The 72,089-nt window shown below is 46.5% G+C and overlaps 2 protein-coding genes across 4 annotated transcripts in view; one reads left to right on the forward strand and one right to left on the reverse strand.

The window, feature by feature from the left end:
• LOC139257940 (beta-galactosidase-like) overlaps positions 1-14,190 on the reverse strand; it is a 75,970-nt gene extending 61,780 nt beyond the window's left edge. For 2 of the 3 annotated variants that reach the window (XM_070874682.1, XM_070874683.1), the window contains exons 1-5: positions 14,098-14,190; positions 11,899-12,104; positions 8,495-8,645; positions 8,346-8,406; positions 5,635-5,729 (exon numbers count right to left, since the gene is read on the reverse strand). In XM_070874682.1, coding sequence (XP_070730783.1) covers positions 5,635-5,729; positions 8,346-8,406; positions 8,495-8,645; positions 11,899-12,104; positions 14,098-14,151 — 567 coding nt within the window. In that variant the 5' untranslated portion in view covers positions 14,152-14,190. The remainder of the gene's footprint in view (positions 1-5,634; positions 5,730-8,345; positions 8,407-8,494; positions 8,646-11,898; positions 12,105-14,097) is intronic. The other variant, XM_070874684.1, reaches the window with a different exon arrangement.
• Positions 14,191-41,647: 27,457 nt separating this feature from the next.
• Positions 41,648-57,275, forward strand: LOC139257941 (regulation of nuclear pre-mRNA domain-containing protein 1A-like; the record flags this gene model as incomplete). The annotated part of the gene is made up of 2 exons (XM_070874686.1): positions 41,648-41,910; positions 57,146-57,275. Coding segments are annotated over exons 1-2 (281 nt in total), but the record flags the coding sequence as incomplete, so codon positions are not given.
• Between the last annotated feature and the right edge of the window lie 14,814 nt (positions 57,276-72,089).

Genomic DNA, 72,089 nt, shown 5'->3' on the forward strand with positions numbered 1-72,089 from the left:
GGTGGTAAGCTCAATTCAGTGGCCGGGGTGGGACACTTGCACCAGGCACAGCAAGTCCCGGCCCCAGCTGGTTACCCCAATCAGGGCACAGAGCAATTTCGCTCCCTTTGAAGTGTAGTCACTGTTGTTTTAGAGGCAAACAGAGCAGCTAATTTGCAAACAGAACTGCTCCACAAACATCCATGAGACAACCAACCAGTTTTTCTGGTTGTCATGTATGTACATGCTGTTTGTAGCCACCAGATGGTGTCATTGTTGGAGGCCACTGAGCAGCACGCACATGGTGCTGCTCTGGTATAAAAGGCCAGACATTTTGAGAGTCAGGCACTTTGGGCCGTAATAAAGCAGAGCCAAGGGTGTACCTTGTTTAGTTAAACAGTACTCAGTTTGTACCTTTATTACATACATAACACTGGTATTTTATTTTTAAAGTGCTGTTGGCTGAAGGATAAATTATGTCCAGGATACTTGGAGAGCTTCCCTGTTCTTTGTTGAAGCGTGGCATGCAACCTCGTTTACGAACAGACGGTTTATCATCTGAAACTTGGCACGTCCAACAATGCAGCACTCTCTCCTAAGTGCACTGAAGTGTCAGCCTAGATTACATATTCAAGAGTGGGGCTTGGCAGGAATAAAGATCAGTGGTTTGAAGAGAGGTCGAGGCCAGAGCACTGAAGAAACAGCTGAATGCTGTAATGGGAAGGTAGTGTTGATATTTTGAGATCCAATTGACCCACAAGCCTTCTTTAACCAAAACTCTCATGTGAACTCAGGAGAATTTACAGGAACAAGTAAAGATTTTTTGCACCATCAGGAGCATAAACAAAAATTGAGGACTGCCAAAATGGTAAATTGCACCGGATTAGGTCAAATGTACCAATCAGCAAGTAACAGATCGGGACTGAAAAATACCAATCACTAAGTTTAAAAATCTACATTAACACAAGAACATAAGAATTACGAGCAGGAGTAGGCCGTACGGCCCCTCGAGCCTGCTTTGCCATTCAATGAGATCATGGCTGATCTTCGACCTCAACTCCACTTTCCCACCCAATCCCCAATACCAAAAATCTATCTATCTCAGCCTACATTACAACAGTGATTGCACTCTAAAAACACTTCATTGACTGTAAAGCGCTTTGAGATGTCCAGTGGTTGTGAAAGGCACTATTTAAATGCAAGTCTTTCTTGCTTGAATATACTCAACGATTCAGCATCCACAGCCCTTTGGGGTAACGAATTCCAAAGATTCACAATCCGGAGTGAAAAAAATTCCTCGTCATCTCTGTCTTAAATGACCAACTTGAGACTAAGCCCCTGAGTTCTAGACTCTCCAGCCAGGGGAAACAACTTCTCAGCACCTATCTGTCAAACCCCCTCAGAATCTTGGGCCCAAGTTTCCACATGATTTGCGCCTGATTTTTAGGAGCAACTGGTGGAGAACGGACTATCTTAGAAATCGCAATTCTCCACATTTTTTTTTCTGCAGTTCTAGGCAGGTAGAACAGTTCCACTTTGGAACAGAATTTTTTCTTCAAAAGGGGGCGTGTCCGGCCACTGACGCCTGATTTGAAAGTTTCCACAGTGAAAACGTACTCCAAACTAAAGTAGAATGGAGCAAGTGAAGATTTTTGTAGAACTGAAAAAACCTGTTCTACACATTAAAAAATCAGGCGCAGGTTACAAATTAGGCGTCCAGAACGAGGTGGGGGGGGAGGGGGGGGAAGGGAAGTCATTAAATTCTATAATAAATCCTTATTTATACTTATACAAATAAATCCAATCTGAATAAACATTTATAAGCAAAGAAAAGATTAAATAAACCATCATCCTACCTGTGTGAAAGTGCTTCAGGCAGGGAGAATTCTGCAGCCGTTCGTGCCGCTGAGCGGGAGGGGGGGGGAGAAAGCCTTTCGTGCCGTTGAGCGGGAGGGGGGGGGGGGGGGGAGGAGGAGAAAGCGGTTTGTTGCCTCGGAGGGGAAGGAGACAGCGGCTTGTTGCCGTGGAGGGGAGGGGAGGGAGGGGAAGGAGACAGCAGCTTGTTGCCGTGGAGGGAGGGGAAGGAGACAGCGGCTTGTTGCCGTGGAGGGAGGGGAAGGAGACAGCTGCTTGTTGCCGTGGAGAGAGGGGAGGGAGGGGAAGGAGACAGCGGCTTGTTGCCGTGGAGGAAGGGGAAGGAGACAGCGGCTTGTTGCCATGGAGGGAGGGGAGGGAGGGGAAGGAGACAGCGGCTTGTTGCCGTGGAGGGAGGGGAGGGAGGGGAAGGAGACAGCGGCTTGTTGCCGCACAGGGGAGGGGAAGGAGAGAGCTGTTTGTTGCCGTGGAGGGGAGGGAGGGGAAGGAGACAGTGAGAAGGGTAGCCTCAGTGCTGATGGCAATGTGATTTTATTAAAAAATGTTCAAAAATTAAACAGCTACAAAGAACTACAAAAATGGCCGAGTGCCAATGTTTTTTCACACTGAGCATGCGTGAACGCTCCAACGCGCACGCGCAGCGTTGCCGGCAGGAAAAAAACTAATTTAAATAGTACCCGCCCCCTCCCACTTACAAAATCGGCGCGAGTGTAGGCTCCGCCCCCCTGGGCGCCGCGCCAAACAGACAAGGAGCTGCAGAACGCTCCAGAATCGCGAGTTTTTTTTCTGGCGCCGTTTTAGGCGTGAAAAACGGGCGCCCAGCTCGGAGGGGCGCCCGTTTTTTATCCTGTGGAAACTTGGGCCCCTTATGTTTCAATGAGATCACCCGACTAATCCTGCTTGTTTCGCGTTTTAAAATGGTGCTCTTTTCACTGGCTGGTGCTATGCTTAAATTTGATCGCCAAGACTCCTGGATTCATCTGCCACCAGAACTGCTCTGCAAGAGTCAGTTGCTGTGACTCTGCTTTGCTAGTGGTTTCAAATTTGAGGAACCTATTCTAGCCTACAATGTCCATCTCCCAGCTGCTGCTGAAACGTACCAAGCTTCAATACTGCACATCAGTGCATTGCTGGCTGCTTAGCTGTAGCCTGCTTATTCCTTTCCTGTCACCCAGTCTGGTCACATTTTATTTCCCCTCCTCTTGCATCCTTCGACCCCCCCCTCCTCACCGCCCCCCCCCACCCAATCACTACTCCTCTGCCTTCCTACTCTCCTGTTGCCATTTCAGGCTCGCATCCTCCCTGGATAAGCCCACAGCTACTGTGTGTCTATCTGCCATTCTCCGAATGGTCCATCAACAACTTTTATTTATATAGCACCTTTTATAAGACAAAACAAATAAATTTGACACCCAAGCCACACAAGAAGAAATTATGGCAACTGACCAAAAAGTTTGGTCAAAGAAGTAGGTTTTAAGGAACGTCTCAAAGGAGGAACGAGAAGTAGAGAGGCGGAGAGGTTTAGAGAGGGAGCTTAGGGCCCAGGCAGCTGAAGGCAATGCCATCGATGGTTGACCAGGTATAATCAGCAATGCTCAAGAGGGCAGAATTTGAGGAGCGCAGACATCTCGTGGGGTTGTGAGACTGAAAGAGACTACTGCCTCATCATGAGCAACAATTCTATTTCCTTTTGCCGACCTTCCCACACAGCGCTCTCACTGGGGCTGCTCTCGCCAACCTTCTTCCCATCCCACCACTGCATCCTTGGACTCTGCTGGCAGATAATAATCACCACACCTCTCCACATTTCCTTCCAGGATGTCTGTTCATTCGCAAACATAGCCCTTGCTATCCACGACCTTATTGCTCACAATTGGAGCAACATCTCGGCTTTGAGGGAAATATGGGCTCGCGGGTAGTGACACCTTACGCCTTGCTGAAGCCTCCCCATCGGTCTATAATTTCTACTACCTGCACCACCCAAGCTGCCACAGTTGTGGTGTGGCCCTCATCAAATCACACCTCTTCCACTACTCCGCTGGTACATTCTCCTTTGAGCACCTCATCTAGTTCCACTCCTCTCGCCTCTCCATTAAAATCTTCATTCCCTACCGCCCCTTCTATCAAATGTTTCTCACCAAGACAGCCTTCCCCCTTTAGATGCAACACCTGCCCTTTTACCTCCTCCCTTCCCACTGTCCAGGGCCCCAAATACTCCTTCCAGGTGAAACAGCAATTTACTTGTACTTCTTGCAATTTAGTATAGTGTATTCGCTGCTCACGACGTGGTCTCCTCGACATTGGGGAGACCAAACGCAGATTGGGTGACCGCTTTGCGGGACACCTTCGTTCAGTCCGTAAGCATGACCCCGAACCTCCGGCCACCTGTCCTTTTAATTCCCCACTGCACCACCAATCTCCGTCCTTGGCCTCCTGCACTGTTCCAACTAAGCTCAACGAAGCTTGAGGAACAGCACTTTACAGCCTTCTAGACTCAACATCGAGTTCAACAGTTTCAGATCAGAACCGTTGCAACTATTTTTCCACAGGGCAGCTGCCATTCCCATTTACACCTCTTCTAGACTCATCTTTTTGTTTCTTCACTTGTCCCTTTGTCATCTCCTTTTGCCTTGCACCATCATCCCTTTTGTCATTCAGTCTCTCCAGCCCATCACAGATCTTCCCTTTTGTTCTTTCCCCCCTCCCCCCCTCCCCCCCTCCCCCCTCTTTCTCTGCTTCTGTACTTGCTTAAAACCTGGTACATCTCTAACTTTTTCCACTTCTAGCAAAAGGTCATCGACCTGAAACGTTACCTCTGTTTCTCGCTCCACAGATGCTGCCTGACCTGCAGAGTATTTCTAGCATTTTCGGTTCTTACTTCCTCGGCCTCTGCACTAAAGGACTCCTCATTCTTGGTGATTTAACTCTCCACTTGAACTCACTTCGCCTCCCAAATCCGTGTCCATCTTTCTCACAAAGTCTCAATGTTTGAGTCTCTCCAGTCAGATTTCTGCCTTGCCACAGCACTGAAATGGCCCTCACCAATGTCACAAATGACATCCTTGGTGACTGTGACGAGGGTGCACCATCTCTCCTCATCCTCTCTGTAGCCTTTGACATGTTCAACTACAGCAGCCTTGTTCAACGCCTCTTGTCCATTGTCCAGCTCAATGAGAGTGCCTTCGTGAGGTTCCACTCTTACCGATCCAATCACAGCAAAATCTCCACAAATTCAGCCTACTTACAAATGTAGTCTCTGGCCTTCTGCTGTTCTTTGGCTACCCATCAGCCCTGTGCTCGCTGATTTACTTTGGCTCCCGGTCCAGCAACGCCTCGAATTTAAAATTCTCATCCTTGTGTTCAAATCCCACCAGGGCCTCCCCCTCCCCAACTCTGTATCCTTCTCCAGCCCAACAACCCTCCGAGAACTCTACGTTCCTCCAACTCTTGCCACGTGTGCATTCCCAATTTTATTTGCCCCACCGCTGGCCTGCCTTCAGGTGTCTAGGCCCCAAGCTCTGGAACTTCCTCCCTAAACCTCTCCTCCTCTTTAAGATGCTCCTTAAAACCTATCTCTTTCACCTGTCCTGTTACTTCATGAGACTCGGTGTCAAATATTGTCGGATGACACTTGTGAATCACCTTGGGATATTTGCCTATATAAATGCAAGTTGTTGATGCTTCAACAGACTGGGTTACCCCCCTCCCCCGATACTGTTAATCATTCATCGGTATTACTGATCAGTTCAATCATTAGTTTTAACAGAAAACACTCCATACCTGTACAGTAATAATTGGTCCATTATTCTGATACAGAAATGGTTTGATCCTGGGCAGCAAAACACTCATCCATTTGTCAACAAACTTGAGGTAAGCTGGAATGAGAACAAAGATATCAGGAAATATCAAAACGGTCCTAATTTTCAGTAAAGATCAGGTATGGGATGGGTAGAGGAAATCACCTCAATTTGCTGGTCCCTTATGTAGTAAGGTGCATTTTTCTTTTATTATTCATTCTTGGGATGTGGGCATCGCTGGCAAGGCCAGCATTTATTGCCCATCCCTAGTTGCCCAATGAGGTGGCAGTGACCCCATGTCCTGTGCTCTCCTGCACTACCCAATATCTGGTTATAGGGTCACATAACCCGAGTAGTGCTGTCATGTATTCCCATAGTCATCCGAATTGGATGCTATAATCTCCCTTACACATGGCATAGCACGTGGGTCTTTATTTTCCGGTTAATTATCGCACAGGAAGTTGTTACCCGAGATCAATCGGGGGGTTGGTCCATGCAGCTATCTATCAGGTCTGCTGCCTCACCTTCGCCTCCCCACGCCCCCACTCTCCCTTCCTTCTTTGACACAAGCTTCGTGCATCATCATCATCATAGGCAATCCATCGGGATCGAGGAAGACTTGCTTCCACTCCTGAAGTGAGTTCTTTGATGGCTGAACAGTTACATTGAAACATAGAAACATAGAAACATAGAAAATAGGTGCAGGGGTAGGCCATTCGGCCCTTCGAGCCTGCACCACCATTCAATAAGATCATGGCTGATCATTCACCTCAGTACCCCTTTTCTGCTTTCTCTCCATACCCCTTGATCCCCTTAGCCGTAAGGGCCACATCTAACTTCCTCTTGAATATATCCAATGAACTGGCATCAACAACTCTCTGCGGCAGAGAATTCCACAGGTTAACAACTCTCTGAGTGAAGAAATTTCTCCTCATCTCAGTCCTAAATGGCCTACCCCTTATCCTAAGATTGTGTATCCTGATTCTGGACTTCCCAAACATCGGGAACAACCTATCCGCATCTAACCTGTCCCGTCCCGTCAGAATCTTATATGTTTCTATGAGATCCTCTCTCATCCTTCTAAACTCCAGTATATAAAGGCCCAGTTGATCCAGTCTCACCTCATATGTCAGTCCTGCCATCCCGGGAATCAGTCTGGTGAACTTTCGCTGCACTCCCTCAATAACAAGAACATCCTTCCTCAGATTAAGAGACCAAAACTGAACACAATATTCCAGGTGAGGACTCACCAAGACCCTGTACAACTGCAGTAAGACCTCCCTGCTCCTACATTCAAATTCCCTAGCTATGAAGGCCAACATACCTTTTGCCTTCTTCACCGCCTGCTGTACCTGTATGCCAACTTTCAATGACTGATGAACCATGACACCCAGGTCTCGTTGTACCTCCCCTTTTCCTAATCTGCCGCCATTCAGATAATATTCTGTCTTCGTGTTTTTGCCCCCAAAGTGGATAACCTCACATTTATCCACATTATATTTGCCCACTCACCTAACCTGTCCAAGTCAACCTGCAGCCTCCTAGCATCCCCCTCACATCTCACACCACCACCCAGTTTAGTATCATCTACAAACTTGGAGATATTACACTCAATTCCTTCATCCAAATCATTGATGTATATTGTAAAGAACTGGTGTCCCAGCACTGAGCCCTGCAGCACCCCACTAGTCACTGCCTGCCATTCTGAAAAGGACCCGTTTATCACGACTCTCTGCTTCCTGTCTGCCAACCAGTTCTCTATCCACGTCAGTATATTACCCCCAATACCATGTGCTTTGATTTTGCACACCAATCTCTTGTGTAGTTGTTTTAACGTGGGGTGGTCGTTGCACACCGGCTACCACACGGGCTTAGCTGAGCAAGGTCTTGATCCAGTGGCAAGGGGGGTCCAAAACGACTGGAGACCAGGCACTGCTATATGGGCCTAGTTGCCTACAGCAAGATGTTGGCAGCAGGCTCGGCGCTGGGTAGCACCCTTTTAAATAGTGGTGTTATATTTGTGGGACCTCTCCAGAATCCAGGGAATTTTTGTAGATTTCAACTAATGCAGCCACTATCTCTGTAGCCAATTCCTTTAAGACCCTAGGATGCAGGCCATCAGGTCCAGGGGACTTGTCCACCTTTAGTCCCATTCATTTACTGAGTACTTTTTCTTTAGTGATAGTGATTGTTTTAAGTTCCCCCCTCCCTATAGTCCCTTGATTATTTATTATTGGGATGTTTCTAGTGTCTTCTTTTTGCTTCTGTAAACTCAACATGGAGGGACATTCCAACCACACAAGGCGTGAATGTTTACTGGGGTCACCTGCGAAAAAGGCAACAAAGCCCCTATCGTCCCAGTGGCTCCAACATGTGGCTGTAAGGTGGGGTTTAAACTTTAGTGAGTTTGCTTTAATTGAAAAAGCATCACTTCAACATAAATCAAATTCAAATCCCTTTCCATGGAAAAATGGTCAAAAATCCTGAAAAAGCAACAAATACACAGTCTGATACCGTCCACAGGGCTCTTTTTTCAATGTAAAATGCTCGTGTGTTGCATGTAAAAATAACTCGATTGACCAGTTCTCATTTGGCAATTATTTTTCCCACTGAAAGTGATCACCTTCAAAGTTTTATATTTTCATGTTATTTATCAATGCAAAATAGATCAGATCTGCGCTGTGTGTGTCTTACCGGGATCTGAAGATCGAAGAACAACTGAATCGTTCCGCAGCAGCCAGGCAGGAAGACCACCCTTTAAAAATGGAAAAACTATTGAGTTTTTCAAAGTACTTTTTGTAAATTCAAATGATAATTTCTCCTCCGAATGTAATTGCACTCACCATGTCCCATTCTCCACACATATAGGGCCCAGCTCGCAAGATGACCAACAAGCCAACATCACTGGATAACTTTAAGAAGGATTCTAAATCTCTGTCTTCAGTGAAGTCATATTTTCCTGGTATGGTCTCGTGATAATTCCATGGTACATATCTGTACAATTAAAATAGGATTTTTTTTTTAGTGTTTGTGCAGTCACAACTGGAGCACAGAAATTTACAGCTTTGAAGGAGGCCATTTCGGCCCATCGTGTCTGTGCCGGCCTACAAATAGCTATCCAGCCTAATCTCACTTTCCAGCTCTAGGTCCATAGCCCTGTAGGTTCTGGCACTTCAAGTGCACATCCAAGTACTTTTTAAATGTGGTGAGGGTTTCTGTCTCTACCACCCTTTCAGGCAGTGAGTTCCAGACCCCCACCACCCTCTGGGTGAAGAAATGTCCCCTCAAATCCCTTCTAAACCTCCTACCAATTACTTTAAATCTATGCCCCCTGGTTGTTGACCCCTCTGCTAAGGGAAATAGGTCGTGGGGGTTCAATAAAGGCCAATGACTGCTTCAATAACCGACAAGAGAATTCCACAGTCTAACCAACTTCTGTGAAAAAAAAGTCAAACCTCTCCTTTAATTCTTTTTGCGATTACAGCTTACATTTTTGCCCTTTTCGATACTAACTTGTGGAAACAATCAGTCACCATTTAGCCTATCATAATCTTTCATAACCTTGAAGATCTTCGTCGAGTCACCAGTCAACCTTCTCAGTTTGTGAAACTGAGCTCTAACTTTTCAAGTTTGTCTTCCTACAGATTAGTGAGAGAGAGCATCAGATTACCAACTGTACATGTGGACTTCCTCATTCTTTAAATGTTCTTCAGTCTCTATGTAGAAGCAACGCAGTTAACAAAATGGGTCTCAACTGGGACACAACCCCAGAGTTTGAGGCAACAAAGGAAACAAGGAATCCGCTGCTGTTCCCCAGCTCTTATCCCACAAAAATCCTCATTCTGTAATGGTACTTTGGTTCTTTCCAATGGACCGGCAGCATAGAGAACAATTTGATATAAAGGGATGATATTCGTACATAAAAAATTAGAGTGCTGCAGGTGGCAGAGAGCCAAGACACATATAAAGAACCACCTTTATGTTTGTGCTATAACTACAGTGATATTTCAATGTCCTTGTTCCTTAATCCTGCCCAAAAAATGTCATTCTAAGTTCTTGAGAAAAAGGGGGAAGAAAGAAAGGAAGGAATTGCATTTATATATAGCACTTTTCACATCCACAAAATATTTCATGAGCCAATTAATTTTTTTTTTAATAAAGTGTAGTCACTGATGCTTTGTAGGCCCACTGCTAGGCCAGTCGGTAAAATATATACTCATAATTTAGTTTGGAATTTTCAATGAAGACACTCCACAAAAGAATCCTTTTTAATAGGCGATAAGTCAAAAACCTTACTGAAACACACCATATTAAAGTGCAAACAAGCCATCAGCTGTGGCTCAGTGGGTAGCACTCTCGCCTCTGACTCAGGAGGTCTTGGGTTTAAGTCCCACTCCAGAGAGTTGAGCACATAATCCAGGCTGACACCACCCAAGGCTGTACTGAGAGAGTGCTGCATTGTCGGAGGTGCTGTGCTTCCTCAGTCTGTCCCCTCAGGTGGATGCAAGAGATCCCATGGCACTATTTCTCAGAAGAGCAGGGTAGTTCACCGCGGTGTTCTGGCCAATATTTATCTTTCAACTGATGATCTGGTCATTATCACATTGCTGTTTGCGGGAGCTTGCTGTGCCGTGTTTCTTATTACAACAGTGACTACATTTCAAAAATTGGCAGTAAAGCGCTTTGGGACGTCCCGAAGTCGTGATAGGCGCTATATAAATATAAATTCTTTGTCTCGTTCTTAAACCAAAGAACGCATGCTAATATGGGAGATACCAGTAAAAGTCTGCTAACATGGAACCAATTCTCTCTTGCATGCGCCTGCAGATGTACACGACAGAGCTACTCAAAATCTCTTCTTTTAAACACTTAATTCCCAAGTCTGTCCCTAATCCTGCATCTCTCCAGCACATTAATTCCTACATTCGGAACATCAATTCTGCGATCCAGTGCTAGTTCTACATTGTAATACATTAACTCAATGGGCTAGGATCTGCTGTCAAAATAACAGTGAGGCTAACAGCGCTCACCGTTATTTAGGCGTAGATGGTAGAGCAACTTCAGGCGAGGAGCAGATGCATGATTAAATACAAATATCCCAAAGTCCGAGTTGTGCCACTCCGCATTGCATATCATGAAACTGCTGTATTTGTGCGGTAGATACGAACTAAAGTCACCACAGATATTTCGGGCTAGCAGTTAGTAGCTTAGGTACCTTTTTCACAATGTGATAATTGTTCATTACTGCCAATCACCCTCGCTGGTCACTGAAAATTAACTCTTCCAAGTATGGAGTCTCGTTCCTTCAGGTCTTGAATTTTTCAGGAAAATGTAAAATGTCAAATTTAGATTTATTTCTTTTTTTTTCCTTCCTGTCTTTCTTTTCCATCTCTCTCTTAATCCAGTCTTTCTTTCCCTCTCTATTTCTCTTTCTGTACTTGATTCGATGTTAAATTCACCCCCTTTAATACACCCTCCATCTCAGTCTTTCTGCTGTTTATTTCCCAATCCTTCCATCTGATTGGTTAAGGAGATACCCTGTTGATTACCCTGTTCACTCAGGTCCCAGATGCCCCGTTTCCCCTCACTGCGTCCTTGTCAGCTCGTACCTTCAGCAACGTTGTTTTTTTAATTTGAAGAGTGCAGGGGCAAGTATAAATAGCGGCAGGTGCCCTGCTTCAGCACATTCTGGCGCGATTCTATTCTACATTTTAATGCACTGACTAGATAATCGTCAAATCACACCATCAGTTTGCGCACAGCCAAGTCCCACAAACGGCAATAAGATAAGTGACCAGTTAATCTGTGTTGGTGGTCTCGGTTAAGGGATAAATGTTGGCCAGGACAGCAGAGGAACTCCCCTGTTGGTCTTCGAATACTGCCGTGGTATCTTTTACAACAACGCGAGCAGCCAGCCAGGCTCTGGTCCCACCCGAAACACCACACCTCTGGTAATCAGTTGTGAATCCTGTAGCACATTACAAGAGGGCGCTGAGCACGGCGAGTCACGTTGCCGAGAGCATGTGGAGGACAAGCGCAGGCAGCGGAAGGAGCGCGCGGCAAACCAGGCTCCCCGCCCACCCTTTCCTTCTGTCCCACCTGTGACAGATACTGTAATTCCCATATTGGACTGTACAGTCACCTGAGAACTCACTTTTCGAGTGGAAGCAAGTCTTCCTCGATTTCGAGGGATTGCCTATGATGATGACATTACAAGAACCACGTGTCATTGAGTTTTCATACTCACGTTTGAATAGCATTCAGTCCTGCCATGTACATTTTCATAAGGCGGTCTTTCCAGTAGTATCGAGGTACACGAGAGTAGTGTATGCTCCCTGAAATATAGCGGAACCGCTCACCATCCTTTCGGAAGCAGTCATTGTCATAATCAATCTGAAAGGTTCTACTGGATGTGCTCTGCAACAAGTATGGAGTGGATAAAACCTCCTGAACCTAGTTGGCAAAGATCACACAATTAGGCTCTTATTTACAGAAGGTATTTAAACGAAAAATAGCTTCACATTGAGGAAAGGAAACTTTGAGTGTGGGATTATATTTTGCCCTGTGGGACATTACGTGGGCTCCCTGGCATTGGTGGCACAGGAGCAAGTGTGGCACAGAGGAAACAAAGAATCGGGAGTTCTGTCCCCGCACCAGTTTTGCGCTGGAGGCAAAACAAACCTGCACTACTCCATTGAGCAAATCCCATTACTATATTTTGATATAGGTTTTTTTGCCTCTTCAAGAAGATTACAGTGTTAGCTGTGGCTCAGTGGGTAGCACACTCGCCTGAGTCAGAAGGTTGTGGGTTCAAGTCCCACTCCAGGGACTTGAGCTCAAAATCTAGGCCGACACTCCAGTGCAGTGCTGAAGGAGCGCTGCACTGTCGGAGGTGCGTCTTTCGAATGAGACATTAAACCGAGGCCCCGTCTGCTCTCTCAGGTGGACGTAAAAGATCCCGTGGCACTATTTCGAAGAAAAGCGGGGGCGTTATCCCAGTGTCCTGGCCAATATTTATCCCTCAATCAACAAAAACAGATTATCTGGCCATTATCACTTTGCTGTTTGTGGGAGCTTGCTGTGCGCAAACTGGCTGCCGCATTTCCTACATCGCAATGAAGTACTTCAAAAAGTACTTCATTGGCTGTAAAGCCAGTCGAGATGTCCGGTGGTTGTGAAAGGCGCTATATAAATTCAAGTCTTTCTTTCTGTTTTACTACCGGTGAATATTGGGGCCGTGTTGACTAATTGCAACAACTGAATGGGACAGACTTGATAAACTAGCTGTTTTTTTTCTGTACATCTTTTTTGTGGGTTTCGATGTACTTTGGACATAAGGGGGTGCATTTGTGCTCAACAGTTCTTCCCTTCCCCAATGTTGATACTGAAGCTTAATAAAGCTGAAATAAGTATGTGTCCCTTATTCATCTTTAAAAACTAACACATATCCTCAGTTTGAGCTTCATAGACAGAAATTGTGCTGGCTCCCAGCACAAGGGCAAAGCTGTGCAGGCAGCCACATATTATTCATCTAATGAAATAAATGCCATCTCAGAACAGCCACTTCTGCTCTAGGGTAACGCCAGGGACACAATCCAAGGTCCTCTGCAAGCAAAAGGAACTTGTCCAAATTTGGTTTTCACATCTCTGCAGCTGGAAAGACCTTTGGAGTCCACTGTTGCTGCCTGGTCCACTGTTGCCAGCATTTTCTGTTTCTGTTTCAGGTAGCGAGGAACTTACTGCTGAATACAGACAGAGAATGAGGGAACAAAAGCAAAATACGCTGGATGATGGATCTCTGAGATCAAAACAGAAAATGCTGGAAACACTCAGCAGCGTCTGTGGAGAGAGAAACACGTTTCAGGTCAACGTCCTTTCGTCAGAACTGAAAGTGGTTAGAGTTAAACAATTTATAAGCAAGTACTGGAAGCTCTGGGTCATGCTTACAAACTGAACGGAGGTGTTCAGCAAAGCATTTGGTCTCCTCCAGTGTTGAGAGCGCATCGTGAGCAGCGAATACAATATACCAAGTCGGGAAAAGTACAAGTAAATCTCTGTTTCACCTGGAAGGAATGCTTTGAGTCCCATCATGGTGAAAAGGCAGGTGTTACAGCTTTCAAAATGAGGGAACTTAGTGCTGAATACAGGAGGCTGAGAGAGACATGCACGCTGCAGAGTGACACAGTGAGGGAACTCGGTGTCTGAGGGGGACACAGAGTGAGGGAACTCGGTGTCTGAGGGGGACACAGAGTGAGGGAACTCGGTGTCTGAGGGGGACACAGAGTGAGGGAACTCGGTGTCTGAGGGGGACACAGAGTGAGGGAACTCGGTGTCTGAGGGGGACACAGAGTGAGGGAACTCGGTGTCTGAGGGGGACACAGAGTGAGGGAACTCGGTGTCTGAGGGGGACAGAGTGAGAGAACAGTGCTAAATACAAAAGACTTACTGCCGAATACAGACAGAGGCTCACAGCCGCCAGCAGCCCCACTTGGGCTCGCATGTTTCGTGTTGTTTCCTCTGTCAGCTGACTGCTTCCATCAGCTGATTGCAATCGGCGATCGTCGTCACGTGACCCGCTGTTAGCCTGCGCGCGGTGCAGGGAGTGATTGACAGGTGGATGCCCGGGACCGGAGGCACTGAGCATGCGTGACTGCTGCAATGTGCAGCTTAGTGCCAGTCCCTAACTGCTGAGGCTGGGCTGCAGGGTCCTCACTGCACATCATTATGGTTAATGTTTCCTGTCCCTGCACTCTTTCAGGAAATTATAATATTACCTGCATAAACTGCATTTCCCCTCTCCCAACAGTGTCACTGCGACATTTGCAGCTAACCTTTGTCGCTCTTTTTTTGTGCGACATTATAGGTTCAATGCAGTGTTTAGTAGGTTAGGAGTACTGAGGGGTGAAGGAGAACGTTTCATTGTGGAGGTCTAAGGTTTGGCGGGGGGTGTACTTTAAAGGATTACATTTACTCCACTTTGTAAAAGTTATAGTGGAAGTGAAAACAGATGGACTAGAAGATATGGAACTGAGGATATGGAGCAATTGAGCTAGAAAAGGAATCAGTTTAGTGGATAAGTCAATGGACGCTGATGGAATGCACCTTATGATGTTGAAAGAAGTCAAAGAGGAGATTGCAGAGGCTTTGGCAACAATAGTGAGAACTATTGTTGAAGGAAGAATATCATTGTAATGTATGTACATCCCAGGATGTATGTCCCAGGAATTTGAATCCCTCCCTGCTGCACCACTCCCCAAGCCATGTATTCATCTGAGCTATCCTGCGATTCCTAGCACGTGGCACTGGTAGCAATCATGAGATTACTACTTTTGAGGTCCTACTTTTTAATTTAGCACCTAGCTCCCTAAATTCATCTTGCAGGACCTCATCCCTTTTTTCACCAATATCGTTGGTACCTGTATGCACCACAACAACTGGCTGTGCACCCTCCCTTCTCAGAATGCTCTGCACCCACTCTGAGACATCCGTGACCCTTGCACCAGGGAGGCAATATACCATCCTGGAGTCTCGGTTGTGGCCGCAGAAACGTCTATCTATTCCCCTTACAATTGAATCCCCTATCACTATAGCTCTCCCATTCTTTTTCCTGCCCTCCTATGCAGCACCCACGGAACCTATGCAGGGAGACAGAGGGAAGTAGAATGGGGGCAGAAATAAAAGATAGAAAGAAGAAAAGTAAAAGTGGAGGGCAGAGAAAGTTTAGGCAAAAAGCAAAAAGGGTCACATTACAGCAAAATTCTAAAGGGGTAAAGTGTGTTAGAAAGACAAGCCTGAAGGCTCTCTGCCTCAATGCGAGGAGTACTTGGAATAAGGTGGACGAATTAACTGCGCAGATAGCAGTTAACGGGTATGATGTAATTGGCATCACGGAGACAAGGCTCCAGGGTGACCAAGGCTGGGAACACAACATCCAGGGGTATTCAACATTTAGGAAGGATAGACAGAAAGGAAAAGGAGGCGGGGTGGCACTGCTGGTTAAAGAGGAAATTAATGCAATAATAAGAAAGGACATTAGCTTGGATGATGTGGAATCGGTATAGGTGGAGCTGCAGAATACCAAACGGCAGAAAACGCTAGTGGGAGTTGTGTACAGACCACCAAACAGTAGTAGTAAGGTTGGGGACAGCATCAAACAAGAAATTAGGGATGCATGCAATGAAGGTACAGCAGTTATCATGGGTGACTTAATCTAAATATTGATTGGGCTAACCAAACTGGTAGCAATGTGGTGGAGGAGGATTTCCTGGAGTGTATTAGGGATGGTTTTCGAGACCAATATGTCGAGGAACCAACCAGGGAGCTGGCCATCCTCGACTGGGTGATGTGTAATGAGAAAGAACTAATTAGCAATCTTGTTGTGCGAGACCCCTTGTGGAAGAGTGACCATCACATGGTAGAATTCTTTATTAGGATGGAGAGTGACACAGTTAATTCAGAAATTAGGGTCCTGAACTTAAGGAAAGGTAACTTCGATGGTTTGAGGTGTGAATTGGCTAGAATAGACTGGCAAATGATACTTAAAGGGTTGACGGTGGATAGGCAATGGCAAACATTTAAAGATCACATGGATGAACTTCAGCAATTGCACATCCCTGTCTGGAATAAAAATAAAATGGGGAAGGTGACTCAACCGTGGCTAACAAGGGAAATTAATGATAGTGTTAAATCCAAGCAAGAGGCATATAAGTTGGCCAGAAAAAGCAGCAAACCTGAGGACTGGGAGAAATTTAGAATTCAGCAGAGGAGGACAAAGGGTTTAATTAGGAGGGGGGAAATAGAGTATGAGAAGAAGCATACCGGGAACATAAAAACTGACTGTAAAAGCTTCTATAGATATGTGAAGAGAAAAAGATTAGTGAAGACAAACGTAGGTCCCTTGCAGTCGGACTCAGGTGAAATTATAATGGGGAACAAAGAAATGGCAGACCAATTGAACAAATACTTTGGTTCTGTCTTCACGAAGGAAGACACAAATAACCTTCTGGAAGTACTAGGGGACCGAGGGTCTAGTGAGAAGGAGGAACTGAAGGATATCCTTATTAGGCGTGAAATTGTGTTAGGGAAATTGATGGGGTTGAAGGCCGATAAATCCCCGGGGCCTGATAGTCTGCATCCCAGAGTACCTAAGGAAGTGGCCCTAGAAATAGCGGATGCATTGCTGATCATTTTCCAACAGTCTATCGACTCTGGATCAGTTCCTATGGACTGGAGGGTAGCTAATGTAACACCACTTTTTAAAAAGGGAGGGAGAGAGACATCAGTAGTGGGGAAAATGTTGGAATCAATTATTAAGGATGAAATAGCAGCGCATTTGGAAAGCAGTGACAGGATCGGTCCAAGTCAGCATGAATTTATGAAGGGGAAATCATGCTTGACAAATCTTCTAGAATTTTTTGAGGATATAACTAGTAGAGTGGACAAGGGAGAACCAGTGGATGTGGTGTATTTGGACTTTCAAAAGGCTTTTGACAAGATCCCACACAAGAAATTGGTATGCAAAATCAAAGCACATGGTATTGGGGGTAATATACTGACGTGGATAGAGAACTGGTTGGCAGACAGGAAGCAGAGAGTCGGAATAAACGGGTCCTTTTCAGAATGGCAGGCTGTGACTAGTGGAGTGCTGCAAGGCTCAGTGCTGGGACCCCAGCTCTTTACAATATACATCAATGATTTGGATGAAGCAATTGAGTGTAATATTTCCCAAGTTTGCAGATAACACGAAACTGGGAGGCGGTGTGAGCTGTGACGGGGACACTAAGAGGCTGCAGGATGACTTAGACAGGTTAGGTGAGTGGGCAAATGCATGGCAGATGCAGAATAATGTGGATAAATGTGAGGTTATCCACTTTGGGGGCAAAAACGCGAAGACACAATATTATCTGAATGGTGGCAGATTAGGAAAAGGGGAGGTGCAACGAGACCTGGTGTCATGGTTCATCAGTCATTGAAAGTTGGCATACAGGTACCGCAGGCAGTGAAGAAGACAAATGGTATGTTGGCCTTCATAGCTAGGGGATTTGAGTATAGGAGCAGGGAGGTCTTACCTGGAATATTGTGTTCAGTTTTGGTCTCCTAATCTGAGGAAAGACGTTCTTGCTATTGAGGGACTGCAGTGAAGGTTCACCAGACTGATTCCAGGGATGGCTGGACTGACATATGAGGACAGACTGGATCAACTGGGCCTTTATACATTGGAGTTTAGAAGGATGAGAGGGGTTCTCAGAGAAACATACAAGATTCTGACGGGACGCGACAGGTCAGATGCGGGTAGATTGTTCCCGATGTTGGGGAAGTCCAGAACCAGGGGACACAGTCTTAGGATAAGGGGTAGGCCATTTAGGACTGAGATGAGGAGAAACTTCTTCACTCAGAGAGTTGTTAACCTGTGGAATTCCCTGCAACAGAGAGTTGTTGATGCCAGTTCATTGGATATATTCAAGAGGGTGTTAGATGTGGCTCTTACGGCTAAAGGGATCAAGGGATATGGAGAGAAAGCAGGAAAGGGGTACTGAGGTGAATGATCAGCCATGATCTTATTGAATGGTGATGCAGGCTCGAAGGGCCGAATGGCCTACTCCTGCACCTATTTTCTATGTTTCTATCAGGTCTGCCCAGCAACAGGGGGCACTACCTTTGGAGGTCCCAGGGTCATAGGTACACTCGTGTTGGGCCCGGTATATAACCTGAGCTTTACCTTTGTATCTTCACTTCTGGAAGCCATTAAAGACTGACCAGGTCACTGGCTCACAGTACGGAGTTCATTGTATCATTTCATACACCACAATCATCATCATAGGCAGTCCCTCGGAATCGAGCAAGACTTGCTTCCACTCTTAGCATGAGTCCTTAGGTGGCTGTACAATAGAAGAATCACAGTCCCTGTCACAGGTGGGACAGACAGTCGTTGAGGGAAGGGGTGGGTGGGACTGGTTTGCCGCACACTCCTTCCGCTGCCTCCGCTTGAGTTCTGCATGCTCTCGGTGATGAGACTTGAGGTGCTCGGCGCCTTCCTGGATGCACTTTCTCCACTTAGGTCGGTCTTTGGCCAGGGACTCCCAGGTGTCAGTGGGGATGTTGCACTTTATCAGGGAGGCTTTGAGGGTGTCCTTGTAACGTTTTCGCTGCGCTCCTTTGGCTCGTTTGCCGTGAAGGAGTTCCGAGAAGAGCGCTTGCTTTGGGAGTCTCGTGTCTGGCATGCGGACAATGTGGCCTGCCCAGCGGAGCTGATCAAGTGTGGTTAGTGCTTCAATGCTGGGGATGTTGGCCTGGTCGAGGATGCTAATGTTGGTGCGTATGTCCTCCCAGGGGATTTGTAAGATCTTGCAGAGACATCGTTGGTGGTATTTCTTCAGCGACTTGAGATGTCTACTGTACATGGTCCATGTCTCTGAGCCATACAGGAGGGCGGGTAGACCATGAGCTTGGTGGCAGATTTGAGAGCCTGGTCTTCGAACACTCTTTTCCTCAGGCGGCTGAAGGCTGCACCAGCGCACTGCAGGCGGTGTTGAATCTCGTCGTCAATGTCTGTTCTTGTTGATAAGAGGCTCCCGAGGTATGGGAAATGGTCCACGTTGTCCAGGGCCGTGCCGTGGATCTTGATGACTAGGGGGCAGTGATGTGTGGCGAGGACAGGCTGGTGGAGAACCTTTGTCTTACGGATGTTTAGCGTAAGGCCCATGCTTTCGTACGCCTCAGTAAATACGTCGACTATGTCCTGGAGTTCAGCCTCTGTATGTGCGCAGACACAGACGTCGTCTGCGTACTGTAGCTCGATGACAGAGGTTGGGGTGGTCTTGGACCTGGCCTGGAGACGGCAAAGGTTAATCCAACGTCAGATGTGCATAGACTCTTAGGATCTTTAATTTGACATAAAATTAGTAAGAAATTAGAAATGCATGGGTTAATCAAGGACAGCCAGCACAGATTTGTTAAAAGCAAATTTCGGCTGACAAATTAAATGGAGTTTTCTAAAGAAGTGACCAATTGGATAGATCAAGAGAATGCAGTAGCTGTAGTGTACATGGATTTATAAAAAGCATTTGATAAAGTGTTTCACAAAAGGTTTGTTTAAACAAAAATCAGGCTTACGATATAAAGGGAAATGTAGCAGCTTGGATAGAAATAAAAACAGGAAATGCTGGAAATACTGAGCAGGTCAGGCAGCATCTGTGGAGAGAGAAACAGAGTTAAGGTTTCAGGTTCATGCCCTTTCATCAGAACTGGAAAACTTGCTTTTGTATTTAGCTTGGATAGAAAGTTGGTCAATGGACAGGAAACAAAGAGCTCGGGTAAATGGATGTTGTTTGCATTGAAGAAGGGTTAGGAGTGGTGTACCCTAGAGAACAGTGCTAGTTCTACTTTTGTTCTCGGTATTATATAGATGATTTGGACGTGGGTATAGGGAACACAATCTCAACATTTTCTGATTATATCAAAGTAGGAGGTTTACAAAACAATGAGGAGGACTGTAAAATACTTGAGGAAGACATAGCTAGAGAAATGGGCAGATAGTTGGCAAATTCAATTTATTGTAGATAAGTGTGAGATGCCTGTAGTAGATTTTGGAAGATAAAGCAAGAATGGAAAGATGTTGAAGAGTGTGGATGAACAGAGACACCTGGGGTTTCAAATCATAATTTCCTGAAAATGCAATGGAGGCAGATAATTCCATAAAAATGCCCAGTACAATTTTGAGCTTTATAAATAAGGGCATAGAGTACAAGAATAAATAAGTAATGTGAATTTATACAAAACATTGTTCGATCATAGTTGGAGTGCTGTTGTCAGTTTTGGATGCCCCATTAAAAAATATATATGAAAGCCATAGAGAACATTCGTTATTGATTCACCAGAATGACACCAGGGATGAGAAACTATAGTTACTAGGGGAGACTTGAGATACTGGGACTATTTCCACTGGAACCGAGAAAGCTAAGAGGGAATTTAAGAGTTTTTTTTAAATTATGAAGAGTTTTGAGGTCATCTTTGCCACATTCAACAGGCAGCTGCTTACAGTTGCATCACAATGAAGAAAGGCATATTGCTTCAGGAAGGCGATGAAGAGCAGATGGAAGGACCTCTCTCCCCACAGCTTGAGGGAGGTGCACATGAAGGAGCGGACATAGGATAGGACAGCCTGCAGTCAAATAAAGGGGGTTGCAACTGTCAGCCCAATGCTTTCAACAAATATTCACTCACCAAAAAATGTTACTTCACACCTGTCTGTTTTGCGCCCCCCCCCCTCCCGTGCCCCCGCCCCTCCCCCCATCCTCATAAAGTCCTCACTGGAAAAGGTTTGTTGCCAAGTTCCTTCTTAAGACTGCGCCTTCATTTCCCATGCCATCTTCCCAACCTCAAAGACTGAAAGCATACACAGAAATGAACCCATAATTCTATGTGCGCATCCATGTTTACTTTGCATAACAACATATTCTCCAAAAGTGTCAAAACTTCCAATCGCCTTATCCACAATTACTGCTCAACATTGCATCCTCTTTTTGTGCCAACCATCTTACTTGTCTGTGCTCCCAATCTATTACAGCTGTGCGATGTTCCCTGAGGGAGATGAGATTGAGCAGTGGGTGGCTGAAATGGTTTCTCGAGAATCTTAGCGGTCTGAGGTGATTTTTAGCTTAGGAAGGCTGCAAAGCAAGGGGTGCCGGACATATGTCTGAAGCTCAATCATGTGTCGTCATCGGAGGAGCATGAAGGCAATATGATCAATGCACTCTTTGGAGACACAGTGACATCTGTGCCAACTCCTTACAGACTATGTTGCTGAGCATAGGCTCAGAGGAGCTACTGTTCAGTGTCCGTACAATAGTCCCAATCGGGTCTTGGAAACTCTGCAAAAGTGCCCTGTTCAATGCACAAATGGCAACACTGATAACCGCCTCTCCAGAAGCCACCAATGTCCTTAGAAGCTGTTCCTGTCATCTCGATGCCACGGAAATCTTCTTGGCTGTCACAGTCCCGACAGTATTCTAAAGTTCATGGGAACTTTGCCATAAAGTATTGCAGATGCATGCAGTACATTCCTCCCATTTGTACATCCTCTTAATCTTATGTACGGAAATCATCTCAACAGTCTCCAGATGAGCTTGATGTTCACTCATCATAGTTCTTTTGAAGACTGGGCTTCTGGAATCTGCATCACTCCCCGGGCCACTCCCTCCCAACTGTATACCACTGTGCTGCCACTTCTGGTGGATCTGTCCTGCCGGTGGGACAGGACATACCCAGGGATGATGAAGAAGGAATCTGGGACATTGGTTGAAAGGTATGATTCTGTGATATGGCTGTTGCTTGACTAGTCTGTGGGACAGCTCTCCCAATTTTGGTACAAGTCCCCAGATGTTAGTGAGGAGGACTTTGCAGGGTCGACTGGGCTGGGTGTACCATTGCCGTGTCCGAAGCAGGTGCCGAGGTCGATGCCAGGTGCTCCGTCTGGTTTTAATGGGCCAAATGGACTCCTTCTGTGCTGTAACCATTCTATGATTCTATTCTATGATTCTGTGCATAAGTTCAGTATCGAACTTGAAAATGCAAATAAAAACTTAGCTTTAGGCATTTCACATTTTGGACCAAAACAAGAAGTATATATTTTGAAGTCTATTTGTTTTGCAGTTTAAACCTATCTATCAAGAGCAGACAATGAAATTAATTTTGGAAAATGAAAAAAGATATACAGGTACTTCACTGCTATTTTTATACCCTGCAGGCTGTACATAGCAACCAACAAAGTTTGCATTGTCAACATGCAAAATATATTTCTAATAAATAGATGACACCCAGCTCGACCTCATCACCATTTCTCTCGACCGCTCCATGGTCTCTAAATTGTCAGACTGCTTCTCTGACATCCAGTACTGGATGAGCAGAAATTTTCTCCAATTAAATATTGGGAAGACCAAAGCCGTTATCTTTGGTCCCCGCCACAAGCTGCGTTCCCGAGCCACCGATTCCATCTCTCTTCCTAGCACCTGTCTGAGGCTGAACCAGACTGTTCGCAGCCTAGGTGTCATATTTGACCCTGAAATGAGCTTCCGGACACATCCATGGCATAACTAAAACCACCTTTTTCCACCTCTGTAGCATTGCCCGCCTCCGCCCTTGCCTCAGCTCTTCTGCTGCTGAAACCCTCATCCATGCCTTTGTTACCTCTAGACTTAACTACTCCAATGCACTCCTGGCTGGCTTTCCCAGTAAACTTGTCATCCAAAACTCAACAGCCCATGTCCTAACTCCTGCTCACCCATCAACCCTGTGCTCACTGAGGCTCCTGGTTAAGCAACGCCTCGATTTCAAAATTCTCATCCTTGTTTACAAATCCCTCCATGACCTCGGTCCTCCCTATCTATGTAATCTCCTTCTGCCTCACAACCCCCCATGATGTCTGCACTTCTCAAATTCCGGCCTCTTGAACATCCCTGATTATAACTGCTCAACCATTGGTGGCTGTTCCTTCAGCTGCCTCGGTCCCAAGCTCTGGAACTCCCTCCCTAAACCTCTCTGCCTCTCTACCTCTTTTTCCTCCTTTAAGATGCTCCTTAAAACTTACATCTTTGACCAAGTGTTTGATCATCTGCCGTAATATCTTCTTATGTGGCTTAGTGTCAAATTTATTTGTTTTTCTTAAAACACTCCTGTAAAGTGCCTTGGGATGTTTTACTATGTTAAAGGTGCTATATAAATACAAGTTGCTGTTGTTATTAAAGCAAATGAAAACAAATGCACAAGAACATCCACCATATAGATACCTCATGCATGGAAGCCATTCACAGTGCAACAGCTCCACAACTCTTTTCATTGGAAACAATAAAACATTTAAATCAAGTGCCCCCTAATCTGGGGGACACTCCAAACATTTTTCCAGGCCCTTTTTTTTTGTATTTTTTGTGGGGGGTTTTTTGGGCTCAAAGATAAATATATACAAGCGCCCTCTACAAAAGAGGAGGGGGACACTAAAACCCAGCAATAAAAAACAAATTAAACTTTAAAACATATAAAATCAAATTAAAATTTGGTTGCCGGGGGTAATTGTCATGTATTCAACCAGCATTGTAACCCATGTATAATCTGACCTAAGTTGTACACTGTGAGAATAATGACCACTAGGTGGTGAACTTGTGGGAGACACTCCTAACCTGGACCTTCAGATATAAGAGGGGAAGCTCCACCCATCACTTGAGTGCTATGGAATAAAGGATAGGTCACAGACTGACCTTCTCTCAAGCATGGGCCTCGTGTGCATTTATACTGTATAGTAAGGACGTATCAATGGCGACGAGAAACTGGGATTTAAACCACGCGAGCATGGCCACAAGCAGAACAGACGAGAGGTACTGTGTTAAGGTATTGTTCGGGACAGAGATTCAACATTGTTAAAGCAGCACACAGTTCTCCAGGCAGACAAGGGCAGTCAGGCATGCCCCAACATGTAGTCGAACCCAGAGGGGGAGTGCGACAGAGACAATGGCAAGCTGAACAGCGATTCACGCCATTGCAAGGGACAATGCGGCCAGTAATGGGGCCTTCAACACCTGTTAATAGCGCACTCAAAGACAATAACAGGGGCAGTCAGGGACGATCAACTGGCAAGGGACCTTTTGTTTCAAACAGCAGCTCATGTTGGAGGCGTGGAGGCACACACTCAGCTGGAGTTTGCAGAGATGAGCAAAATACCTGCAGAAATTGCAGAAATGAACGCTGGGGGAAATCGCTGGAAGCTGAAGTTCAGCGAGTTCATGTGGAGCACGTATATAGTTCATACACCAGGACGCCACCGATAATGATGAAAATGCTCCTCAATGGCATCCCAGTATCAATGGAGCTAGACACGGAGGCCAGCCAGTCCCTGATGGGTATCAAACAGTTCTAAAAGTTGTGGGCGTCCAAGGCCAGGAGGCCAAAATTATCGCCGATTGACGCACAGCTACGGACATACACAAAGCAGATCATTCCGGTGCTAGGCAGCGCCACGGTAGTCGTGAACCACAAAGATTCGGAGAACAGGTTGCCACTCTGGGTTGTCCCAGGGGACGGTCCCGCACTACTGGGGAGGAGTTGGCTTGCTGTCATGAACTGGAAATGGGGCGATGTCAATGCAATTTCCTCTGTGGAGCGAGTATCATGCTCACAGATCCTGGACAAATTTGACTCATTATTTCAACCCGGCATTTGCACTTTCATGGGGGCCAAGGTAGTGATTCACATAAACCCAGATGCCAGGCCAGTACACCACAAGGCCAGAGCGGTGCCGTACATGATGCGGGAAAAGATAGAAGGCGAATTGGACCGCCTGCTGAGGGAAGGCATCATCTCGCCAGTCGAATTTAGTGACTGGGCGAGCCCAATTGTGCCGATGCTCAAGGCGGATGGGTCGGTCAGGATATGTGGCGATTACAAGGCCACCATCAATCGGGTGTCACTCCAAGACCAGTACCCGCTACCGAGAGCGGAGGACCTCTTTGCGACGCTATCCGGTGGCAAACCTTTTTCAAAATTGGACCTGACTTCAACTTACATGACCCAGGAGCTGGCGAGTGAGTCGAAGAAGCTGACCACCATCACCACACACAAGGGGTTTGTCTGTTCGGGATTCGCTCGGCCGCCGTGATCTTCCAGCGAAATATGGAAAGCTTCCTCAAGTCGATTCCTGGGACGGTGGTTTTTCAGGACGACATCCTCATCATGGGTTACGATACTGAAGAACACCTCCACAACCTGGAGGAGGTGCTACGCAGACTGGACCGGGTAGGGCTGCGACTGAAAAAGGCAAAGTGCGTCTTCCTAGCTCCAGAGGTAGAATTCCTGGGAATGAGGGTAGCAGCAGACTGGATCAGCCGTACTGCGTCCAAGACGGAAGCGATCCAGAGAGCACCCAGACCCCATAACACGACGGAGCTGTGTTCATTCCTGGGGCTCCTGAACTATTTTGGTAACTTTCTTCCCAAATTGAGCACGCTGCTAGAGCCTACGTGCTCCTACGCAAAGGTCGCGAATGGGTCTGGGGGGACAGCCAGGAAAGGGCTTTTAATAGAGCACGCAATTTGTTATGTTCCAACAATCTGTTAACGCTATATGACCCATGTAAGAAACTTGTGTTAACGTGCGATGTGTCGTCCTATGGTGTCGGGTGTGTGTTGCAGCATGTCAATGCCAAGGGTCAGTTACAGCCGGTAGCTTATGCCTCCAGAAGTCTGTCCCAGGCGGAAAGGGGCTACGGGATAGTAGAAAAGGATGCCCTCGCATGTGTATATGCGGTAAAGAAAATGCACCAGTACCTGTTTGGCAGGAAATTTGAGCTGGAGACAGATCACAAACCCCTAACGTCCCTTTTGGCCGATAACAAAGCCATAAATGCAAACGCATCGGCCCGCATACAGAGGTAGGCACTCAAGTTAGCCGCCTATGACTACACTATTCGGCACAGACCGGGCACCGAAAACTGTGCCGATGCACTCAGCAGACTCCCACTAGCCACCACTGAGGGGGCTACCGAGCATGCTGCTGAGATGGTCATGGCTGTTGAAGCTTTCGGAAGCGAAGGCTCACCCGTGACAGCCCGTCAGATTAAAGTCTGGACAAATAGAGACCCGCTATTGTCTCTAGTCAAGAAATGTGTCCTGAATGGGGACTGGGCAGCCACGTACAGGGCATGCCCTGAGGAATTTAAACCATTTCACAGGCGCAGGGATAAACTCTCGATTCAGGCTGATTGCCTACTGTGGGGAAACCGCGTAGTCATGCCCCAGATGGGCAGAGAGGTGTTCATCAGAGAACTCCACAATGAGCACCCGGGCATTGTCACAATGAAGGCAATTGCCAGGTCACACGTTTGGTGGCCAGGGATAGACGCAGATCTGGAACTTTGTGTTCGCAGGTGCAACACGTGTGCCCAGCTGGGCAATGCGCCCAGGGAAGCCCCCCTTAGCCCATGGCCCGCCAAGCCTTGGTCACGGCCCGCCAAGCCTTGGTCACGCATCCATGTGGACTACGCGGGTCCTTTCATGGGAAAAATGTTTTTGGTTGTAGTAGACGCCTACTCCAAATGGATCGAGTGTGACATTTTAAATTCAAGCATATCCTCTGCCACGGTAGAAAGTCTACGGGCAATGTTCGCCGCCCACGGTCTACCGGATATCTTGGTCAGCGACAATGGCCCGTGCTTCACAAGCACTGAATTCCAGGACTTCATGGCAGGCAATGGAATTAACCATGTCAAAACGGCACCGTTCAAGCCGGCCTCAAACGGCCAGGCATGAAGATAAATATATTCAAGCGCCCCCTACAAAAGGGGAGGGGGACACTAAAACCCAGCAATAAAAAACAAATTAAACTTTAAAACATATAAAATCAAATTAAAATTTGGTTGCCGGGGGTAATTGTCATGTAATCAACCAGCATTGTAACCCATATATAATCTGACCTAAGTTGTACACTGTGAGAACAATGACCACTAGGTTGTGAACTTGTGGGAGACACTGCTAACCTGGACCTTCAGATAGAAAAGGGGAAGCTCCACCCACTTCCATCACTTGAGTGCTATGGAATAAAGGATAGGTCACAGACTGACCTTCTCTCAAGCCTGGGCCTCGTGTGCATTTATACTGTATAGTAAGGACGTATCAGTAATAATGCACTCCAGTCCCTCCGGCGCCCACCTCTTGTGGAAGGCCGCGAATGTACCGGTGGACACCGCGTGCGCAACAGCTCCACAACTCTTTTTGGCTGGAAACAGAAAATAAACATTAAGTCACGGTGCCCCCCCAATCTGGGGGATACTCCAAACATTTTTCCAGGACCTTTTTTGGGTTTTTTTGTTTTTTTGGGAGGGAGTGGGGGGTTTGTGTATTTTTTGTGCGTTTTTTTGGGGCTCTAAAACCATAATTTACAAGTGCTCCCTATAAAAGAGGAGGGGGACACTAAAACCCGGCAATTAAAACAAATTAAACTTTAAAACATATAAAATCAAATTAAAATTTGGTTGCCGGGGATGATGATGCACTCCAGTCCCTCCGGTGCCCACCTCTCGCGGAAGGCCGCGAGCGTACCGGTGGACATAGCTCCACAAGCCTGTGAGCATGCGCACAGGTGCATACGTTACAATACTTGCCCAAAACTATGACTACACCAGCACAAGCTGGACCCAGAGGCTAGCAGGACACAGTACCAGGCCTGAGAAGAAGAATGCAGAAGGTCACTGATTCAGACCTCCAAGCCCTCCTCGAGTAAATGGAAGGCAGGGGGCGCAAACTCCAGGGTGTGGGTGGCACTAAGATACCAGCAATGCAAACTGTACCACCTGGAAGATGGTGGCACTGGAACTGAGTGCCAACGCCCTCACCTAAAGATCAGTGCCGGAAAAAGCTTAACATCCTCACCAGTCCAAGCAGTGAAAGCGCTGTGATGGTCGCTGTGTGTTTCTCGCTTTAGCACCCGTCTGCTGCATTTCAGGGCGCTCTGAGTCACGGGAGCGAGGGGCTTGTTTTGTTGCCCAGGAGTCCTCCGTGGATCTGATTCTCTTCCCTGGCACGTGCAAATGAGGCCAGCGGGGACTCGGTGGGTTGATCGTGTGAAAGGCTCGAAAAACGCAACGAAGCTGGAGTTAGTTTCTTTTACCAATTGTAAATGAAGGAACTTGCACGCGGGTTAGCTGAGGCTCGTTGCTGTGTTCTGCAGATGGCAACCTGGGTGGAGAAATCCAGCAGCAGCAGGCACAGCACATTAGGTGCTTCCTATCTGAAGTAATGCCTCTGTTGGCAGTCAAATGCAGGTAGGAGTGCCTCTGCCTGTTTTGTCTGGTGTGGCTGGATGCAATGCGCCGAAATGCAGCCTCACCAAGTTGGCCTCTCTCCATGGCTTCCCCCCCTTCTTCCAAAGGGCAAAGATATAGGCCCGGAATTTGCAGTCGGGATGATGCCGAATGCAGGCGCAGGTGGAAATCCTGAAGTTGCGGTCTGACATTGACAGCTCCGATACAGGTTGTGCTGTGCCCGCACAGAGCCGGCAATCTGTGTAATCACCCAAAACAGGGAAACTGGTGAAAACTTCGGCTCTTCCGCAGTAAGTACGCTGCTAAATTACCCACTAAAAGTTAGACCCAAAGGAATTAGGTGCAACTGGGGCTTTAACAGCGTATTGACTGCTAAACAAATTTTGTGCAGTGTGAAATTTATCCATTTTAATAAAAATGTTAACATTTAAGATATGTCTTAAAAAAATTGACCATCTTTATTTCAGGTTTGCCTTTTCCCCATGTGAGAGCCCCGATCTTTGTTTTGCTCTCTCTTAACATTTTTAAAGTTAGAATTTTCAGAGCTTACTCACTTTCTTGTTTGCTGCCTGTGAGAATTCTGAGCTTTGATTGGCTGCCTAGACAGCCCGTTGATGTCACAGCAGCTCGCACAAGGAGATCGCTACTATACTCTGTTGATTTTGAATTGAGTGCTGGAAAACCCGAAGTTCTCGACGCGGAGATCGCGAGATCTTTGTGCGAAGCGTTCTCCGGGACCCGCGGGGAAACCCCTTCACGTCGCCACTGACCGCAAATTCCAGGTCTTTAGAGAATCCCCAAAGGGAAACTGAAGAAATAGCGGGGAGTAAATGGCAGCCCCTCAGCAAATGACATAAATGTAGGTGGCAAAGTGGTCGGCGACAGCCAAGAAACCAAAAACAGCCTGGACAAAAATAGTGCAACTGGAAGATTTCAACAGCAGTTGTAATTGAATAAAGTTGCTCTTTTAAACTTCATTCTGCCTTCACAGTTGCACTTATCAGCACCAGATGCTGGTTTTATACCAACATGATTAAGACTAGATGTAAACGGAGAGGATAATATATCCGCATAGTCACTGCTTCATTTGCATGCTCCTGGCCAAAAATGGACAGGCTTTTCTGTTAAACATTAGGAAGACCAATACCATCAACTTCAGCCTCCTCCGCAAACTCCATTTCCCCACCGCTGTCTGCATCTCCTTCCCCGGCTGCTGTCACAACCTGAATCAGGCTCTTAAGGTGTCCTGTTTGAATTTATAATGGGGAACAAAGAAATGGCAGACCAATTGAACAAATACTTCGGTTCTGTCTTCATGAAGGAAGACACAAATTACCTTCTGGAAGTACTAGGGGACCGAGGGTCTAGTGAGAAGGAGGAACTGAAGGATATCCTTATTAGGCGTGAAATTGTGTTCGGGAAATTGATGGGATTGAAGACTGATAAATCCCCGGGGCCTGATAGTCTGCATCCCAGAGTACTTAAGGAAGTGGCCCTCGAAATAGTGGATGCATTGGTGATCATTTTCCAACAGTCCATTGACTCTGGATCAGTTCCTATGGACTGGAGGGTAGCTAATGTAACATCACTTTTTAAAAAGGGAGGGAGAGAGAAAACGTGTAATTATAGACCGGTTAGCCTGACATCAGTGGTGGAGAAAATGTTGGAATCAATCATTAAGGATGAAATAGCAGTGCATTTGGAAAGCAGTGACAGGATCGGTCCAAGTCAGCATGGATTTATGAAAGGGAAATCATGCTTGACGAATCTTCTGGAATTTTTTGGGGATGTAACTAGCAGAGTGGACAAGGGAGAACCAGTGGATGTGGTGTATTTGGACTTTCAAAAGGTTTTTGACAAGGTCCCGCACAAGAGATTGGTGTGCAAAGTCAAAGCACATGGTATTGGGGGTAATGTACTGATGTGGATAGAGAACTGGTTGGCAGACAGGAAGCAGAGAGTCGAGATAAACGGGTCCTTTTCAGAATGGCAGGCAGTGACTAGTGGAGTGTCGCAGGGCTCAGTGCTGGGACCCCAGCTCTTTACAATATACATTAACGATTTGGATGAAGGAATTGAGTGTAATATCTCCAAGTTTGCAGATGACACTAAACTGGGTGGCGGTGTGAGCTGTGAGGGGGACGCTAAGAGGCTGCAGGGTGACTTAGACAGGTTAGGTGAGTGGGCAAATGCATGACAGATGCAGTATAATGTGGATAAATGTGAGGTTATCCATTTTGGGGGCAAAACCACGAAGGCAGAATATTATCTGAATGGCGGCAGATAAGAAAAAGGGGAGGTGCAACGAGACCTGGGTTTCATGGTTCATCAGTCATTGAAGGTTGGCATGCAGGTACAACAGGCAGTGAAGAAGGCAAATGGTATGTTGGCCTTCATAGCTAGGGGATTTGAGTATAGGAGAATGGAGGTCTTACTGCAGTTGTACAGGGCCTTAGTGAGGCCTCACCTGGACTATTGTGTTCAGGTTTGGTCTCCTAATCTGAGGAAGAACATTCTTGCTATTGAGGGAGTGCAGCGAAGGTTAACCAAACTAATTCCCGAGATGGCTGGACTGTCATATGAGGAGAGACTGGATCAACTGGGCCTTTATTCACTGGAGTTTAGAAGGATGAGAGGGGATCGCATAGAAACGTATACGATTCTGACAGGTTAGATGCAGGAAGAATGTTGGGGAAGTCCAGAACCAGGGGATATAGTCTTAGGATAATGGGTAGGCCATTTAGGACTGAGATGAGGAGAAACTTCTTTACTCAGAGAGTTGTTAACCTGTGGAATTCCCTGTCGCAGAGAGTTGTTGATGCCAGTTCATTGGATATATTCAAGAGGGAGTTAGATATGGCCCTTATGGCTAAGGGGATCAAGGGGTATGGAAAGAAAGCAGGAAAGGGGTACTGAGGGAATGATCAGTCATGATGTTATTGACTGGCGGTGCAGGTTCGAAGGGCCGAATGGCCTACTCCTGCACATATTTTCTATGTTTCTATGTTTCTCTGATCCCGAGCTGCATGTCTGACTCCCATATCCTGTCAATCAGAAATATAATGCACTTCCACCTTTATAACATCACGTGCTTCCACTCTTACGTCAGCCCACCTGTGGCTGAAACTCTCATCCATTCATTCTTCACCTTCAATCATCATCACTCCAACGCGCTCCTTGCCAGCCTCCCATCCTTCATGAAAGACGAAGGCAGCAGGCGCATGAGAGCACCAGCACCTCCATGTTCCCCTCCAAGTCACACACCATCCTGACTTGGAAATATATTGCCGTTCCTTCATCGTCACTGGACCAAAATCCTGGAACTCCCTCCCTAACAGCACTGTGGGAGCACCTTCACCACACGGTCTGCAGCGGTTCAAGAAGGCGGCTCACCACCAATTTCTCAAGGTCAATTAGGGTTGGGCAATAAAGGCTGGCCTTGTCAGTGTTGTCTTAAAACAAACTTCTGTTTGTTCACTTGAGTAGTAATAAACTCAGTCTTCTGATTATAATCATTTTATTCTTTAACTTCAGCTTAACTTTAATTTAGTTTACAAGCAGAGTATAGTCACAGATGGAGCATATGTAACTAGGCATGGGTATCTCTGTGATCGCGAACAAAGGAAAAGGTTTACATTTATGCACGATTTTCTTATCAAACTGGAGAAGGCATTTCCTAATATGGTAGTCTTTGGGTACTGCATTGTCCGTGAAGGCATAAACCACTCGTCTCTAGACTTCTCTTATCGTAACATAATATTTCTAATCTAGAAGAACATTCTATTATGAATATCGAAGGCTGGTTGGTCGCAAAACACCAGCTGTTGCTCAGTCAAATCTCTCTCTCTGTCTCTCCAATGATACCAACCATATTCTTTCCCCTATATCGAATCAACTAAACATCAACACCTTTCAGAAGCTGAATTAACCAAATTCTATATGCCAATTGCCAGCGATGCCCACATTCCGGAACAATAAGAGAAACTCTCATTCCTTCAAAACTCTGCTGCTTGCATGCTATGCTGCAATAATGCCTCACTAACCTACAAGGGCCTGTGGTTTCTTCGCACCTCATTTATAAAATTACATTCCTGGTACAGTTTTGGTCTCCTAACCTGAGGAAGGACATTCTTGCTATTGAGGGAGTGCAGCGAAGGTTCACCAGACTGATTCCCGGGATGGCGGGACTGACCTATCAAGAAAGACTGGATCAACTGGGCTTGTATTCACTGGAGTTCAGAAGAATGAGAGGGGACCTCATAGAAACATATAAAATTCTGACAGGGTTAGACAGGTTAGATGCAGGAAGAATGTTCCCAATGTTGGGGAAGTCCAGAACCAGGGGTCACAGTCTAAGGATAAGGGGTAAGCCATTTAGGACCGAGATGCGGAGGAACTTCTTCACCCAGAGAGTGGTGAACCTGTGGAATTCTCTACCACAGAAAGTTGTTGAGGCCAATTCACTAAATATATTCAAAAAGGAGTTAGATGAGGTCCTTACTGCTAGCGGGATCAAGGGGTATGGCGAGAAAGCAGGAATGGGGTACTGAAGTTGAATGTTCAGCCATGAACTCATTGAATGGCGGTGCAGGCTAGAAGGGCCGAATGGCCTACTCCTGCACCTATTTTCTATGTTTCTATGTTTCTATGTTTTAGATTCCACCATTGCCTCCCTATCTCTCTAACCTTCTCCAGCCCTATGACCCCCGCTTCCAGCCCCCCCTCCCCGCCCCAACCAAACTCCGTTCCTATGACTCTGTTCTCTTTGCCCCACCCCCTTCACCTAACCATTGGTGGCCTAGGTATTGGAATTCCCTCCCTAATCTCCTTTGCACCTCCACCGCTATCTCCTCCGTTAGGACCATTTTAACCCCCGCCTGCTCCTTCCTCTTCGACCAATATTTTGGTCTTCTAATCTCTCCTTTATTTAATTCAACATTCATCTTGCTCAGGTTTCTTTGAAATGCCATGGAATGTTTTTCTAGATTAAAGGCGCTATTTAAATGTAAATATCTCTAGAAATTATAGCAAAATATTGGATAGATGAGTAAGTGTAGTTCTAATGTTATTGATATCTGCCTTTCCTACCCCTGCCCATCAGATTACTACTGCAAAATTGGGTCAGTAGAGTAGGATATCTGGGCTTTTAGTTGGTGCATTTCTGGTATTTTGGGCATTTTATTTTCAACTCAAAAGGGAAAAACATTTGCTAGATTTGATTTACTCCCTATTTGCAATTTACAACTGAATTTGTTCTTCATATTTTGAAAATTATTTCTCCCAGTAGCAAGCAGCAGATAATTTATTAGGTCAAAGTGTTTAAATTAATTTTTCTTTCTACAAATTGCCTTATTGCAAATAAGGGATTTAAATTTGATCTAATTAATTATAGGATCATTATACTGAGGGCCGTAAGCAGCAAATTTAGAATTGTACACAATCCTTCCATACAATGCACCTGTGCCTCCCATACGAACGCCCGCACACCCATCACCCCATGCAGCTTGTGGTCCATTATAGGGTGCATTCCTCTTGATAAGGTTGCATATTTATATTATGAAATGGTGCATTCTGATTAATTTTAAACAAAGTGACGTTGGGATTTTCAATCGACCATCACTTCCCCAAGTACAGGCATTGGCCCGCATGCACACCTCCCAGGCCATAGAGCCACTTTCTCTAACCCATTCCCTTTAAGCTGTCAATCATCTTCCATCGTTTCAAGCTGGTGCTCATCTCCTCTTCCATACTCCGCGCCACACAGTTTATGTTAGCACTCTTCCTCCTCAACTCAACCTGGCACTTCTTCTCTTGCTCCTCCAAACTAGGACTCTTCTTCACTTCAAGTTAACGCTGTTCTTCCCTCTGCAACACCCACAGGTTATGCTGGGCACTTTTTACTTTTTCCAACAATCCAACCTGGCACTCCTCTCTGCCAATTAAAGCAGGTATTCTTCTTCTGCCCCCCCGTTCAGGATTACACTCTTCTTTCCCTCTCCCGAGTGCAACCTAGCCTTCTTTTCCCCTTCTCTCCCAGTTCAGCCTGGTACATTTCCATCTCACCACCAGAGGTCTGGAGAGTTGTCAATACAACATTTCTGTTTAAAAAGGGTGAAAGGAATAAACCAGGTAACTATAGACCAGACAGCCTCACATCAGTAGCTTACACCAGCTTCTAGAGGCCATAATGTAAGAAAGAAAGACTTGCATTTATATAGCACCTTTCACGACCATTGGACGTCCCAAAGCGCTTTACAGCCAATGAAGTACTTGTTATGTACGTAAACCAGTAAATACCATGTCAAACCACCAGAGGGCTTATCCCCTGGAGTCCCAAGGGATCCCACAATCCCTTGGGAACAGCTGTATATAAGGAGGCCTCACAGGCTGGAAAGGCATTCTGAGGTCTGTAATAAAGGACTACGATCACACTTACTTTGAGCTTGCAGTATCTAGTCTGACTCTTTATTCAAGACATAACAACTAGCGACGAGATACAGATGATGAACCCCAACGCAACAATGCAGAGAACTGTGGGCATCCTGGAGAAATTTTCGGAGGGAGATGATTGGGAAACCTTGGTGGAGAGACTTGACCAATATTTCGTGGCCAACGAACTGGAAGGAGAAGCGAACGCTGCCAAACGAAGGGCGATCCTCCTCGCCGTTTGCGGGGCATCAACTTATGGCCTCATGAAAAATCTGCTCGCTCCAGCGAAACCCACAGACAAGTCGTAAAAGGAGTTGTGCACACTGGTCCGGGAGCATCTAAACCCAAAGGAAAGCATTTTGATGGCGAGGTATCGGTTCTACATGTACAAGAGGTCTGAAGGCCAGGAAGTGGCGAGCTACGTCGCCGAGCTAAGGCGCCTTGCAGGAGATTGCGAATTTGAAGGACACTTGGAGCATATGCTCAGGGACTTCTTTGATCTTGGCATTGGCCATGAAGTAATACTTTGCAAACTTTTAACTGTAGAGACCCCAATCTTGAGTAAAGCCATAGCGATAGCCCAGGCGTTTATCTCCACCAGTGACAATACCAAACAAATTTCCCAGCACACTAGTGCTGCTGCAAGTACTATGAACAAAGTAAAGTTTTTTTCAAATCGAAATGTACAGGGCAGGACTTACATACCTGTAGCTGCACGTCCGCAGATGACTCAGAGTCTGCCATCAAGGGTGGTGAATACAAGGCCATTAACACCTTGTTGGCGCTGCGGGGATGACCATCATTTCCATTAATGCTGCTTCAAAGGAAATGTTTGCAAGGGCTGTGGAACAATGGGACATCTCCAATGTATGTGCGGGCGAGCTGCAAACCCTGCTAATCCTGCAAACCACCATGTTGCAGAGGAGGACCGATCCACGGCGGATCACGACGAACCAGAGCCTCAGACCGAGGATGCAGAGGTATATGGGGTGCACACATTTACCACAAATTGTCCCCCGATAATGCTGAAGGTTGAATTAAATGGACTCCCGGTATCCATGGAGCTGGACACAGGCGCAAACCAGTCCATAATGAGCAAAAAGACTTTCGATAAGTTGTGGTGCAACAAGGCTTCAAGGCCAGTCCTGGCTCCCATTCGTACCAAACTTAGAACGTACACAAAAGGAACTGATTCCCATAATTGGCAGTGCTACCGTAAAGGTCTCCTACGATGGAGCGGTGCACGATTTACCACTCTGGGTGGTACCGGGTGATGGCCCCACGCTGTTCGGCAGGAGCTGGCTGGGAAAGATACGCTGGAACTGGGATGATGTCCGAGCGCTTTCGTCCGTTGACGACACCTCATGTGTCCAGGTCCTAAGCAAGTTCCCCTCGCTGTTCGAACCAGGCATTGGGAAGTTCCAAGGAGCAAAAGTGCAGATCCACTTGATGCTGGGGGCACGACCCATCCATCACAAGGCGAGAGCAGTACCTTACATGATGAGAGAGAGGGTGAAGATCGAGCTGGACAGGCTGCAACGAGAGGGCATCATTTCGCCGATCGAATTCAATGAGTGGGCCAGTCCGATTGTTCCAGTCCTCAAGGGAGATGGCACCGCCAGAATCTGTGGTGATTACAAAGTAACTATCAATCGTTTCTCGCTGCAGGATCAATACCCGCTACCAAAGACAGATGACCTATTTGCGACGCTGGCGGGAGGGAAAACGTTCACGAAGCTGGACTTGACCTCGGCCTACATGACGCAGGAACTGGAGGAATCTTCGAAAGGCCTCACCTGCATCAACACGCACAAAGGTCTCTTCGTTTACAACAGATGCCCGTTTAGGATTCGATCAGCCGTGGCGATATTCCAGAAGAACATGGAAAGTTTGCTGAAGTCGGTCCCGCGCACCGCAGTCTTCCAGGACAACATCTTAGTTACAGGTCGGGACACCGTCAAGCACGTGCAGAACCTGGAGGAGGTTCTTAGTCAGCTTAATCGTGTGGGGCTCAGGCTAAAATGCTCGAGGTGCGTTTTCCTGGCATCTGAAGTGGAGTTCCTGGGGAGAAGAATCGTGCGGATGGCATCAGGCCCACCGATTCGAAGACGGAGACAATCAAAAATGCACCGAGACCACAGAATGTGACGGAGCTGCGGTCGCTTCTCGGACTCCTGAACTATTTTGGTAACTTCTTACCGGGTCTTAGCACATTGTTAGAACCCCTGCACTCTTTACTGTGTAAAGGAGATGAGTGGGTATGGGGTAAAAGGCAAGAAAATGCCTTTGAGAAAGCTAGGAAGCTGTTATCTTCAAATAAATTGCTTGTGTTGTGTGATCCATGTAAACGTTTGGTACTAGAATGTGATGCGTCGTCATACGGTGTCGGGTGTGTATCGCAATAAGCTAATGAATTTGGGAAATTGCAACCGGTTGCTTATGCATCCAGAAGTCTGTCTAAGGCTGAGAGAGCCTACAGTATGATCAAAAAAGAAGCGTTAGCGTATGTTTACAGGATAAAGAAAATGCATCAATATCTGTTCGGGCTCAAATTTGAATTGGAAACTGACCATAAACTGCTTATATTCCTCTTTTCTGAAAATAAAAGGATAAATACGAATGCATCGGCCCGCATCCAGAGATGGGCACTCACGTTGTCCGCATACAACTATGCCATCCGCCACAGGCCAGGCACAGAAAACCACCGGTGCTCTCAGTAGGCTGAAATGGCACAGCCCGCAGATTTAGTTATGGTAATGGAAGCATTTGAGAGTGAGCAATCACCTGTTACCGCCCGACAGATTAGAACCTGGATGAGCCAGGACTCCTTACTGACCTTAGTAAAAAAACTGTGTGCTCCAAGGGAGTTGGTCTAGTGTCCCGTTAGAGATACAGGAAGAAATAAAACTGTACCGGTGGCGCAAAGATGAAATGTCTATACAGGCAGACTGCCTCCTATGGGGTAATTGGGTAGTTGTGCCAGAAAGGGCAGGGATACTTTCATTAGCGATCTCCACGGTACCCACCCAGGCATTGTGATGATGAAAGCAATAGCCAGATCCCACGTGTGGTGGCCCGGTATCGATGCAGACTTAGAGTCCTGCGTTCACAAATGTAATACATGTTCCCAGTTAAGCAATGCACCCAGGGGGGCACCATTAAGTTTATGGTCCTGGCCTTCCAAACCGTGGTCTAGGGTCCATGTCGACTATGCAGGCCCATTCTTGGGAAATTTTTTTGTAGTGTTTGTAGATGCGTACTCCAAATGGATTGAATGTGTGATAATGTTGGCAAGCACGTCCGCTGCCACCATTGAAAGCCTATGAGCCATGTTTGCCACGCACGGCCTGCCTGATGTCCTTGTAAGTGACAATGGCCCTTGCTTTACCAGTGCCGAATTGAGGGAGTTCATGACCCGCAATGGGATCAAACATGTCACGCCTGCCCCGTTTAAGCCAGCGTCCAATGGTTAGGCAGAACGAGCATTTCAAACAATCAAGCAGAGCTTGAAAAGGATAACTGAAGGCTCACTGCAGACTCATTTATCCCAAGTCCTGCTTAGTTACCACACAAGATCCCACTCGCTCACTGGTGTCCCTCCCGCTGAACTGCTCATGAAAAGGGCACTTAAGACAAGGCTCTCGTTAGTTCACCCTGATCTACACAAGCAGGTAGAGAGCAGGCGGCTTCAACAGAATACATATCATGATCGCGAAATTGAAGTAAATGATCCTGTATTTGTGTTGAACTATGGACAAGATCCCAAGTGGCTTGCTGGCACTGTTTTGGCCAAAGAGGGGAGTAGGGTGTTTGTGGTCAAACTTGCAAATGCAGAAAACACTTGGACCAAACCAAACTCAGATTTACGGACTATCCAGAACAACCCACATTCGACTCCACCTTTCTCGACCCTCCAACACACACACACACACAACCGACCCAGCGGTTGACCACAAAGCAGAACCCATCACCTGCAGCAGCCCAGCAAGACTCACCACCTCCAGCAGTCCAGCAGGACTCACCACCCCCAGGAGTCCAGCAAGGCCAGCTGCGCAGCAGCCCAGCGAAGACCCAACAAACGACTCACCAACACCAGCATTTGCACCGAGACGATCAACCAGGGAAAGAAAGGCTCCAGATCGACTCACATTGTAAATAGTTACACTATTGACTTTGGGGGGTGGGTGGGGGGAGTGTCGTTATGTATGTAAACCTGTAAATACCATGTCTAACCACCAGATGGCTTATCCCCTGGAGTCCCAAGGGATCCCACAATCCCTTGGGAGCAGCGGTATATAAGGCGGCCTCACAGGCTGGAGAGGCACTCTGAGATCTGTAACAAAGGACTACGGTCACACTTACTTTGAGCTTGCAGTATCTAGTCTGACTCTTTATTCAAGACATAACAGTACTTTAAAAAAAAAGTGTAGTCACTGTTGTAATGTAGATAACGTGGTAATCAAATTGTGCTCAGAATTTTAAATCTATTGTTTGAGCCCCCTTTAAAAGTGAACACTTATGGTTTAAGTGATTCCGAGTGATTATTTAATCATCCTAATTGCCTTCCGCAACCATTGGGCACCAGAAGGACTGGAGTGCATAATAGATAAAAGGAATTATATTATAATTCAAAAAGTTTTTATTGGAATTTGGAAATCATTGTTTGTGCCCCTTTAAAAAGGGGGCAATTATGATTCGAAGGTTTAAGTGCTTCAGTTTAAGGATTAATCATCCTAATTGATTAACTACAATTGCTGGCCTCCCACGTTCTATCTGATGTAAACCTGAGATCACCCAAAACTCAGCTGAATGTGTCCTAAGTCGCACCAGGTCCTGTTCACTCATCACCTCAGTGTTCGCTGACTTACATTGGCTCCCGGTTAAACAATGCCTCGATTTTAAAATTCTCATCCTTGATTTCAACTCCCACCATGGCCTTGCCTCTCCCTCTCTCTGTAAACTCCTCCAGCTCCACAACCCCCCCGAGATATCTGCACCCCTCTAATTCTGGTCTCTTGAGTATCCTGATTTTAATTGCTCAACCATTGGTGGCCGTGCCTTCAGCTGCCAAGGCCCCAAGGTCTGGAATTCCCTCCTGAAACCTCTCCGGCTCTTTTTCCTCCTTATGGGGAGCAGGCAGGAAAGTGGAGCTGAGCCCATGATCAGATCAGCCTTGATCTTATTAAATGGCAGAGCAGGCTCGAGGGGTCAAATGGCCTACTCTTGCTCCTATTTCTTATGTTTTTATGTTTAAGGCGCTCCTTAAAACCTCTTTGACTGAATTTTTGGTCATCTGCCCTAATTTCTCCTTCGGCGGCTCGATGTCCAATTTTGTTTTATAACGCTCCTGTGAAGTGCCTTGGGACATTTTACTATATTAGAAGCACTGCAGAAATACAAATTGCTCTTGAAGAGTTGTAGACATGGACTTGAGGTGTCTACTGTACATGGTTCATGTCTCTGAGCCATACAGGATGGCGGGTACTACTACAGCCCTGTAGACCATGAGCTTTGTGGCAGTTTTGAGGGCCTGGTCTTCAAACACTGTTTTCCTCAGGCGGCCGAAGGCTGCACTGGTGCACTGGAGGCAGTGTTGGATGTCGTCGTCGATGCCTGCTCTTGTTGATGGAGGCTCCCGAGATATGGGAAGCGGTCCACGGTGTCCAGGGCCACGCCGTGGATCTTGATGACTGGGGGGCAGTGCTGTGCGGTAAGGGCAGGCTGGTGGAGGACCTTTGTCTTATGGATGTTTAGCGTAAGGCCCATGCTTTTGTGCGCCTCAGTAAATACGTCGACTAGGTCCTGGAGTTCAGCCTCTGTATGTGCGCAGACGCAGGCGTCGCCCACGTACTGTAGCTCGACGACAGAGGTTGGGGTGGTCTTGGACCTGGCCTGGAGACGGTGCAGGTCGAACAGGTTCCCACTGGTTCTGTAGTTTAGTTGCATTTCATATCACCAACGATGTCTCCGCAAGATCCTAGAAATCCCCATGGAGGACAGGCGCACCAACATCAGCGTCCTCCTCCAGGCGAACGACCCCAGCATTTAAGCACTGATCACACTCGATCAGCTCCGCTAGGCAGGCCACATAGTTCGCATGCCAGACACGAAAGCAAATGCTCTACGCGGATCTCCTTCACAGCAAACGAGCCAAAGGTGGGCAGCGGAAACGTTACAAGGACACCCTCAAAGCTTCCCTGATAAAGTGCGACATCCCCACCGACACCTGGGAGTCCCTGGCCAAAGACCACCCTAAGTGGAGGAAGTGCATCCGGAAGGGTGTTGAGCACCTCGAGTCTCATCGCCGAGAGCATGCAGAAATCAAGCACAGACAGTGGAAAGAGCGTGCGGCAAACCTGTCCCATCCACCCCTTCCCTCAACGACTATCTGTCCCAACTGTGACAGAGTCTGTGGCTCTCGTATCGGACTGTTCAGCCACCAAAGAACTCACTTCAGGAGTGGAAGCAAGTCTTCCTCGATTCCGAGGGACTGCCTATGATGATGATGAGACATGGACAATGACACTTTGATTTGATAAGTTTCCTTTTTGTTTTAGTTATAATTTGGATTTCTTATTTGTGCCCTTTTAAATGGGGGGGGGGGGGGGGTTGCATTATTGTTAAATTGATTGCTGATTGACCACTCTCATGGGCAACCTAAGAGATCAGGAGAGCTTGGCACTGCTGCTGACGTCATGGCCGGCAACCCGAGCGCGCTGACGTCATGGCCGGCAACCCGAGCGCGCTGACGTCAGGCGAAGGCCGCCGCCATCTTGGCCGGGTACAGGCTCGCGGTGTCTCCTCTTTCTCTGTGTGTTTGTGGGGAGGGATAAAACAAAGTGTCCCAACTCCCTTCCCCCCCGCCGTCCGATAGGAGAATGTCCGCCTTTTCCGAGTCAGCTCTGGAAAAGAAACTGGCGGAATTGAGCAACTCGCAGCAGAGCGTGCAGACCCTGTCCCTGTGGCTCATCCACCACCGCAAACACTCCAAGACCATCGTGCTGGTGTGGCACCGAGAGCTCCAGAAAGGTGAGCGCGGCGGCCGGGGCCCGGGCACACACACTGCACACACCAGGGCACACTGCACACAGCACACTGCACAATGTACACACACTGCACACAGCAGGGCACAATGTACACACACTGCACACAGCAGGACACAATGTACACACACTGCACACAGCAGGGCACAATGTACAATGTACACACACTGCACACAGCAGGGCACAATGCACGCACACTGCACACAGCAGGGCACAATGTACAATGTACACACACTGCACACAGCAGGGCACAATGTACAATGTACACACACTGCACACAGCAGGGCACAATGTACAATGTACACACACTGCACACAGCAGGGCACAATGTACACACACTGCACACAGCAGGACACAATGCACACACACTGCACACAGCAGGGCACAATGTACAATGTACACACACTGCACACAGCAGGGCACAATGTACACACACTGCACACAGCAGGGCACAATGTACACACACTGCACACACCAGGGCACAATGTACAATGTACACACACTGCACACACCAGGGCACAATGTACACAGCAGGACACAATGCACACACACTGCACACACCAGGGCACAATGTACACACACTGCACACAGCAGGACACAATGCACACACACTGCACACAGCAGGGCACACTGCAAAATGCACACAGCAGGGCATACTGCACACACCAGGGCACAATGCACTCACCACGGTGCATCATAGGCGGTCCCTCAAAATGAGGGTGACTTGCTTCCACGCCAAAAAAGGATGAGTTCACAGGTGTTTCAATGAAGGACCTAGTATTTCAGATCCCGAACTACATCCTGAAGGGTGGAGGATGCCTGTGCCTGGATTTTTTTAACATGTGGTGGCCATTACACACACCAGCCACCACACGGGCTTGACAGAGCTAGGTCTTGGTCCAGTGGCAAGGACTACCCAAGACGACTGGAGACCTACTCTGCTGCACGGACCTAGTGCACGCACATAACGCGGTGTGGCTGGCCCGTGCTGCCCCTGGCCCCGAACTCTCGCCTCCCCTGGACCCCGATCACATTCCTCCACAGTCTTTCACCGCTCCTGCTGTATCTGCCCACGTTCCAATTACCGACCTGGACCGTGATGACGTCACTCTTCGCTGCCGTCTCCCTCCTGCACCAGCTCGCGCTGCTCCCTGAAGCGGCCTCCACGCTGTTCCTGGGCCGCCGCTCACCACTCCTTTTATGGCCCCGACCTGCCGCTGGTGTTCTCTCACAGGTACACCACACACAATGCACACACCAGGGCACACTACACGCATAAGAAATAGGAGCAGGAGTGGGCCATTTGGCCCCTCGAGCCTGCTCTGCTATTCAATAAGATCATGGCTGATCTGATGTTGGCCTCAGCTCCACTTTCCTGCCCGCTCTCCATAACCCTTGACTACTCGATCGTTCAAAAATCTGCCGATTTTCAACTTAAATATATTCAATGACCCAGCTTCCACAGCTCTCTGGGGGTAGAGAGTTCCAAAGATTCACCACCCTTTGACAACCCTGTGAACTTTTATCTTGTGCAGTAACCTTTTATGTGGCACCTTATCGAATGCCTTCTGGAAATCCAAATACACTACATCTACTGGTTCTCCTTTATCCACCCTGCTCGCTACACCCTCAAAGAACTCGAGCAAATTTGTCAAACGTGATTTCCCTTTCATAAAACCATGCTGACTCTGCTTGACTGCATTATGATTTTCTAAATGTCCTGCTACTGCTTCCTTAATAATGGACTCCAGCATTTTACCAACTACAGATGTTAGGCTAACTGGTCTATAGTTTCCTGCTTTCTGTCTCCTTTCTTGAATAAGGATGTTACATTTGCGGTTTTCCAATCTGCTGGGACCTCTCCAGAATCCAGAGAATTTTGGTAGCTTACAACCAATGCATCCACTATCTCTGCAGCCACTCTTCTAAGATCCTAGGATGCAGGCCATCAGGTCCAGGGGACTTGTCCACCTTTAGTCCCAGTAGTAGTACAGATTGAACCTCCCTTATCTGGAACCAATCCTGTCCAGAACCATTTCTGGCCACCGGATGGCGCATGCGCAGAACTCCGACGTGAACAAATTTAAGTCCTTCCTTGCTGTCGACTCCCACAGTCGCTGGCCTGACCGCGCAATCCACTGCACCCCCCCATGATATCTCGGCCGCATTCCCAGCCCCAAGCCAGCCAGCCCCGATATCCTCTTGCTCAGAACCTGTACCATCCAATTTAACGTGACCACTCCTCGTCCAGAAAAATCCCTTATCTAGAACCGACCTGGTCCCGAGGTTAGGGAGATTCAACCTGTACTTTTTCTCTAGTGATTGTTTTAAGTTCCTCCCCCTCCCTATAGCCCCTTGATTATCTAACGTGAAGACCGATAAAATATTTGTTCAAAGTCTCTGCCATTTCCCTGTTTCCCATTATTAATTCCCCAATCTCATCCTCTAAGGGACCAATGTTTATTTTAGCTACTCTCTTCCTTTTTATATACCTGAAGAAGCTCTTGGTGTCTGTTTTTATATTTTTTGCTAGTTTACTTTCATCATCTATCTTTTCTCCTTTTTTTTTAGTTGTCCTTTACTGGTTTCTAAACATTTCCCAATCCTCTGGCCTATCACTAATCTTCGCAACATTTTATGCCTTTGTTTTTAATTTAATACCATCCTTTACTTCCTTAGTTAGCCACGGATGGTTCATCCTTCTCTTAGAGTCTTTCTCACTGGAATATATCTTTGCTGAGAGTTATGAAATATCTCATTAAATGTTCGCCGCTGCGTATCTACCGTCTTACTCTTTAATCTATTTTCCCAGTACACTTTAGCCAACTCTGCCTTCATACCTTTGTAATTGTCTTTATTTAAGTTCAGGACACTAGTTTGAGACCTAACTGTTTCACCCTCCAACTGAATTTGAAATTCAACCATGCTATGATCACTTTTTTCAAGAGGATCCTTTACTATTTCATTACACATTACCAGATCTAAAATAGCCTGCTCCCTGGTTGGTTTCACAACGTATTGTTATAAGAAACCATCCCGAATACACTCTCTGAACTCTTCCTCAGGGCTCCCTTTGCTAATTTGATTTGTCCAATCTATATCTGAAGATTAAAATCGCCCATGATTATTGCCAGGGTACACTGCACACACACCAGGGCACATGCTGTACACACCACACAAAAGAAAGGTTTGGGGAGTAGTAGGCAGTGCCTTTATACACACACACATACATATAGGATTCAACACGCTGGTGTGGGGACTGCACACTTGCCAAGTCTCATTCATTTGTATTTAAACATGTCATTCATTTTGATGTACCTTGCTTTTAAAAAGGAAATAATTTGTTTAGATGGACCTGAGATTAGTTTTTTTCCTCAAATCTAGCTCCCAGCCCTTCATACACATTCCTTGTGTGTATATATCAATTATAGGACATCTTATGGAGATAACTGTCCATACACAATATATCGGTATTGGTGATGCTGAAGATAACCAGCTTTACAGCTGTTAAAGTATTTCAGTAGTTTGCATTGCTGTTAGGAATTCTGATGCTAATGAACTGAAGCTGCCACAGCAATATCAATTGCTGATCTGTTCTAAACTGTTAGTAACACTAATTTATGTCTCCCTTCTTTCCACCAGCTCAGTAGTTGTACAACTTTGTACAACTTATAATTTGTGATCTTTGTGGCCAAGTGACTGTTTGCCTCGTGTTAATGTAAATTTCAGCCTGATAATGCACTCTTTGACTGTAAATCAATATAAGCTCACTTGTTATAGAGATAGCTCAATGAATCATTGAGGCTGAAATCTCCCCCAAGAGTAGCATTGTTACCATGAAAAGGCTGTTTGAAACCATCCCAAGATGCAATGCAAATAGTAATGGTTTGAATGGGCATTGTCTGAAGCTGTACCGTGCACATTGTCCACATGCCAGACATGAGGCTCCCAAAGCAAGCGCTCTGCCTCAGAACTCCTTCACGGAAAACGAGCCAAAGGTAGGAAGAGGGAACGTTACAAGGACACCTTCAAAGCCTCCCTGATAAAGTGCAACATCCCCACTGACACCTGGGAGTCCCTGGCCAAGGTCCGCCCTAAGTGGAGGAAGTGCATCCGGGAGGGCGCTGAGCACCTTGAGTCTCATCGCCGAGAGCATGCAGAAACCAAGCGCAGTCAGCGGAAGGAGCGTGCGGCAAATCAGTCCCACCCACCCCTTCCCTCAACGACTATCTGTCCCACCTGTGACAGGGACTGTGGCTCTCGTATTGGACTGTTCAGTCACCTAAGGACTCATTTTTAGCGTGGAAGCAAGTCTTCCTCGATTCCGAGGGACTGCCTATGAAAATGACCATGCAGACGGTGAAGTGCTGTGCAATTCTTGTTTCTTGAACACTAGGTGCAGTTGACTTTTGGAGTATCTACAATGTCTTTTTACCATCTGGAAGAAAGGACCAGTACGATCACAGATTTCCACAAATTGTGCTGGCAACTTGATTGGATCATAGACTGAGAGAACTGTCGAATTCTAATTGCGATTCGGGGGAGGTATTGTGTTTAAGTAGATAAGAATTAGGAGCCATTCGTTTTAAGTTCATAATTGGGGTTAGAATTACTGATACGAAAGTAGCCAAGTTGTACACTATGATCAAATTTTAGACTTTGTAAAAGAGGTAAGAACTAAATAATTCCTCCTGTAAAGCCAAGCTCGAGTTGCTGAAAAACATATTTCTACAGCTGTGTGAACAATACTGAGAAGGGAAGGGAAGTACTCGGGTTGGGGAACATGGCTGGGAAAAGTAAGATGAGAGAGAGGAGTTTTCACGAAGGGTCATCGACCTGAAACGTTAACTCTGTTTCTCTCTCCACAGATGCTGCCTGACCTGCTGAGATTTCCAGCATTTTCTTTTGTATTTCAGATTCCAACATACAGTGTTTTGTTTTTGTGTTGGGAGAGGAGTTTTTTGTTTGGTTCTTATTTTTTTTTTTCCCAGTTTCATTAAAATGTTTTTAAATTCACAAATGCATTCCCCCAGGAGCACCCTACTTAGTGAAATGGTGACTTGTCAATTGACTGTCTCGGCTTCGCTTGTTTGCCCATTGTAAGGGGTTTTCAGGGAATGTTGTTGTGCCTTGGGTGTCTCTCTCTGGGCTTCTGCCCTCACAGCTTATGCCTGGCCTGTGAGGTACCCTGAGTGCTGCAAGCGCACCCCTGGAGAGACTGTGTCCACAGCTTATGAAGGGGGTTTTGAGACTCGTGCGTCCCCACAGCTTATGCCTAGCCTGTGAGGCACCTGTGAGTGTCGAGCACTCCTAATCCCTTCTTCCCTAGCCTGTGACACACAGTTGAGTGTTTTCGAGGCGCTCCTAGCTTCCCTTACACTGTTCTGACATAAGACTCACGATCAGGAGATCTAATACAATAGAACTGAGACAAGGTGATTCCAAGAGGAACTTTAGGCTTCCAATTTATTTGACAAGGTGTATCTCAACAAACAGCAATACACCAACAAAACAATCCCCCTAAATCCCACTAAACGGACACAACGAAAATCTTTACACAAGTTTAGCAGTACAATGCCCAACCTCCCACCTTTCCTGGCCTAACTGAGTTGGGAGTTCCGGGGACCAGAGGTTATACTCACTACTGTGCCTTTCTGCAGTCTGGTGGTTTGTTTCTTCTATCTTCGGTGTCTTCGGACACTGATTTTCCTTCAGTATCGAGAGGCTTGCTGGTTGTTGGATCACGAGAGCAGGGAACCACACACACTACGTCAGAAACCCCTTTTTATAGCCAGATTATCCAGTCCGCCTCTCCTGCTGAAATCGATTCTTCCCATTGGTGGGCTTTGTGATTTTGAAAAATGCAGCAGATTTAGATTATTGCGGGTTTTTTCCACTGATGTTAACCTACTCAAGGTTTGAATGGGTGTTGATTACGTTGGCCTCCTGTAGCCATTGTGTAGGCCCTTGGGTTGTTTTGGGTTCCTTGGTTTCTGAAGGTCTGCATAATTTTCCTCCAATTCAGGTTTTCTAACCTACTCAAGGTTTGAGTTGGTGTTAATTGGGTTGGCCTCCTGTAGCCATTGTGTAGGCCCTTGGTTTGTTTTGTTTTCAAAAGGTCTGCATAATTTCCTTCCATAGTGTAAACATGGGGAAGACAATAGCCCGATAATGGCTATGGGTCAGTCCCACAGTTTTCGAGCAAGTGCTCTCCCATTGGCTTGAAAGCCACATGCTTCGGGCTGACTCTGTCCCACCATTGGCCCTCCGGTGTCCTCCCCCATCCTATCACTGCTCTGCCAAGGTCAAACCGTATCGGTTTCAATTCACAGCACAGACGGATCCCACAGCCCTTTTCCTTCTGGGTAAAATGAGGGGGTTTTCGTCCTCCCCTACACCATCATGTTCGAAAGGTAGTATATATGTAGTGAAATAGGTTGTCGTAATTACAGTGAGATCGGCCCAAGTTTCAGAATATCCCAGAGTCCACGCAAGACTGCTTGATTGGCTTCTGTTCCAGATGGCAGCATCCAGAGTCTACTTTGTCCATCATTCATTCATCTATAGTGGAATGCACATCGCAGAATGAAAATCTGTGGAGGTTTAATTTGGCTGATCTCAAAATGTAAGCAATTTCCTTTCTTGGCGTGCTAGAAGCGGGTGGGGAGGGGTGCGATCGAGAGTACCCTGTTAATGCAGGGAGCCAGAATTTTTTTAAGGACTCCAATGTGCCGTATAGACTAGAACCTGGCAGTAGGCTTCGATCTATATGTGAATTTAGCTGCTCAGAAGCATTCAAAAGATTGAGAGTCTGAGAGCGACTTCTGGTTTACAGGGTCAACTTGTCACCTTGAAAATGAGTTCCACAATTTAGGTGCAGCGTGATTTAAAAAAAAAAACAAATTTGGCAACATAAGTCAAGTGCATTTCAGGAAGGGAAGGAGGGGTTTGACACTTGTGATGAATGTATAAGAACATCAGGATTAGGAGCAGGAGTAGGCCATTCGGCTCCTCGAGCCTGCTCTGCCGTTCAATAAGATCATAGCTGATCCTCTACCTCAACTCCACTTTCCTGCACTATCCCCATATCCCTTGATTCCCTTACTATCCAAAAACCTATCGATCTCTGTCGTGAATATACTCATCGACTGATCACCCACAGCCCTCTGGGGTAGAGAATTCTAGAGATTCACCACCCTCTGAGTGAAGAAGTTTCTCCTCATTTCAGTCCTAAATGGCCGACCCCTTATTCTGCGACTGTGACCCCTGGTTCTAGACTCGACAACCAGGGGAAACATCCTCCCTGCATCGACCCTGTCAATCCCTGTAGGAATTTTGTATGTTTCAATGAGATCACTTTTCTTTCATCTAAACTCTAGAGAATATAGGTTGAGTCTACTCAATCTCTCCTCGCAGGACAATCACCCCCCCCCCCATCCCAGGAATCTGGTGAAGCTTTGTTACACTCCCTCTATGGCAGGTATACCCTTCCTTGGGTAATATCATCAAAACAGTACACAATACTGCAGGTGTGGTATCACCAGGGCCTTATATCATTGGATCCAGTTAGCCAATGGGCAGTGAGCACGGGAAGCAAGGTTGAATGGGTACTGACCATTAGGGTTGAGAGGTGGCTGTTGGACAGGATCTGGCAGTTAGATGTCGGCAAAGTACTGAACTGAGAATAAGGAGGTACAGACAGAGCAGTGAGTGTACAGACTCTGAGCTTCAGGCTTGCTACTCCAGGGCTGGGGTTACTGACTGATTTTTGTACGTAAACACAATGAGCTGGAAGCATGGCGGCCTGCAGTTGTCCAGGTGAGGAGCCACCAGCTGCTTACCTACAGTTGCTTACCTGTAAACTTCTCCCTGACACACTGCACCACAGCTACCGGTGACCTTGATCTCCATCTAATTATTGTAATTTAATCAGAATTATAATGAAAATAACTTCACAGCCTTGACTCAGTGGTAACGTTCTTGCCTCCTGGGTCAGCAGCTTGTTGGCTCACGTGCCGCACCAGAACTGAAGTACACAATCTAGCTGACACTGGAGGGAGTGCTGCATTGTCGGAATTGCCATCTTTTGGGTGAGCTGTTAAACCGTGACTCTGTCTGACTGTTCCAGTGGATGTAAAATATCCTATTCAAAGAGCAAGGAAGTTCTCCGATGTCCTGGTCAGCATTTATTCTTCAACCCACACCATCAGATTAACCTGTCGCTCGTCTCCTAACTGTGGCCTCTGTTCTGCACAATTGGCGGCTCTGTATGCCTTTTAAATAAAGGACAATACTTCAAGTAATTAATTGGCTGTAAAGTGCTTTGGGACATCCTGGTCAATATTTATCCCTCGATCAAAGTAACAAGAATAGATTATCTGCTCATTATCACATGGCTGTGTGTGGGAGCTTGCTGTGCATAAATTGGCTGCCGCGTTTCCTATGTTGCAACAGTGGCTACGCTGTCATCATCATCATCATCATTGCTGTAAAGCGCTCTGGGACGGCTGGTGGTCGTGAAAGGCGCTATTTAAATGCAATTTCTTTAAGGAGCACAATTTCACCCATATTTTTATTTCACACACTTTTTGACCCAATCCAGTGGGGTTACAAAATGACGTTATTTATGTGTATTATAACTTGATATTTAAAAAAAATCTAAGTGAAAACTAGCATTTAAGATGTCTTAACATTTTTATTCAGAAAGATTGTTAGCGGTAGAATGCTCTTTCCTATCCCATTCATGTCTTTTGCCACAATCTACAGAAGAATAAAAATGATCAAAGTTACTTAACTTCTGATTTTTTTTTTTTCTATAGATCTTCTCATTCTTCCTGAGCCTTTAATGAAAATATAAATTGGGGCTGTATTCTCGTGCTCAACACGCGAGGGTTACTCGTGCTGGGAAAAGGACAATTGGAATTGTCCTATGAGGAGAGATTGAGTCGACTAGGCCTATATTCACTAGAGTTTAGAAGAATGAAAGGCGATCTCATTTAAACATACAAAATTCTTACAGGGCTTGCCAGGGTACAAAAGAACATAAGAAATAGGAACAGGCGTAGGCCATAAGGCCCCTCGAGCCTGCTCCGCCATTCAATAAGATCATGGCTGATCTGATCATGGACTCGGCTCCACTTTCCCGTCCGCTCCCCAAAACACTATCTCTTTATCGTTTAAGAAACTGTCTCTTTCTGTCTTAAATTTATTCATCGCTTCCACAGCTCTCTCAGGCAGCGAATTCACAACCCTCAGAGAAGAAATTTCTCCCCATGTCTCTTAAATGGGTGGCCCCTTATTCTAAGATCAGTGCCCTCTAGTTCTAGTCTCCCCCATCCTCTCTGCATCCACCTTGTCAAGCTCCCTCATAATCATATACATTTCGATAAAATCACCTCATTCTTTTGAATTCAAATGAGTAGAGGTCCAACCTACTCAACCTTTCCTCATAAGTCAACCCCCTCATCCCCGGAATCAACCTAGTGAACATTCTCTGAACTGCCTCCAAAGCAAGTATATCCTTTCGTAAATATGGAAACCAAAACTGCGCGCAGTATTCCAGGTGTGGCCTCACTAATACCCTGTATAGCTGTAGCAAGGCTTCTTTGCTTTTATACTCCATCTCTTTTGCAATAAAGACCAAGATACCATTGGCCTTCCTGATCACTTGCTGTACCTTCATACTATCCTTTTGTGTTTCATGCACAAGTACTCCCAGGTCCCACTGTACTGCGGCACTTTGCAATTTTTCTCCATTTAAATAATAACTTTGATTTTTTTTCTGCCGAAGTGCATGACCTCACACTTTCCAACATTATACTCCATCTGCCAAATTTTTGCCCACTCACTTAGCCTGTCTATGCCCTTTCGCAGATCTTTTGTGTCCTCCTCACACATTGCTTTTCCTCCCATCTTTGTATCGTCAGCAAACTTGGCTACGTTACACTCAGTCCCTTCTTCCAAGTTATTAATAGTTAATATAAGGTAGATGCAGGGAGGATGTTTCCTCTGGCTGTGGAGTCTAGAATCAGGTATCACGGTCTCAGGATAAGGGGTCGGCCATTTAGGACTGAGATGAGGAGAAACTTCTTAACTCAGAGGGTGGTGAATCTTTGGAATTCTCTACCCTAGAGTGCTGTGGAGGCTCAGTCTTTGACTATACTCAAAACAGATCGATAGATTTTTGGGTATTAAGGGAATCGAAGGATATGGGGATAGTGCAGGAAAGTAGAAGATTAGCCATGATCTCATTGAATGGCGGAGCAGGCTCAAGAGGTCGAATGGCCTTCTGTTCCTAATTGATATGTTCTGATCAGTGATCTTTTCTGTTTTGAAGCACAAAATAAATTGCATTTATATAGCTCCTTTCATATTGAGGATATCCCAAAGCACTTTACAGTAGAAAGTTATACTGGTATCCCAGTCATTTTCTTCTCACTTTCACTGATCTGCAGAATTCCCTTTACTTGGTACATTTTATGGCCTTATTGTTAAAGGTTATTTAACTTCTGATTTTTTTTTTCCCTCTATATCTTCTTATTCCTCCTCAGAGTCTTTAATAAAAATATAAATTGGGGCTGTATTACATAGGAGCATAACATAAGAATTAGGAGCAGGAGTAGGCTTTTCAGCCCCTCGTGCCTGCCCCGCCATTCAATAAGATCATGGCTGATCTACCTGAACTCCACTTGCCTGCACTATCCCCATATCCCTTGATTATATTAATATCCAAAAATCCATCGATCTCTGTCTTGAAAATACTTAAAGACTGAGCCTCCACAGCTCTGCGGTAGAGAATTCTAAAGATCCACAACCCTCTGAATGAAGAAATTCCTCCTCATCTTGGTCCTAACTGGCCGACCCCTTATTCTTAGACTGTGACTCCTGGTTCTAGACTACCCAGCCAGGGGAAACATCCTCCCTGCATCTACCCTGTCAGTCCCTTTGAGAATGTTGTATGTTTCAATGAGATCACCTCTCATTCTTCTAAACGCTCGAGAATATAGACCTAGTCTACTCAATCTCTCCTCATAGAACAAGCCTCCACCCCACCCGCCCCCCATCCCCCCATCTCAGGAATCAGTTTGGTGAACCTTTGCTGCAATCTGTCCATGGCAATATATCCTTCCTTAGGTAAGGAGACCAAAACTGTACCCAATACTCCAGGTGTGGTCTCACCAGGGCCCTATATAATATTCTTGTGCTCATCACGTGTGGATTACTCGGGATGGGAAAAGGGCATTTTCAACGTGCTCTTTCCACCCACAGTCCATGTCCAGTGCTGCCAAGTCAATGAATAAATCCCCTTCTGCTCTGTCACAATTTGAAAGCACTAGCCACTGCAGGCATAGCACTTTCATAGACTTGTGCAGCACAGAAGGAGGCCATTTGGCCCATCGTGCCTGTGCTGGATCTTTTGAAAGAGCTATCCAATTAGTCCACTGCCCTGCTTCTTCCCCGTTTCCCTGCAAATCTTTCCTTTTTCAAGTAGAGATCCAATTCCCTTTTGAAGGTTACCTTTGAATCTGCTTCCCCCATCCTTTCAGGCATTCCAGATCATAACTAGTTAGGCGTTTATACAAAAAAAAATTCCTCATCTCACCCCTGTTTCTCTGGTCTTAAATCTGTGTCCTCTGGTTACCGATCCTACTGCCAGTCGAGCAGTTTTGCCTTGTTTGTTCTTATCAAAACCCGTCATAATTTTGAGCACCTTCTCTGCTTTCCCCTTAACCTTCTCTGCTCTAAGGAGAACAATGCAATCTTCTCCAGTCTCTCCACATAACTTAAATCCTTCACCCCTGGTACCATTCTAGTAAGTCTCCTGTGCACCCTCTCCAGGATCTTGATATCCTTCCTGAAGTGTGGTGCCCAGAACTGGCCACAATACTCCAGCTGAGGCCGAACCAATGATTTATACTGGCCTCTATAATGCTTTTTTAACGGCCCCCTCAACTTCTCCTGCCACCGTTAAAGATTTGTGTTCGTGAACTCTACCATCTCTCTTCCTGCGCCCCCTTTAAATTTGTGCCATTTGGTTTATAATGCCTCTCCTCATTCTTCCCTCCAAAATGCATCACGCCACACTTCTCTGCATTAAATTTCATCGGCCATGTGTCTGCCCATTTCACCAGTGTGTCTATGTCCTGAAGGCTGCTACTATCCTCCTCACTGTTTACTATATTTCCAAGTTTTGTGTCATCAGTAAACTTGGAAATTATGCCCTGAATACCCAATCCATGTCATTAATATACATCAAAAAGAGCAGTGGTTCGAATTACAACCCCGGGAGACACCACTGTATACCTTCCTCTGGTCTGAAAAAGATCTGTTCACTGCTGTCTGCTTTCTGTCTCTGCCAGTTTCATATCTTCACTGCCCCTTTAATCGCATACCTTTTAATTTTGCTAACCTCTCTATTATGTGGCATATTTATCATATGGCCATCTTCAGGAGAGAAATTGCAAAGTTAACACATCCACTAGAATTTGAATTAATTCCAGCAAATGTCTTTCTGTTAGTGATCATCCTAACCATTAAATGATTGTGTTGTCAACACCTATTTTAAGTGTATGCAACCAGATATGCTGTAGCAACGTTGTCCAACATGTTAAGCCACGTGGCTAATTGCATTTTGATTAGTAAATAAACCAGCAATAGACACAGTTGTTGGGTGTGTGATCTCAGTACTTTTATTTGCATTTTGATTAGTAAATAAACCAGCAATAGGCACCGTTGTTGGGTATGTGATCTCAGTACTTTTATTTGCATTTTGATTAGTAAATAAACCAGCAATAGGCACTGTTGTTGGGTATGTGATCTCTACTTTTATTTACATGCCATATGCATGAGTTTTTTTTACCCTTTTTTGTGCTTTTGGTGAAATGGTAAGACAAAAAAGTGTGTGCGAATATTTCTTTGATTGTATGTGCTTTGTGTCTTTGGTTGTTGGTTATCTGCTAAAATGTTGTGTTAACATGGATACATACACCAGCAGCGAGAGAGGAGCTGTCACCATGGTCCACTCGACCAATTGTAGCAATCACTCAAGGCCAGCAGAAAAAAGAAGACCTGACCAATAACGAGCAGCTTCAATGGGGCACGTTATGGCCAAGGTTAAACTGCATCCAACCACGTTGTCGATGGAGAGCAGGGGCGGGTCTGACATGCCCTGTGCGTGTGTACATTTTCAGCAATCGCTTTGATCAAGTCAAAGTACTGCTCGCAACAGCTGAACAAAAATCTATAAGCTGCACTAACATGTGCTGTGTCTGATACATTCATACCAGAATTCCAAGTTTCACGCTGAATGGTGGTAGCTATCTAAGTAAATGTACACTTGAAGTACATTTACCTGTATTGTGTAAGGCGTCGACTAAAATGAGTTCACGTGGCTAAAATGGTGTCGCGCAGTCACGTGTGTGGCGAGGCAGCGATTTCTATTGGACATCACTGCTATAACAACAATAACTTGCATTTATGCAGCGCCTTTTAACGTAGTGAAACGTGCCAAAGTGCTCCACAGAAGCATTATCAAACAAAATTTGACGCTGAGCCACGTAAGGAGATATTAGGCCAGATGACCTAAAACGGTAGGTTTTAAGGAGCGTCTTAAAGGAAGAGAGAGATGTAGAGAAGTGAAGCGGTTTAGGAGGGAGTTGCAGAGCTTAGGGCCTTGGTAGCTGAAGGCACAGCTGCCAACGGTGGAGCACTTAAAATCAGGGATCAAGAATTGGAGGAGCGCAGATATCTCGGAGGGTTGTAGGGCTGGAGGAGATTAGAGATTAGAGATAGGAGGTGTGAGGCCATGGAGGGATTTGAAAGCAAGGATGAAAATTTTAAAATCGAGGTGTTGCTTAACCAGGAGCCAACGCAGCATGAAGATAGGGATGTTTAAATATCGCTCATTTCTGGGTGTTTGCGGCTTTCTTCCTGGTGTGATGTAACCATGCCTCAGAATTTTGCCAGTGTGCTTGGGTTGCTTATGTTGCGGGCACTCGATATTTTATTGACCAGCTTTAGAGAGAGCTGTTCCTGGCTCGGCCTGCTATTTAGATGGGTTCCAAAAGCTGCCTTTAGCAAAATCTTGATAACACTGTTTTATCCACTCTGCCACAGAGGTTTTATGTGTTTTGATTACAGTTAGGAAATCAATTCCTCAATAAAACTTTGAATCTTTGACTCAGAGGTAGCAGTTGTGTCTGAGTCAGAATGTTGTGGGTTCAAGCCACACCCCAAGACTCGAATACTTAATCTAAGCAGACATTTCAGTGCAGTACTGAGCGTGTGCTGCACTGTCAAAGGTGCTGTTTTTCGGGTGAAATGTTCAACCGAGATTCTGTAAAAGATTCTAGGTTCTTGTGTCCTGACCAACTTTTATCCCTCAATAAACACCACTAAAACAGATTATCACATTACTGTTTGTGGAACCTTGCTGTGTGCAAATTGGCTGCCGCATTTCCCTACATTACAGCAGTGACTACACTTCATTAATTGTGAAGTGCTTTAGGATGTCCTGAGGTCATGCAAGGCACGATATAAATGAAAATTATTTATTTTTGTTCTGTGTGCAGTTTCGCTGGAGTGTTGGAAAATTAAAAATCTCATTGCACGAGTATATATTTGTCAGAAAGCAAGAAAGACTTGCACTTGAATAGCGCCTTTCACAACCTCAGGACATCCCAAAGCGCTTTACAGCCAACGAAGTACTTTTGGAGTCACTGTTGTAATGTGGGAAACACGGCAGCCAATTTACACACAGCAAGCTTCCACAAACAGCAATGTGATAATGACCAGGTAACCTGTTTTTGTTATGTTGAATGAGGGATAAATATTGGCCAGGACACCGGGGATAACTCTCCTCTTCTTCGAAATAGTGCCGTGGGATCTTTTATGTCCACCCGAGAGAGCAGACAGGGCCTCGGTTTAACGTCTCATCTGAAAGGTGGCGCCTCCAACACTGCAGCGCTCCCTCAGCACTGCACTGGAGTATCGACCTAGATTTTTGTGCTCAAGTCTCTGGAGTAGGACTTGAACCCACAACCTTCTGACTCTGAGGCGAGGGGTGCTACCCACTGAGCCACAGCTGACACAGTTTGTTCATTTCTTTGTTTTGTGTATTTGTTCATTTTAGTTTCTCACCAGAAAATAAAGACATTTGGTAGTGTAACCCATTAAATAGCATTAGAACGCTTGACTTTTCTTTCTCTGCTTTTTGTCCACAGCTAAACCAAGTAGAAAACTGACCTTCCTTTATCTGGCCAATGATGTGATCCAGAACAGTAAGAAAAAGGGACCCGAATTTACCAAGGACTTTGCGCCAGTTTTGGTGGATGCATTTTCGCATGTTTCAAGGTACTGTCCTGTTCAACGGAAATGTGGCAAGGCAGAGTTTCACTAATAACCTGCCTACATTTAGAAAGTCAGTGTCTATAACAATCAAATTACTTGAATAGAAATTACTCTTAAAAGATAGGGTTCCAGTTTTTCTTTTGCATTAAAGGCAGGCTGCTATTGTTTTTTTTCTTTGAAAAATGACTGGCAGTCCCTTGTAAGTCCCTTGACAGATTAGGAAAAGGGGAGGTGCAATGAGACCTGGCTGTCATGGTACATCAGTCATTGAAGGTAGGCATGCAGGCACAACAGAGTAAAGAAAGCAAATGGCATATTGGCCTTCATAGCGAGAGGATTTGAGTATAGGAGCAGGGAGGTCTTGCTGCAGTTGTACAGGGCCTTGGTGAGACCACACCTTGAGTATTGTGTGCAGTTTTGGTCTCCTAATCTGAGGAAAGACATTCTTGCTATTGAGGGAGTGCAGCGAAGGTTCACCAGACTGATTCCTGGGATGGCAGGACTGACATGAAGAAAGACTAAATCGACTAGGCTTGTATTCACTGGAATTTAGAAGAATGAGAGGGAATCTCATAGAAGCACATAAAATTCTGATGGGACTGGACAGGTTAGATGCAGGAAGAATGTTCCCAATGTTGGGGAAGTCCAGACCAAGGGTCACAGTCGAAGGATAATGGGTAAGCCATCTTGGACCGAGATGAGGAGAAACTTTTCCACCCAGAGAATTGTGAAACTGTGGAATTCTGTACCACAGAAAGTTGTCGAGTCCAGTTTGTTGGATATAGTCAAAAGGGAATTAGATGTGGCACTTACGGCTAAAGGGATCAGGGGGTATGGAGAGAAGGCAGGAGTGGGGTAGTGAAGTTGCATGATCAGCCATGATCATATTGAATGATGGTGCAGGCTCGAAGGGCCGAATGGCCTGCTCCTGCACCTATTTTCTATGTTCCTATGTAAAGAATGTGTCTGATTTGTGAAGCATCAGGCTTGCAGAATCTACTTCTTCCCTTTGATTGGACAGTAATGTACACACTTAAAACTGAAGTGTGACCAATGCACGATGAAGCCAAGTAGGGAGAGAGATTTTTTTCCTGTCTTGATTGAGTATAGATAAATTGTAGTATGTTTGGAAAAAACCTGAACTAAGATACATTATTTAGAATGGGCTCTTGAATGACAGCAGAGGTCTTTTTCAAAATGACTTTTACGATCAGTTCTGTGTGTCCTCATCTTGTGATTCAAATTCTTGGGACATTGGAACCGGTTCTGGGGGAGGTGGGACCAGTACAAACCGGACGGTCTGCACCTGGGCAGGACCGGAACCAATGTCCGAGGGGGAGTGTTTGCTAGTGCTGTTGGGGAGGAGTTAAACTAATATTGCAGGGGGATGGGAACCTATGCAGGGAGACAGAGGGAGACAAAAATGAGGCAAAAGCAAAAGACAGAAAGGAGATGAGGAAAAGTGGAGGGCGGAGAAACCCAAGGCAAAGAACAAAAAGGGCCACTGTACAGCAAAATTCTAAAAGGACAAAGGGTGTTAAAAAAGCAAGCCTGAAGGCTTTGTGTCTTAATGCAAGGAGTATCCGCAATAAAGTGGATGAATTAACTGTGCAAATAGATGTTAACAAATATGATGTGATTGGGATTACGGAGACGTGGCTCCAGGATGATCAGGGCTGGGAACTCAACATCCAGGGGTGTTCAACATTCAGGAAGGATAGAATAAAAGGAAAAGGAGGTGGGGTAGCATTGCTGGTTAAAGAGGAGATTAATGCAATAGTTAGGAAAGACATTAGCTTGGATGATGTGGAATCTATATGGGTAGAGCTGCAGAACACTAAAGGGCAAAAATTGTTAGCGGGAGTTGTGTACAGACCTCCAAACAGTAGTAGTGATGTTGGGGAGGGCATCAAACAGGAAATTAGGAGTGCATGCAATAAAGGTGCAGCAGTTATAATGGGTGACTTTAATATGCACATAGATTGGGCCAGCCAAACTGGAAGCAATACAATGGAGAAGGATTTCCTGGAGTGCATAAGGGATGGTTTTCTAGACCAATATGTCGAGGAACCAACTAGGGGGGAGGCCATCTTAGACTGGGTGTTGTGTAATGAGAGAGGATTAATTAGCAATCTCATTGTGCGAGGCCCCTTGGGGAAGAGTGACCATAATATGGTGGAATTCTGCATTAGGATGGAGAATGAAACAGTTAATTCAGAGACCATGGTCCAGAACTTAAAGAAGGGTAACTTTGAAGGTATGAGGCATGAATTGGCTAAGATAGATTGGCTAATGATACTTAAGGGGTTGACTGTGGATGGGCAATGGCAGACATTTAGAGACCGCATGGATGAATTACAACAATTGTACATTCCTGTCTGGCGTAAAAATAAAAAAGGGAAGGTGGCTCAACCGTGGCTATCTAGGGAAATCAGGGATAGTATTAAAGCCAAGGAAATGGCATACAAATTGGCCAGAAATAGCAGCGAACCTGGGGACTGGGAGAAATTTAGAACTCAGCAGAGGAGGACAAAGGGTTTGATTAGGGCAGGGAAAATGGAGTACGAGAAGAAGCTTGCAGGGAACATTAAGGCGGATTGCAAAAGTTTCTATAGCTATGTAAAGAGAAAAAGGTTAGTAAAGACAAACGTAGGTCCCCTGCAGTCAGAATCAGGGGAAGTCATAACGGGGAACAAAGAAATGGCAGATCAATTGAACAAGTACTTTGGTTCAGTATTCACTAAGGAGGACACAAACAATCTTCCGGATATAAAAGTGGTCAGAGGGTCTAGTAAGGAGGAGGAACTGAGGGAAATCTTTATTAGTCGGGAAATTGTGTTGGGGAAATTGATGGGATTGAAGGCCGATAAATCCCCAGGGCCTGATGGACTGCATCCCAGAGTACTTAAGGAGGTGGCCTTGGAAATAGCGGATGCATTGACAGTCATTTTCCAACATTCCATTGACTCTGGATCAGTTCCTATCGAGTGGAGGGTAGCCAATGTAACCCCACTTTTTAAAAAAGGAGGGAGAGAGAAAGCAGGGAATTATGTAGTGGGTAAAATGATGGAATCAATTATTAAGGATGTCATAGCAGCGCATTTGGAAAATGGTGACATGATAGGTCCAAGTCAGCATGGATTTGTGAAAGGGAGATCATGCTTGACAAATCTTCTGGAATTTTTTGAGGATGTTTCCAATAAAGTGGACAAAGGAGTACCAGTTGATGTGGTATATTTGGACTTTCAGAAGGCTTTCGACAAGGTCCCACACAGGAGATTAATGTGCAAAGTTAAAGCACATGGGATTGGGGGTAGTGTGCTGACGTGGATTGAGAACTGGTTGTCAGACAGGAAGCAAAGAGTAGGAGTAAGTGGGTACTTTTCGGAATGGCAGGCAGTGACTAATGGGGTACTGCAGGGTTCTGTGCTGGGGCCCCAGTTGTTTACATTGTACATTAATGATTTAGACGAGGGGATTAAATGTAGTATCTCCAAATTTGCGGATGACACTAAGTTGGGTGGCAGTGTGAGCTGCGAGGAGGATGCTATGAGGCTGCAGAGTGACTTGGATAGGTTAGGTGAGTGGGCAAATGCGTGGCAGATGAAGTATAATGTGGATAAATGTGAGGTTATCCACTTTGGTGGTAAAAACAGAGAGACAGACTATTATCTGAATGGTGACAGATTAGGAAAAGGGAAGGTGCAACGAGACCTGGGTGTCATGGTACATCAGTCATTGAAGGTTGGCATGCAGATACAGCAGGCGGTTAAGAAAGCAAATGGCATGTTGGCCTTCATAGCGAGGGGATTTGAGTACAGGGGCAGGGAGGTGTTGCTACAGTTGTACAGGGCCTTGGTGAGGCCACACCTGGAGTATTGTGTACAGTTTTGGTCTCCTAACTTGAGGAAGGACATTCTTGCTATTGAGGGAGTGCAGCGAAGATTCACCAGACTGATTCCCGGGATGGTGGGACTGACCTATCAAGAAAGACTGGATCAACTGGGCCTGTATTCACTGGAGTTCAGAAGAGTGAGAGGGGACCTCATAGAAACTTTTAAAATTCTGACGGGTTTGGACAGGTTGGATGCAGGAAGAATGTTCCCAATGTTGGGGAAGTCCAGAACCAGAGGTCACAGTCTAAGGATAAGGGGTAAGCCATTTAGGACCGAGATAAGGAGAAACTTCTTCACCCAGAGAGTGGTGAACCTGTGGAATTCTCTACCACAGAGTAGTTGAGGCCAATTCACTAAATATATTCAAAAGGGAGTTAGATGAAGTCCTTACTACTCGGGGGATCAAAGGGTATGGCGTGAAAGCAGGAAGGGGGTACTGAAGTTGCATGTTCAGCCATGAACTCATTGAATGGCGGTGCAAGCTAGAAGGGCTGAATGGCCTGCTCCTGCACCTATTTTCTATGTTTCTATGACAGCAGAGGTCTTTTTCAAAATGACTTTTACGATCAGTTCTGTGTGTCCTCATCACCTGTATGTCCTCATTTTCTAAAGAGCTTCCAATGATCAAGTTTTGCAATAAATTGGTTGCCATCCAAAGCATTTATGCTGACAAGTACTCTGCCTTCCCAATCTGGTAAATGTAGTACCTGTGGTACCCAGTGGCTGGGTACAGAGAAGGATTAAAAAAAAAAAAATGGTTTCAGCACCCCTGCCTTTCTATTGCACTGGGGGACCAGACACGGATGCTCTCTATTCCCTTTCCTGTATGCCCCAGGTATAGAATCTCGAGTGACATGCATCAGGGTGAGCCCAGGCATCCATTGAGTGCAGGCAAGAGAGCATGAACATAAAAGATTCACATATGCTGATTACGTACTGCTATATGTAACCAAACCAACCCTCCTCACTTCCGAGCATTTTTCAAAGAATCAATTAATTCACACTTTCCCGTTACAAGCCCAACTATACTGGGCATCATCGGGCATGTTCCCAGTATATGTTCTTATTGTCATTTTTTGGGTAGAGTGAGCACAATAAAAATGAACATTTGCATCTGCCTCCTGTACCTGTTTCCAGTGCTGTCGAGGTGTCAGCCTGTCTATTCTGCATTTCCCAAGTTGCCTTTGGGTGAATAAAATGCTATGAATACATCTTGAACGTCTCCAGCTCTCAAATCAAGGGCGGACTTTGTCTCCCAATCGTAAGGCACTACTCTGCAGCTCAGACCCAAGTGACTAAACAACCTAATCAGCAGTTGAGAATTGACGCTTTGGCTTTCTCCAAACCTTGCTGCACTGTCAACCAATCATGCACCCTCAGAAGACCAATACGAGAGCCAGAAGCACTTTATTGTCACTGCAACTCTTAGCCCGGAGTCTGGTTTGTACCTCCTTAAAAAGCCTAGATTAGGCAAGCTTCCTCTGAATGTCCCTTTCATGAGCTAGTTTATAAATTTCATCTCACTGAATATGACCGAAGCCTACAGTACTTTACAGATTTAAGAATGAGCCAATCCACTTGAATTTTTCCGCTATGCCTCAACAACATCCTGTGAGCACATCTCTGTCGGGTGTGTCATTCTTATCCCCATGACCAAGGATGGGACAGAAAACCTGGATAATAACCGTGCCAACTATTATGAGAAGTAAATGACGAGGGGTATGGCATTAGATCCTGAAAAAAGTGCAGCAAGGCAATTCAAAATATTCATTGCATGAACCACATTCTCCACAAATGCATCCTCTCCATATCGCACATGGGCATGGTAGTGCAGTAGTTATATTTTTGCATTCGTAACCCAGCGGCCTGGGCTAATAATCCAAAGAACATGAGTTCAAATCCCACTGTGGATGTCCAAGAATTTGAATTCAATTTATATATTTTTAAAAATCTGTCTGATTATCGTAAAAACCCAACTGGGTCACTATGTCCTTTTTAAAGAAAAAGGAAGACTTGCATTTATATAGCCTTTCAACGCGTCTCAAAACACTTTACAGCCAGTTAAGTACTTTTGGAGTGCAGTCACTGTTGTAATGTGGGGAAAGCGGCAGCCAATTGCGCACAGCAAATTGCCACAAACAGCAATGTGATAATGACCAGATAATGGGCCCAAGCTTCCACACGATAAAAAACGTGCGCCCCTCCGAGCTGGGCGCCCGTTTTTCGCACCTAAAACGGCGCCGGAAAAAAACCTCCCGATTTCTGGAGCGTTCTGCAGCTCCTTGTCTGCCTGGCGCGGCGCCCAGGGGGGCGGAGCCTACACTCGCGCCGATTTTGTAAGTGGGAGGGGGCGGGTACTATTTAAATTAGTTTTTTTTCCTGCCGGCAACTCTGCGCGTGCGCGTTGGAGCGTTCGCGCAGGCTCAGTGTGAAAAAAACATTGGCACTCGGCCATTTTTGTAGTTCTTTGTGTAGCTGTTTAGTGTTTGAACATTTTTTAATAAAAGCACATTGCCATCAGCACTGAGAAGGCTGCAGGAAGCCTCAGAAAGTTGAGGCAGCCGTTTCCCAACAACCTCCCCTTTTTGCCGTCGGGAAATGGCTCCTCAATTTCTGAGGTTTCCTGCAGCCTTCTGTCTCCTCCCCTCCCTCCCTTCCGCCGTCTGGAACAGCTTCCTCCCCCACCTCCCCCCCCCCCCCCCCCGCGTTTGGTCGGTCGGGCCCGCCCGGAACGCGCCCCCCCCCCCCACCCCGTGTTCGGGAACGGCTGCCTCGTTTTGTGAGGTTTGCTGCAGCATTCTCCCTGGCTGAAGCACTTTCACACAGGTAGGAAGATGGTTTATTTAATCTTTTCTTTGCTTATAAATTTTTATTCAGGTTGGATTTATTTGTATAATATTTGTAGAAGTATAACTAAGGATTTATTGTAGAATTTAATGACTTCCCTTCTCCCCCCCCCCCCCCCCCCACCTCGTTCTGGACACCTAATTTGTAACCTGCGCCTGATTTTTTTTTAATGTGCAGAACAGGTTTTTTCAGTTGCACAAAAATCTTCACTTGCTCCATTCTAAGTTAGTTTGGAGTACGTTTTTACTGTAGAAACTTTGAAATCAGGCGTCAGTGGCCGGACACGCCCCCTTTTGAAGAAAAAATTCTGTTCCAAAGTGGAACTGTTCTACCTGACTAGAACTGCAGAAAAAAAAATGTGGAGAATTGCGATTTCTAAGATAGTCCGTTCTCCACCAGTTGCTCCTAAAAATCAGGCGCAAATCATGTGGAAACTTGGGCCCAATCTGTTTGTAATGTTGGTTGAGGGATAAATATTGGACGCGCTTATTTATACTGTGAAAATGGCCTGCCCTTTGTCAATGATTGGTCCCCTTGGAGGATAAGCCACACCCTGAAATGTCTCTGGAAAGTTTAACTGGAACCGCCAAGGTCGCACTGACTTTGCAAATTGTAACTCGATCCACTTTCACTTCCAGAAGCCACAGAGGATAGAACTCCCCAGAAGATACCAAGGGCAGGCCACAGTGCCGTACCCCAGTGCAGATGCATCCCTCCCCCAGAGGAAGTGCCTTACTCCAGCGCAAGTGCATCCTTCCCCCAACCAAAGTCCCTCCAACACCAGCGCAAGTGTGTAACGTTACCCTCCCAACCCACCATAGATGGGACATTGTGTATGGATTATAAACAGGTTTATTGGATATGAAGTGAATAGTGACAATGTTGTGACTTCTGGATTTTATCCACTCCAACGTTTTCTCTTGTAGGGGGTTGTAACAACGTGATCCGTCTTCCCTGCGTTCCCCCTCACACGTCCGATTTCCGCCCCACCCCAACCCACTCGTGGCTCTCTCTCCCCTCTGTCTCTCTCTCTCTTTCCCCCTCCCAGGTCTCTCTCTACCCCCCCAGTCTATCTTCCATTGCCCCCCCACACCCCCAGTCTCTCGCTTACCCCCCACACCCCCAGTCTCTCTCTTGCCCCTCACACCCCCAGTCTCTCTCTTCCCCCCCTCTCTCTTCCCCCCCTCTCTCTTCCCCCCCCTCTCTCTTCCCCCCCCTCTCTCTTCCCCCCCCTCTCTCTTCCCCCCCCTCTCTCTTCCCCCCCTCTCTCTTCCCCCCCCTCTCTCTTCCCCCCCCTCTCTCTTCCCCCCCTCTCTCTTCCCCCCCCCCTCTCTCTTCCCCCCCCCTCTCTCTTCCCCCCCCCTCTCTCTTCCCCCCCTCTCTCTTCCCCCCCCTCTCTCTCCTTCCCCCCCCCCTCTCTTCCCCCCCTCTCTCTTCCCCCCCCTCTCTCTTCCCCCCCCTCTCTCTTCCCCCCCTCTCTCTTCCCCCCCTCTCTCTTCCCCCCCCTCTCTCTTCCCCCCACTCTCTTCCCCCCCTCTCTCTTCCCCCCCTCTCTCTTCCCCCCCCTCTCTCTTCCCCCCCTCTCTCTTCCCCCCCTCTCTCTTCCCCCCCCTCTCTCTTCCCCCCCCTCTCTCTTCCCCCCCCTCTCTCTTCCCCCCCTCTCTCTTCCCCCCCCTCTCTCTTCCCCCCCCTCTCTCTTCCCCCCCTCTCTCTTCCCCCCCTCTCTCTTCCCCCCCCTCTCTCTTCCCCCCCCTCTCTCTTCCCCCCCCTCTCTCTTCCCCCCCCTCTCTCTTCCCCCCCCTCTCTCTTCCCCCCCTCTCTCTTCCCCCCCCCTCTCTCTTCCCCCCCCTCTCTCTTCCCCCCCCTCTCTCTTCCCCCCCCTCTCTCTTCCCCCCCCCCTCTCTCTTCCCCCCCCTCTCTCTTCCCCCCCTCTCTCTTCCCCCCCCTCTCTCTTCCCCCCCCCTCTCTCTTCCCCTCCCCTCTCTCTTCCCCTCCCCTCTCTCTTCCCCTCCCCTCTCTCTTCCCCTCCCCTCTCTCTTCCCCTCCCCTCTCTCTTCCCCCCCCCTCTCTCTTCCCCCCCCCTCTCTTTTCCCCCCCCCCTCTCTTTTTCCCCCCCCCTCTCTTTTTCCCCCCCCCTCTCTTTTTCCCCCCCCCTCTCTTTTTCCCCCCCCCTCTCTTTCCCCCCCCCCTCTCTTTTTTCCCCCCCCTCTCTTTTTTCCCCCCCCCCTCTCTTTCCCCCCCCCCCCTCTTTCCCCCCCCCCTCTCTTTCCCCCCCCCCCCTCTCTTCCCCCCCCCCCCTCTCTTTCCCCCCCCCCCTCTCTTTCCCCCCCCCCCTCTCTTTCCCCCCCCCTCTCTTTCCCCCCCCCCTCTTCTTTTCCCCCCCCCCTCTCTTTCCCCCCCCCTCTCTTTTCCCCCCCCCCCTCTCTTTCCCCCCCGCCCTCTCTCTCTCTCCTCACCCCAGCCCTTCTCTGCCCTGCCAACCTCTCTTCCCCGCCCCCCCCCCAGGCTGTCGCTCTCCTGGGTGGGTGGCGGGGTGGGGAACAAAGTATGTTTAAAAAGACAAGCCTGAACGCTCTGTGCCTCAATGTGAGGAGTATTTGTAATAAAGTTGACGAATTAACTGCACAGGCAACTATTAACGATTATGATATCATCGTTATGATATGGCTCCAGGGTGACCAAGGCTGGGAACTCAACATCCAGGGGTATTCCACTTCTAGGAAAGATAGACAGAAAGAAAAAGGAGGTTGGGTAGCATTGCTGGTTAAAGAACAAATGAACACAATAGTAGGAAGGACATTAGCTTGGATGATGTGGAATCTGTATGGGTAGAGCTGTGGAATACCAAAGGGCAGAAAACGCTAGTGGGAGTTGTGTACCAAACAGTAGTAATGAGGTTGGGGACAGCATCAAAACAAGAAATTAGGGATGTGTGCAATAAAGGTACAGCAGTTATCATGGGCGACTTTAATCTACATATAGATTGGGCTAACCAAGCTGGTAGCAATACGGTGGGGGAGGATTTCCTGTAGTGTATTAGGGATGGTTTTCTAGACCAATATGTCAAGGAACCAACTAGAGGGCTGGCCATCCTCGACTGGATGATGTGTAATGGGAAAGGACTAATTAGCAATCTTGTTGTGCGAGGGCCCTTGGGGAAGTGTGACCATAATATGGTAGAATTCTTTATTAAGATGGAGAGTGACACAGTTAATTCAGAGACGAGGGTCCTGAACTTAAGGAAAGGTAACTTCGATGGTATGAGACCTGAATTGGCTAGAATAGACTGGCGAATGATACTTAAAGGGTTGACGGTGGATAGGCAATGGCAAACATTTACAGATCACATGGATGAACTTCAACAATTGTACATCCCTGTCTGGAGTAAAAATAAAACGGGGAAGATGGCTCAACCGTGGCTAACAAGGGAAATTAGGGATAGTGTTAAATCCAAGGAAGAAGCATATAAATTGGCCAGAAAAAGCAGCAAACCTGAGGACTGGGAGAAATTTAGAATTCAGCAGAGGAGGACAAAAGGTTTAATTAGGATGGGTAAAATAGAGTATGAGAGGAAGCTTGCTGGGAACATAAAAACTGACTGCAATAGCTTCAAAAGAGATGTGAAGAGAAAAAGATTAGCGAAGACAAACGTAGGTCCTTGCAGTCAGAATCAGGTGAATTTATAATGGGGAACAAAGAAATGGCAGACCAACTGAACAAATACTTTTGGTTCTGTCTTCACAAAGGAAGACACATCACCTTCCGGAAATACTGGGGGACTGAGGGTCTAGCGAGAAGGAGGAACTGAAGGAAATCTTTATTAGTCAGGAAATTGTGTTAGGGAGATTGATGGGATTGAAGGCCGATAAATCCCCAGGGCCTGATGGTCTGCATCCCAGAGTACTTAAGGAAGTGGCCCGAGAAATAGTGGATGCATTGGTGATCATTTTCCAACAGTCTATCGACTCTGGATCAGTTCCTATGGACTGGAGGGTAGCTAATGTAACACCACTTTTTAAAAAGGAGGGAGAGAGTAAACGGGGAATTATAGACCGGTTAGCCTGACATCAGAAGTGGGGACAATGTTGGAATCAGTTATTAAAGATGAAATAGCAGCGCATTTGGAAAGCATTGACGGGATCAGTCCAAGTCAGCATGGATATATGAAAGGGAAATCATGCTTGACAAATCTTCTAGAATTTTTTGAGGATGTAACTAGCAGAATGGACAAGGGAGAACCAGTGGATGTGGTGTATTTGGACTTTCAAAAGGCTGTTGACAAGGTCCCACACAAGAGATTGGTGTGCAAAATTAAAACACATGGTATTGGGGGTATGTATTGACGTGGATAGAGAACTGGTTGGCAGAGAGTCGTGATAAAAGGGTCCTTCTCAGAATGGCAGGCAGTGACTAGTGGGGTGCCGCAGGGCTCAGTGCTGGGACCCCAGCTATTTACAATATACATCAATGATTTAGATGAAGGAATTGAGTGTAATATCTCCAAGTTTGCAGACGACACTAAGCTGGGCGGCGGTGTGAGCTGTGAGGAGGATGCTAAGATGCTACAGGGTGACTTGGACAGGTTAGGTGAGTGGGCAAATGCATGGCAGATGCAGTATAATGTGGATAAATGTGAGGTTATCCACTTTGGGGGCAAAAACATGAAGGCAGAATATTATCTGAATGGCGGCAGATTAGTAAAAGGGGAGGTGCAACGAGACCAGGCTGTCATGGTACATCAGTCATTGAAAGTTGGCATGCAGGTACAGCAGGCGATGAAGGCGGCAAATGGCATGTTGGCCTTCATAGCTAGGGGATTTGAGTATAGGAGCAGGGAGGTCTAAAAGCAGTTGTACAGTGCCTTGGTGAGGCCTCACCTGGAATATTGTGTCCAGTTTTAGTCTCCTAATCTGAGGAAGGATGTTCTTGCTATTGAGGGAGAGCAGCAAAGGTTCACCAGACTGATTCCTGGGATGGCGGGACTGTATCATCTGGGCCTGTATTCACTGGAGTGTAGAAGAATGAGAGGGGATCTCATAGAAACACACAAAATTCTGACAAGACGGGACAGGTTAGATGTATGAAGAATGTTCCCAATGTTGGGGAAGTCCAGAACCAGGGGTCACAGTCTAAGGATAAGGGGTAAGCCATTTAGGACTGAGATGAGGAGAAACTTCTTCACTCAAGAGAATTGTTAACTTGTGGAATTCTCTACCACAGAAAGTTGTTGATGCCAGTTTGTTAGATATATTCAAGAGGGAGTTAGATCTGGCCCTTACGGCTAAAGTGATGAAGTGATATGGAGAGAAAGCAGGAAAGGGGTACTGAGGTGAATGATCAGCTACGATCTTAATGAATAGTGGTGCAGGCTCGAAGGGACGAATGGCCTACTCCTGCACCTATTTTCTATGTTTCCTCCCCGACCCCCCCCAGCCCCCTCTCTCCTCGCCACCCCCACCAGCCTTTCTCTCTCTCCTCCTCACAGCCCCCCTCTCTCTCTCTCTCTCTCTCTCTCTCTCTCTCGTCCCCTCCCAGTCTCGCTCCCTCCTCTCCAACCCCCCACCTTCTCTCCTACCCCGCCTCCCCCCTCCCAGCACCCCCCCAGCCCCTCTCTCTCTCCTCTTTCTCTTCCCCCCCCCCCCCCCCCCCCCCCAGCCTCTGTCGCTCCGCCCCTCCTCCCCCGGGCCTCTGTCGCTCCGTCCCGTCCCTCCCCTCTCCCCCGGGCCTCTGTCGCTCCATCCCCCTCCCCTGGGCGCCTCTCGCTCCTCCACACACCCCCCGCCCCCAGCCCCTCTGTCTCTCCAACCCCGCCTCCCTCCCTCCCCCCTGCCCCTCTCTCTCTCCTCCACCCCCCCAAGCCCCCCCCTCTCTCTCTCTGTCGTCCTCCAGCATCTCTCGCTCCCCCTGCCCCCAGCGCCCCTCGCTTCTCTGCCGTGCCAACCTCTCTGCCTCACTCCCGCAGCCTCTCTCTCTGATCTCCCCCCCCCCCCCCCCCCCCCCCCCCCCCCCAGCCACACACACTCCTCTGCTCCCCTAACCCCGTCCCCCCACAGGCTCTCGCTCTCCTGGCCAGGTGGGGGCGGGGTGGGGGGAAGAAAGTATGTTAAAAAGACAATCCTGAAGGCTCTGTGTCTCAATGTGAGGAGTATTCGAAATAAAATGGACGAATAAATGCACAGGAAGCTATTAACGAATATGATATAATTGGAATCACGGAGATATGGCTCCAGGGTGACCAAGGCTGGGAACTCAACATCCAGGGGTATTCCACATTCAGGAAGGATAGACAGAAAGGAAAAGGAGGTGGTGTAGCATTGCTAGTTAAAGAGGAAATTAACACAATAGTAAGGAAGGACATGAGCTTGGATGATGTGGAATCTGAATGGGTAGAGCTGTGGAATACCAAAGGGCAGAAAACGCTAGTGGGAGTTGTGTACAGACCACCAAACAGCAGTAATGAGGTTGGGGACAGCATCAAACAAGGAATTAGGGATGTGTGCAATAAAGGTACAGCAGTTATCATGGGCAACTTTAGTCTACATATAGATTGGGCTAACCAAACTGGTCGCAATACGGTGGGGGAGGATTTCCTGGAGTGTATTAGGGATGGTTTTCTAGACCAATATGTCAAGGAACCAACTAGAGGGCTGGCCATCCTCGACTGGATGATGTGTAATGAGAAAGGACTAATTAGTAATCTTGTTGTGCGAGGCCCCTTGGGGAAAAGTGACCATAATATGGTAGAATTCTTTATTAAGATGGAGAGTGACGCAGTTAATTCAGAGACTAGGGTCCTGAACTTAAGGAAAGGTAACTTCGATGGTATGAGACCTGAATTGGCTAGAATAGACTGGCAAATGATACTTAAAGGGTTGAAGGTGAATAGGCAATGGCAAACATTTACAGATCACATGGATGAACTTCAACAATTGTACATCCCTGTCTGGAGTAAAAATAAAACGGGGAAGGTGGCTCAACCGTAGCTAACAAGGGAAATTAGGGATAGTGTTAAATCCAAGGAAGAAGCATATAAATTGGCCAGAAAAAGCAGCAAACCTGAGGACTGGGAGAAATTTAGAATTCAGCAGAGGAGGACAAAGGGTTTAATTAGGATGGGTAAAATAGAGTATGAGAGGAAGCTTGCTGGGAACATAAAAACTGACTGCAAAAGCTTCAATAGATATGTGAAGAGAAAAAGATTAGTGAAGACAAACGTAGGTCCCTTGCAGTCAGAATCAGGTGAATTTATAATGGGGAACAAGGAAATGGCAGACCAACTGAACAAATACTTTGGTTCTGTCTTCACGACGGAAGAGACATATCACCTTCCGGAAATACTAGGGGACCGAGGGTCTAGCGAGAAGGAGGAACTGAAGAAAATCCTTAAGTCAGGAAATTGTGTAAGGGAAATTGATGGGATTGAAGGCCGATAAGGAAGTGGCCCGAGAAATAGTGGATGCATTGGTGGTCATTTTCCAACAGTCTGTCGACTCTGGATCAGTTCCTATGGACTGGAGGGTAGCTAATGTAACACCACTTTTTAAAAAAGAAGGGAGAGAGAAAACGGGGAATTATAGATCGGTTAGCCTGACATCAATAGTGGGGAAAATGTTGGAATCAATTATTAAAGATGAAATAGCAGCGCATTTGGAAAGCAGTGACCGGATCGCTCCAAGTCAGCATGGATTTATGAAAGGGAAATCATGCTTGACAAATCTTCTAGAATTTTTTGAGGATGTAACTAGCAGAATGGACAAGGGAGAACCAGTGGATGTGTGGTGTATTTGGACTTTGAAAAGGCTGTTGACAAGGCCCCACACAAGAGATTGGTGGGTTAGTTTAACATCTGTAGTGGGGAAAATGCTTGAAACTATCATTAAGGAAGAAATAGCGGGACATCTAGACAGGAATAGTGCAATCAAGCAGACGCAACATGGATTCGTGAAGGGGAAATCATGTTTAACTAAGTACTGGAATTCTTTGAGGATATAACGAGCATGGTGGATAGAGGTGTACCGATGGATATGGTGTATTTAGATTTCCAAAAGGCATTCGATAAGGTGCCACACAAAAG

The sequence above is a fragment of the Pristiophorus japonicus genome, unplaced genomic scaffold (genome assembly GCF_044704955.1).
Source record: "Pristiophorus japonicus isolate sPriJap1 unplaced genomic scaffold, sPriJap1.hap1 HAP1_SCAFFOLD_937, whole genome shotgun sequence".
NCBI classification, from domain to species: domain Eukaryota; kingdom Metazoa; phylum Chordata; class Chondrichthyes; family Pristiophoridae; genus Pristiophorus; species Pristiophorus japonicus.